Source organism: Malus sylvestris, chromosome 2, assembly GCF_916048215.2.
Source record: "Malus sylvestris chromosome 2, drMalSylv7.2, whole genome shotgun sequence".
NCBI lineage: Eukaryota > Viridiplantae > Streptophyta > Magnoliopsida > Rosales > Rosaceae > Malus > Malus sylvestris.
Genome location: NC_062261.1, coordinates 14909820 through 14981129, shown reverse-complemented (window position 1 = coordinate 14981129; position 71310 = coordinate 14909820). Strand labels below are relative to the sequence as shown.

The 71310-nt window shown below is 36.5% G+C and overlaps 6 protein-coding genes and 2 long non-coding RNA genes across 12 annotated transcripts; 3 read left to right on the top strand and 5 right to left on the bottom strand.

The window, feature by feature from the left end:
* Positions 1-5784: 5784 nt before the first annotated feature.
* Positions 5785-7659, bottom strand: LOC126604427 (UDP-glycosyltransferase 84B2-like). Its single transcript, XM_050271685.1, has one exon. The coding sequence runs from the start codon at positions 7399-7401 to the stop codon at positions 5968-5970; it is 1434 nt and encodes a 477-aa protein (XP_050127642.1). The 5' UTR covers positions 7402-7659; the 3' UTR covers positions 5785-5967.
* Positions 7660-13440: 5781 nt separating this feature from the next.
* On the top strand, positions 13441-16997 carry LOC126604492 (uncharacterized). The gene is made up of 2 exons (XM_050271771.1): positions 13441-13935; positions 16554-16997. The coding sequence occupies exons 1-2, from the start codon at positions 13587-13589 to the stop codon at positions 16817-16819; spliced, it is 615 nt and encodes a 204-aa protein (XP_050127728.1). The 5' UTR covers positions 13441-13586; the 3' UTR covers positions 16820-16997.
* Positions 13624-16552, bottom strand: LOC126604514 (uncharacterized). Its single transcript, XR_007616674.1, has 2 exons — positions 16443-16552; positions 13624-13758 (listed from the first exon to the last, which is right to left on the bottom strand). It is a non-coding gene; the product is annotated as an uncharacterized LOC126604514 (long non-coding RNA).
* Positions 16998-20776: 3779 nt separating the features above from the next.
* Positions 20777-24130, bottom strand: LOC126604451 (uncharacterized). The gene is made up of 3 exons (XM_050271707.1): positions 24109-24130; positions 21522-22000; positions 20777-21448 (listed from the first exon to the last, which is right to left on the bottom strand). Exons 2-3 carry the CDS (start codon positions 21966-21968, stop codon positions 20777-20779), a joined length of 1119 nt encoding a protein of 372 aa, XP_050127664.1. The 5' UTR covers positions 21969-22000; positions 24109-24130.
* Positions 24131-32410: 8280 nt separating this feature from the next.
* LOC126604525 (uncharacterized) lies at positions 32411-32964 on the bottom strand. Its single transcript, XR_007616677.1, has 2 exons — positions 32661-32964; positions 32411-32560 (listed from the first exon to the last, which is right to left on the bottom strand). It is a non-coding gene; the product is annotated as an uncharacterized LOC126604525 (long non-coding RNA).
* Positions 32965-33535: 571 nt separating this feature from the next.
* On the top strand, positions 33536-39638 carry LOC126604461 (protein MRG1-like). 5 transcript variants are annotated; one of them, XM_050271742.1, is made up of 11 exons: positions 33536-33840; positions 34539-34592; positions 34721-34734; positions 35440-35585; positions 36257-36292; positions 36414-36454; positions 36921-37019; positions 37225-37304; positions 37609-37778; positions 38730-38814; positions 39236-39638. In XM_050271742.1, exons 1-11 carry the CDS (start codon positions 33703-33705, stop codon positions 39324-39326), a joined length of 954 nt encoding a protein of 317 aa, XP_050127699.1. In that variant the 5' UTR covers positions 33536-33702; the 3' UTR covers positions 39327-39638. The 5 variants fall into 5 exon arrangements, with proteins under 5 accessions (XP_050127699.1, XP_050127684.1, XP_050127694.1 ...); XM_050271727.1 differs by having other exon boundaries at positions 36245-36292; XM_050271737.1 differs by having other exon boundaries at positions 33540-33840; positions 36918-37019.
* Positions 39639-41702: 2064 nt separating this feature from the next.
* LOC126604388 (probable cadmium/zinc-transporting ATPase HMA1, chloroplastic) lies at positions 41703-48235 on the top strand. Its single transcript, XM_050271627.1, has 13 exons — positions 41703-42447; positions 42545-42695; positions 42770-42954; positions 43121-43267; positions 43636-43831; positions 44111-44223; positions 44360-44601; positions 44882-44987; positions 45898-46062; positions 46521-46737; positions 47323-47510; positions 47587-47673; positions 47828-48235. The coding sequence occupies exons 1-13, from the start codon at positions 41917-41919 to the stop codon at positions 48005-48007; spliced, it is 2508 nt and encodes an 835-aa protein (XP_050127584.1). The 5' UTR covers positions 41703-41916; the 3' UTR covers positions 48008-48235.
* Positions 48236-49948: 1713 nt separating this feature from the next.
* On the bottom strand, positions 49949-51448 carry LOC126604484 (transcription factor MYB73). The gene is made up of 2 exons (XM_050271761.1): positions 50282-51448; positions 49949-50088 (listed from the first exon to the last, which is right to left on the bottom strand). Exon 1 carries the CDS (start codon positions 51316-51318, stop codon positions 50377-50379), a length of 942 nt encoding a protein of 313 aa, XP_050127718.1. The 5' UTR covers positions 51319-51448; the 3' UTR covers positions 49949-50088; positions 50282-50376.
* Positions 51449-71310: the final 19862 nt, after the last annotated feature.

Here is a 71310-nt window from a genome sequence, read left to right as displayed (position 1 = left end):
GCTTCTTACGCTAGTTTGTTATATTTTCCTTGGTCATTTGCATAACCACTACTTTATGGCATATCAAAATAATAGCAGCGTAGTTACTAATATTATTGTGAACACGGAAAATTCCTGAAACGAAAGAGACAAGAACGACGTGCACAAACAAATATTTGTATTTTGATGATTTTGGGTTACAATCTCTCTCAAATTTGATCATCTGATTCGATCTCCGTAAGGTGTTGATTTGTGGATGTTTCGTTGATCCAAGGGCCGTCGATGCTTGATCTTGGATGAACTGTTGGAAGTTTCTTCAAGGGGCCGTGGGCTTGATCTTTGAAGATGGATTTGAGCGGATCTTCAAGGAGCCGTTGGGGCTTGATCTTGAGGATGAATGTTCTTCAAGGGCCGTTTAAGGCTTGATCGTGAATAATGGTGATGAACGGATCTTCAAGAGCTTTTGGGCTTGATCTTGAAGAAACAGTGATGAACAGATCTTCAAGGGCTTTTGGGCTTAATCTTGAAGAACGGTTGGATGTGTGTGGATTTGTCGACGTTGTTGATCCAAAGGGCCGTTGGGGCTTGATCTTGGATGAACGGATGATGAACGATGGTGCTTTCTTCAAGGGCCGTCGGGGCTTGATCTTGAATTGGTGGAAGTTCTTCAAGGGCCTTTGGGGCTTGATCTTGAATTGGTGGATGGTTGATCCAAGGGCCGTCGGGGCTTGATCTTGGAAGAACGATGAACGAAAAACGAAGAACACTTTCTTCAAGGACCGTCAGGGCTTGATCTTGAATTGGTGGATGATTGTTGATCCAAAGGGTCGTTGAGGCTTGATTTTAGGATGAACGATGAACGAAGAACGAAGAACGAAAAGAGCTTTCTTGATTCTTCGGGAACCTGGATGCTTGAGAGCTTCGGAGTTTCAGAGTTTCAGAGCTTCAAGAATTTTGCCTAATGATTTTGGTTCTCCCAAATGAATGAATTAGCCTTCTATTTATAGAAATTTCCAAGGCCTAATTTTGAATATAATATTCCAGATGAAATAAGTCGTTTCTGCCAGGTGTTGACACGTGTCCTGTTTGATGACTTTTCCAACTTATTTCGATTTTTTGTTTAGACACACGCTACGTGTAAAATTTATGTAATACATGAGCGTTGACACTTTGATTTATCGATCAACATTTATTTACCGAAATTTCGATGTCTACAATTATATCTTCTCAAGAAGTAAAAAGTTATGGGTTTGATTCTTGTTAATGGAAAATTTGATCTGAAGTTATGAAGGCTAGCTCGTTAAGTGCCTTAACCTAAATTCTCCACTTCTTACATAAAACATTGTTGTATAGTAAGAACTAACGAATGAATAATATAAGAAGCGCCCTTCTTTTTCTTCAAGAGACACCAACTATATATGACAGTATTTCATTTCTGAACTCGCTCTAAACTTTACCTTTCACTGCCAATGAAAAATTGAAAGTAAAAAATGATTTAATAAGTTTGTAACTTTTGGTAGTATTGAATAATATGACTAGATGGACAAGATGGAAAGAAGCAAAATAATAGATTAAATATAGGTATTGGCTCGCATTCTAGAGATGATTTTTTTGTTGCTCTCACATTTATCGAGAAGAGAACGTGGTTGTTAATAGTTTTGCACTTTAGCTAACATGGGTTTATCTTCCTCCAACTTGGTCTGTCATGACTTTCTTCCATTGACAGTTCTCACTTCTTTGCATTCAGATTTTTTTGGCTTGTCTGTTTTCGTTTTTCAGATTAGCGTGCATCACGATTTTTCAGTATTTTGCTCACTCGAACTGATACTTTGGTTCAAAGAATTTATTTTCTTTGTTTTCTTTTTTGATGATGTATTGTTTTTTCTTTGTGGGTCTTGACTTCGTCCCCAGTTGTATTTATTTGTTTTTGATTTTTGTTAGTTAACATCAGCTTCTATTCACTCTAAGTGAGAAGGAAGTAGATTCTTTATGACCTTGTGCGGGTTTGGAGAGTAAAGCTACTTAAACCGATGACCAAGAATTATGTGTAGCTCGACTTGCCTAATCCATTATTATCCACTTATGAAAAAGAAAAGAGTAACTATGTAAAGTCTTTGTTTTCTCAAGAATGAAAAAAAAAATTGGAATATACTTTGTAAAGGTTTTTATTGGAATTGTGCCCTAAAAGCTAATTTTGTAAAATGGATATTATATAACAACGCCATATTAATTAATTGATAAAGGGGCAATTTTTATTCATTGATAAGTTAGGCTTTGTAGTACAGGGATAATATAATATGAATGAGTCCATGAGATTTAAGGTAAGGAGACTTGTATTTCATAGTCACTTAGTCTTTAAACAAAATTCCTAGCCATTTAAAAAGTCATTTGGACATTGACTATCTGGAAATGCCAGTTTATATCACATTAAGGTTAGTACGGTCTCGTGCTACACGTGTTGGTCGTGGTGGATATACAGGTGCTTGTCTGTTGAACAAGTTCGCTAAACATTGTGCCCAAGAAGTTGGATGCTTACTACATGTCAAACGTTACAAAGCTTCGGGTTGTAGTAAGCAAATAGTTCTCTGACCTAAGGCAATATAGGTATCTTACAGATATGAGCTTTGATTTCACCTCAAATGCCTCACTGCTTCCTAGGGCTGAGATGTGATACTCAGGTTCATATGTATGAGTATGAAGATATATGAATGTGCAATAAGAAATCAATCACCTTTTGATAAATTGTCAATAGAAACAAATATCCCTCGAAGCCACTTGAAGATCCATCCGAAAATGCTTCAACTTAAGATGCATCATGGTGATCATAGATGATTACATGTTATTTAATATTATTCCATATCACATAAATCTTGATCAGAATATAGATGACAGAAGAACCGAATTGCATTGTAACTACAATCAAGGTTCAAAAGAATATCATGATTAGTTCGCGTATACTTCTACAAATTCAGGTAGCCATGACATGCTGCCAGGTGTCATTTATGATTTGTGGAGTTAAATTAATTTATTAATTAATTTCACTGGCGGCTTTAGATAGAACCTAAGAGGTCACACACCTATAATAAGTTCTAGTAATGTTATATAGGTGATGCCAAGATATTATTAATTGTAAATTATATTAGATTAAGTTTTTGGGCCTATTGGACATGGTTATAATTAAATATCTTTTTGGTTTTATTAATTAAAAAGGGTCTAAGTCACAAACCCAAAGTGGGTAAGTAGGATTGACGTGTGGAGTAAAGCTCGAGGTGCCAAACCCTAAGGAGGTGCAGTATAAATACTCCTTGTGTTTACTCTCATATACTAAGATTATTCAATTTTATTCCTCAGAGAAAAGAGGAAGAAAAAACAACCCTAAGCCAAAACACCTTAGTGAGCTCATATTATATTGATCCAAGTAAGAGATGTTGCTAGCACATTTAAATTAATCACTTCATCATGCGTTGCAGATTTATTAGTGTGGATACTCTTAAAAGCTCAACACTTGGGGGGAGCTTCACGTGATAAATCATGAAAAAGAAGATCGAGAGCACGAGAGTGATCCAACAAAGCAGCACGTACGTGGCTAAGGATTCAAGTAAGTTAATATCTTAATCCTTGTCCTTTGTCGTGTTATCAATTATAGTCAACCAGAATATAATTGGGATAACATATTGTATGTTATTTATTTACTTTCCGTTGCATATTTTATTATTCGAATTAAATTATCCCCACTAATATGCCCCAAAACTCAGTAGGATTCACATAGGGATTCACATAGGGACCTAGGTGGTCTCGGGCTACTTGGAGTTCAGAAAACACACATGTGAAAAGTCCTTTGGAGACTCTTCGATTGTTTTGATGAAATTCTTTTGTACCCACAAAGTGTTTGATGTAATGTTTACTAGGCATTTCTTGGCAACACATATTGCGTCGACAGAACTCGGTAGATACTCTTAATATCATCCAATAGATTGTTTTGACATATGTTGATATACGTTGACATATGCCCAGTTTGTCTGGTGACGACAAACCCACTAATATTCCATGAAATTCCTCATTGAACAAGCTGAAAATAAGCGCGCTTTTTCCGCCCAAAAAACGCAAATCTTTAACTCTAGGACCCAACATTCATGGGAACCCAACTTCAAATCCCAGATCAGGAGTGCGTGTGAAGTTCATAAAGTTCATTGATTGAGCAACTAAATTAACATGCATAAAATAAGCCACCAATAATTGGTGCATCGATACGAAGTAGACAACGAACAAATAGACAAATAGACAAATAGACAATGGACAAATAACCTTATCATGACCTTCTTTTTAGCCTTTTGGTACTTCACAAATAACCGTTGTATGTGCCATTCGACTTGCTTCCAATGTAGATATGTGGTGTTTAGAATTATTGAGAGGAAAAGAAAAAATAATATTTCCATTCTTTCATTTACAATTAATATATTTCTATCGTAATTTTTTTATAATCTAAATTGTTAAATTTTTTATTCTTTTTGAAAATCATTGTCTACAAAAAATATTCAAATCAAAGATCGTTTAAATTTATCAAATAAATTGACGATCAGTTTATTTGATATATTTAAATGACTAAACGATATCTGATTTAAATGATTTTTTTTCATGAATAATCTTCAAATGAATATTAAAAAATTGAACTGGTTGATTAAGACATTTCTATTATACGTTATATAGAGTAGCAGATTTAGAATTCTAACATCGGATGTTCTCAATGTAAAAACTCCAAAAGAAAAAAGACAATAAGCTACCAACTTTTCATTCATAATCTTTGGACAAATACCATTACAAGCTATAAAGACTAAATTTGTTGACGACAAGGTTTCATAACAAATTAAACAATTTAACAATAACTATAACCTATTATAAATTAACAATAACTATAATCTGTTATGAATTAACAATAACTATAGTCTATTGTGAATTTGAATTTTTCATCCAATACACATCAACTTTAACATCCTATATGATTAATTTAGACTGGAATAGAAAACTTACTTAAATTCAGAAATTAGAGAATTAAGTGGTGGTGGAGACTAAAAAGAAGGCATGGAGCAGTTGGTGGTGGCCTAGAGTCGGTTGGGTGGGGTTACAGGAAAAAGGAAATTGGAATTGGGAATTACCAAATTAGGAAAAGTGAGTGCAAAATAGGATTGGGTGGAGATCTCTCAGGTAGAATAGACTCTCTTTCTTTTTTTTTCTTTTTTTTATTAGAAAAGGTCTCCCACACGTGGCTTAATAAGAGGCTTGCTTTTTTTTTTTTTTTTTGCTTATTTGCAGAATTTGCAGCTGTCGGCCCGCCGATGCATTCTTCGCCTCAAGCACACGCTCAAACTTGGTGGTTCTCAGAAGTCCTCACAACTACTTATTTGTGCTTCCGAGTCGTTTCGGGGCCACCAGATGCCTTAATATATCCGCTTATGTTTATCTAAATTATCTATTAATGAAACCTTCTTTATCAACTAAAAAAAGATGGAAAGATTATTTAGTCTTCTATCACAAAAACAAATGATGGGAAATAAAATAATTTCACAAAACCAAATTTTACTGCTTTTATTGAAGTATCACATACATGTGATTTTAACATATATTTAATATTAAAAAATAAAAAATAAAAAACAAAAACCTTTCTTTCCACGCCCACTCTCACATATTCTCTCTCTCTCTCTCTCTCTCTCTCTCTCTCTCTCTCTCTCTCCTCTTCCCATTTTAAAAGCCTAAAAAAAAAATGGTCACACAAACAAAATGTGTAGGCATATAATAACAGTATGTAACTAATGTAAGTGATAGGAAAATATTATTCAACAAGAAAAATACATTTAAATTGAACCCTCCTAAAATAAGGGAAAAAAAAACAGAGCATATCTAGATCTTGGTTTGGATTTGGATCTACAGTCTTCATATTCATGACCAATGAGGAATCAAATTATTACACTTCCTAAAAGAAACTAATTCCCATCAAGATTTCTCAGAAATTTCACTGATAAATTGATCAATATTCCGGTCAGAAGAACCACCACCTTCCACTGATTTTTTAGCAGCCGCCTTCAACTCCTCCGCTCTCCTCTTCATGCCCTCCGCCATTGGCCCCTCCACAACCTCCGCAATGCATCTCCTCATTTCTTCACTGCTAGCAACCCCATCCTCACTAACCCTAATCCTCACACCAACACCAAACACATCAGCCAAAAGCTTGGCATTGGTGGGCTGATCAGTCCACTCAGGATAAACCACCACCGGCACACCAGACACCACCGTCTCAAGCGTCGAGTTCCAACCGCCGTGAGTCATAAAGCAGGCAACTGCTTTGTGCATAAGCACTTTTTCCTGAGAGCACCAGTTTACCACCATGCCCCTCTCCCTCGTCTCCTCCAAAAACCCTAATGGCAGTTCTCCCACTTCCATCTTGGAACCCTCCGCTGGCGGCTTTAGCACCCAAAGGAACGGCCGTTTGCTGGTTTTCAATGCCAGGGCAATATTGTCAATCTGGGTCTGGGACAGAACGGTAACTCTGCCGAACGAGACGTAGACGACGGAGGATATTGGCCGCCCGTTGAGCCACTCTATGCAGGAATCTTCGGCCTCATACATGTCGATGTGCAGGGTTTCATCATCTTCCCCTGCTCGGCCCAGTATGAATGGCGAGACCAACGGACCGATTGGACGAATCGGAATGAGCGATTCCATGGAGTCTACGATGCCTTTTTCGAGCTCGTAAAACGAATTCCCCAGAACCCATTTGGCTGTCTCCGAGCTTCCGACGGAATCCGATATCAGTTTCTTAAAATGGAAAGGGGTTGACGGGAGAACAGTGGTGGGAAGATCGCCAACTTCTATATTCGGAATACCCGGACAACCCAGAATGTTTTCTGCGTTCAATTCCAAGTTTGGATCAAAAGGTTTGATTTTTTTGGCGTATCTGTAGAGAAGTGAAAACGTCGCGCAAGATTGGTTCCAGAGCAGGGCGCAGGGGATGCCGTGGTAGGCCGCCACGTCAGCAACCCAAGGTCCAAAGGGGTTGAAGATTATGCAGGAGATTGCGAGTTTGTTGTCGGAAGTGAGGTTTTTTATGAGGTTGGACAGGTTTTTGGAGCCGGAGACTTGGAGGGTGGTGAGGACGTCGGCGCCCTTCTCGCGGTTGAACTCGGCGGCGAGGCCGTCGGAGAAGAACTCGAGGTGGATTTTGGGGTGTAGGATTGTGAAGGTGGTGTCGAAGTTGAGAAGAGTGTCTCGAGCGGTTTCGGTGGTGGCGAGAGTGATATAGACACCCTTTGAGGCGAGGCACGTGGCGAATTTGAGCATGGGATTCATGTGGGCTTGCAGCACCACCACCAGTAGAACATGGACTTGTTGTTCTTCATCGGCGGTGGCAGCAGCAGCAGCAGCCGCCATGGATAATAACTTTTCTGTAAATTCTCTTACTTTTGGTGTGGAACGGTGGTAGTGAAAGAGCGGTAGACGACGAAAAAATGAAAAGAATGATGTCTGGATAGATGCAGCAGAAGTATTTGTTTATGCTAAAATTGACGTTACCCCTATTATATTGCCCAGTTGTGATTATAGTTTAAGGGGTGATGGGTTGGCAAGGTGTAATTGAGATTTTAGGGATTTTATTTATTTTATTGAATCTAGAATAATTAATCAGGATTTTAAGTGATCAAAGTGTATTTAATTAGAATTTAAAAATAGTTTATTAAAATGATTAGAAATTTTGGTTTATTCAATTAGAATTTTAAATAATTGAATATACTTAGGGGGCGTTTGTTTGCCTTCACTAGGTGAGACTGGACTGGACTGGACTGGACTGGACTAGCTGTTAGTCCAATACTGTGTTTGTTCCATGCTGGGACTAACATTAATGAGACTAAAGGGGACTAGCATGGACAAAACCCTTCACTAAGAGGTCTTAGCGAGACCCCCAATAACCATGGGACTAGCTAAGACTATCCTCTCTCGTCCTCGTCATGCTCAACAATCACTCCTGATAGACTCCTCGTCATCTATGGTCACCTAGATCATAATAAAATATTAATAATTTATATATTAAATAATATAATATTAGAATTTGTTATTATCCAGCTTCTTAGTCCAACACTGCACCAAACGTTTCACTAAGTTAGTCCAGCTTAGTCTAGTCTAAGCTAGTCCAGCTTAGTCTAGTCTAAGCTAGTCTAGCTTAGTCCTTGAAGCTAGTCCAGTCCGAGATAGTCCAGCGCAACAAACGCCCACTTAGGGCGTGTTTGTTTGGCCGACTTTAGTTTCACAGGACTGGACTACTTAGCTAGAATCAGTAGTCCTGTGTTTGGTGTAAATTGGGATTGTGTTTAATGGGATTAAGCCGGACTCGTGCTGACTAAATCCTTCACTAGGTGGGCTTAGTGAGAGCCACCAAAAACGATGGGATTCGTAGTCCTGTTTTTGTTCTTTGCTTCACCTCGCGTGGTTTCGCTTCACCCCAGGCTTGAGTGACAACTTGCCTTCCCTTTCTCTGACTCTCTCTCTCCTCCTCCCTCTTCTCCACCTTAGAAGATCTCTAAGTCTACAATATTGGGTTTGACGGAAACAAATCCAAGAAATCCAAGCCATCGTCGTCTCTCATTTCGCTAACTCATCGCCGGTTAGCTCACGAGGCATCGCTGCAGGCCAGTTCAGCCATTCCACAGACTTACAGCTCTGATTGAATCCACGGACTTGGAAAGCTCTCTCTAGTTGGAATCTTGCACCGAACAAAAACTTGAAAAACCAAGCTCGATTCTTCGTTTTGCAAAAAAAAATAAAAAAGGCAATTAATTCGAAAAAAAAAAGGGAAGGGAAGGAAAGCATGGGACGGAGAGAACGAGGGAGAAAAAGATGGAGGCTTCCAGAGAGAGGGTATCACATCCAGGCCCGGGCCCCAACCACATCCTGACCTCGACTCCGCCGTAGCACGATATTGTCCGCTTTGGGCCCCGACCACGCCCTCACGGTTTTGTTTCTGGGAACTCACATGAGAACTTCCCGGTGGATCACCCATATGGGTTGCTCTCGCGCAAACTCGCTTAACTTCGGAGTTCCAATGGAACTTGAAGCTAGTGAGCTCCTAAAAAGCATCGTGCTAGGTAGAGATGTGAATATACATATAAGGCTTACATGATCCACATCCATGGGCGATGTGAGATGTTACAGAGGAAGAGTTTTATTAGAATAAAAAAGATAGAATTAATTAATATAATATTATTAGACATGATTTTAAAAAATAATATTGTAGTTTGTTATTATCCTTCTTTTTAGTCCGACACTGCACCAAACGCTTTACTAAGCTAGTTCAGCTTAGTCTAGTCTAAGCCAGTCCAGCTTAGTCCCTGAAACTAGTCCAGTCTGAGATAGTCTGGTGCAACAAACGCACCCTTAGATTTCTAATTGAATTGAATTTGGGTGTATTCAATTATAAGATTCCAAATTTCTAATTGCATACACCCAGATTTTTAAGTATTTTAATAAACTATTTTTAAATCTTGATTGAATACACTTTGAATTTCAGATAATCATTCTAAATTTTGATTAAATACACCTGGATTCATTAAAAAGAATTAAAATTACTCAAAATCTCAATTGAATACACCTTCATAAATTTGTAGACAAATTTTGTAAACTAAATGACATGAAAGTTGATGATTTGATTATTACTTAAGCGTTGATGAATGTGCTCATTTCTATTAGTAACACGTTATTTAGTTTACAAATTTTGTTTATAAATTTAGTCTCCCAAACAATATCATTAGGCTTGGTTTAAGGATAATACGGAGATTAAATTTTGAAAATCAAAGAACATGGAAGAAGATGATTGATTTATTAGTTAATGGTTGACAAATGTGCTCATTCTTATTAATAACATGTTGATGCACAAAATCAGTGAGGACTTTGGTACAACAGAAAGTGTTAAGTTTGTGACCTTAGCTAGATTGCTCCGGTCACTAGTGTGGATAAGTATGTAAATGGATAGGGACATGGAAGCAAACACAAGATGTACGTGGTTCACCCAGATTTGTTACGTCCACGGAGTAGAGGAGTTCTCATTAATTGTGAAGGGTTTACACAAGTACATAGGTTTAAACTCTCCTTTAGTGAGTACTAGTGAATGATTTAGTACAAATGACATTAGGCAATATTGTGAGAGAATTATCTCTATTTATAGAAGATAGTTTCTAGTTTCATTCTGACATTGACACGTGTCGTGTTGTGATTGGCTTCTAATGTTGACACATGTCGTGCTATGATTGGCTTCTGATGTCGACACGTGTGGTGCTGTGATTAGTCTCCTGGTTGGAGGGAAACTTTTCTGGGTCCTTGACGGTATAACGTTGACTGGTGCTCAGTAGTTTTGGGATTGATCAAATATGGTACAAACATAACATATTATTTAGTTTACAAATTTTATCATCATACTTAATCTTTCTAGCATTACCATAATCCTTGTTCTAATTATTTGCCCTGCCGTTTTGGCACCTAGATGCTTACATTGTGGTCCCCTATTTTCTGTTTCAAGATCATACAACTTCTGTAGCAAAATAATGAAGGTTGATGTAATCAAGAAGATAAACGTAAGCTTTTGTCCTCGTGCCGTTGTAAAATGATACAGTTATCATTGCAGTGTATTCGTCTCATATTTATGTACATTGTTTTTTAACAAATAATTTTTGAAATTGACTTGCTTTATCAAGATAATCTTTATAATTGAAAATGAATCATTGGAGTTTATAAAAATAAATGTAGTTCTTCTGTCATAGTTTTATCAAGATCCTATAAGATTAAAAATTATTAAAAACTTGAAAATAAAAAAAAAAGAAAAGAAAAGATTGTGCCAGCAGTGCAGCAGGTGCATGAGCAGTTCAACATGCTTCATCAATTGTTTTTGGTAAAAAATACAGTCTAATTGTTTTATTTAAATATGTTCGTCCCTAACAACGACAATTAATAAGACAAACTTATTTATTTAATTTTTTTTTTTTGAAATCATAAGACAAAAGTTATTTGGCTAGTAATTTGTTGAAGTTACCATGCAACATACTCCTCTACCGTGGTGGGAATGCCACATGACTAATATTTTTGATACGCACAAAATTCTCTTCAAATTTCAAATTGCAGAGCTAGAGCGGCTTTGGGAAAATTGATAAAAGGTCGTACCCAGTGCACAAGGCTCCCGCTTTACGCAGGGTTTGGGAAAATTGATAAAGTGAAAAAAAAATGTCTAACTAGAACTATAAGAATATAATGGTCAGGGCAATGAGGAATGCATGTGGTCTAATATTCTAGTGGATAGAGTGTTGAGTTTCTATCCATGCGTCTCGATTCAAAACTCTAACATCTTCTAAATTATGTAATAGTTTTGAATCTCCCTCATTAATAATATTTTAAATAAAGAAAGGCAGTGAGGAATATTGATTGATTAGGCAATGAAGAGATGTAATGTCTGTCAACTGATTAATTGAGAAATCTTTCTTTGGAAGGGTGGAGCATTACTTATGTCGGCTTCTCTCTATTCTCTTTTTGTATTTTTTTTTCCAAGCAAACGATATTATCTATACTAAGAGGGAGGTGGTAGGCTTAACCTCACAATGGACTAGTAAGAATGTGGTTCAAATTTACCTTTGGTGAAATCAAACCTAAGATCTCTCATTTACAATTGAATAAATATCATTAGATCGTAGTACTAAGTGACAATTCTCTTTTATATTTGAATGCATCATTCATCGTGTGGTCCATCTATTTCGGCCACATTATTCGGTGGGCCGGACTGGGCTGCCATGGATTGAGCTTTCAATTTGAAATACTAAAATGGGTCCGCATGGGTGGGCTATATAAAGATAAAGCTTATTATACTGGTAGTGATAGGATGTCTTGCATGAGTTATTGTCGTTAACTACCTAATTTCGTCTATTCCCTTTCTACAATGCTTAAGGAAACAACAAAAATAAGTGCAAGTGGTAGGTTTACTATGGTGATTAAAGTCTTTTTATTTCAACTCACCTGCACGAATCCAAACTATCCCCTTCTTAAATTAGAAATGTCGCTTGTATTTTAACAACCTTTTTTTTTTCTCGCTACTTAAGTTAAACCAGAAGGTTTCAAATATAAAAATATTTTATATTTTATAAACCAGAAGGTTGAAAAACAATTTTGACCTTCATACCAAACAAGTTTTTGAGTCTTATGAAAAACAGTTCTTAAGAAATGATTTTAAAAAATATTTTTGAAAACGATAAATTTTTTTTAGTAGGATACCAAACGGATCCAATCCATAAGTAAATTGATTAGAACAATTATAATAAATTTCAAAGCCAAAATTTCTCTTTTTCAGTATACGTACGCATGGTCGTTGAAAAACAAAGTTCTCTTAAAATTTCCAATTGTAAAATAAGAATTAAATGGTGTCTAAATCAATGTACGTGTATCACTATATGTATTTGAATATGTACATATGTATCGTATCACGCAGCTACCATCTTGCTTATTTTGATAAAATTAAATTTAAAATGTAGCTAGTGTACCATGGTGCCAATTGATATACTACAACTAGTGAAATTGACTGGCCATGAAAATCCCAATAAATCAATTTTTTTCTCTACCTAATAATCCATTTAAGTCATGTTACACTCTGCAGCCGTGGAATTCAAACAACGTATTTTCCCTAAAAAAGAATTCAAACAACGCACGGTCTTTGACTCCCCGAGCTGCAAGCAATTCTGGTGGCTTTTGGGCGGGCGACTGGACCCAAATAAGATTCGTCTAAGTTTTTGGTGGACTCGGAAAACGACATGATTTTGAACTCGTTTGAAAGTATTTTTAAAATGATTAAACGTGTTTTTAAAACGATTGAAAGCGTTTTGGAGAAAATGTTTATGTGTTCCAAAAGCATTTAAAGTGCTCACAAAAAATGTTTCTGGGTTCTAAAAGCACTTAAGTGCTTCCTACAAGAAACTCCAATTATATGCTTATTGTAGAAAACACTTCATGTGCTTTTCCAAAATTCACTGGCATTTTTATAAATATTGGTTTCAAAAACATTTCATAAAAACCGCTTTTAGCTATTTTAAAAATAATTCCAAACGAGTCTGTTAATGCTTTATTCAAATTATAATACGTGTGTTTCCTTTTTATATGAGAATTGATAAACTAATAATATTATGTGGCAGTGCTCCAGTATACACATAATCAAAACCGTTAACTAACTCCATCATATACTATCATTTTTCTGCACCTAATTCTAACTTGGACTCACAATATTCAACTTTATAAATTCTTTTTTCTTCATCTGACTTAAGATTAGGAACCATCCTTGTTGCTTCTTAATTCCAAACACACGACTATGAGGGTTGGAAATGTCACGTTTGTTTGAAATTTATGTGATTATATTTGCATGCCAAGAATCTCAGTCAAAGAAGCCTCATCATCTCACAGTCTAATGTGCTTGCCAAGCAGCAAACGTTTTACTTATTATAAATAGGAAACATCACCAATACTCCAGTACGTATATCACAACATACCTACAATTGCAAAGCCTCTCTCTCTCTCTCTCTCTCTCTCTCTCTAGTTCCAGCATGACTACCAAGTTCTTCAGTTTCGTTTTGCTGCTGCTTTTGCTCAACTCTACATTCATTGCAGTAAGTGCTCGGCCCTTGAATATCATGAAGTACAGAAGCTCTGGTTTTGGAGCAACTGGAGGAGGTTTCTTTGATGGGTTATCACTTGGAGCCATCAAGCAATCGGGACCTAGCCCCGGTGAGGGGCACAAGCTTCCGAACAAACAAACTCTCGGAGGGATTAAGGACTCCGGCCCAAGCCCTGGGACTGGAAACAAATTCACAAATGTTGAGACTCTCGGAGGGATTAAGGATTCCGGTCCAACTCCTGGTACAGGAAACAAATTCACAAATGTTGAGACTCTTGGTGGAATTAAGGACGCGGGTCCAAGCCCAGGTACGGGAAACAAATTCACAAATGTTGAGACTCTCGGAGCGATTAAGGACTCTGGCCCAAGCCTTGGTACGGGAAATAAATCCACAAATGTTGAGACTGTTGGTGGAATTAAGGACTCGGGTCCAAGCCCTGGTACTGGAAACAAATTTACAGACAACATCCATCAATAAACATGAATGATCATAAAAATAGAAACTAGAAATATTCTTTACTTATTTTCTCATTTATATTTTTTTGGTTGATTTATATGTATCTTGAAGACAAAACCATTCATACTATTTTCATTTCATTTATTTGTCTCAAATTTTCATTACCATGTAAAGAATCTCTAAGTGTGCATTGTCAAAATTGTAATTTAATACAAATAAGAGTAATGATTTCGCACTTGTATTTTAGTTATTTGTATTTTATCCATTTTTTATGCTTTAAAATATTTTTTTAAAACTTAATTATATAAGCACAGCTTCTTTTTGCTTCTTCTCGCAACGAAAAAATGAACTGTAAAATATAACTGGGGTGGTTCAATTTTGAGCAAGAAAGACCATGAACATAACAAAACCAAACCAACACAGAATAGTTCGATTTAGGTTGCTCTCAAATTCTATATCTCATGACAAAATCTTTCAACACACACATTTTCTTCAACTTGAAAACGATAGACACTGACAAATGTGAGCATTTTTTTTACCAATTCTATATTGTTACGTTGCAAGCGCCTAAATAAAACTTCTATAAAGTCATAAAGTTGGAACCAAACCAATTTTATAACTTTAGGAGATTATTAATTAATAGAGGTGTAGTTAAAAATAAATATTATTTATTCACGTATTTATCCTTAATGAATGTTGTGCTTCCTGCAGAGGAGTTTTTGCATCAACTCTAAAAACTAAAACATTGTTCTCCTTAAGGGAAATGCTAAGAAGATTCTTAAAGGTGAGACTCTCCTAAATTGAGAGCAAAAGGTGATTGTATTAAGCTGACTGCAATTGTAACCACTTATCCAACATACAAGGGAGACTCAGTGGACGTAGCCCTTTTTTTAAAGGTGAACCACTTAAAATATTGTTGTTCAGTTCTTGTTATTCTAAACCCCAAGCCCATCAAAGACTGACACACAACCATTCTAGTCTTTGTTAACCTCACTAATTTTGATCGTTAACAGTCTTTTTATATAAAAAAATTATAGTTAGATTTAGTATAATCATAGTTTTCTATGTTGGTTGACATCATGTGATTAAACTTTTTTTTTCTCATTAATTACGAGGACGTAATTTTTTTTATTGTCTACGGCTATCAATCCAAACCACTTCCATCTTACGAGGATTTCCAAAAACGTCAGTAAATTTAAAAAAAAAAAAATGTCATTTGCTAATTCATTTGAAACTTTTATGTTACTTTAAACATTTACCGTTTTAACTAACTCTTCAGATTTTATTTTTTTACTGTTTTTTCTTATTATAACTGAGATTTCATTATTGTAAACAAACAAAGTACAAGAGTTTTGAGGGAGCAAGAGAAGCTTCATTAAAAACCTCATTAAAATTTTATATTTCACTTTAAGAATAATATTTAACTTCATCTTATTTTGTGGACTCAAATTTTATTTTCAATCTTTTTATGAAATAATCTTTAAATAAATATATTGCCGGATTTAATTTATTAATTCAAAAATGTTTATGTGTTCCAAAAGCATTTAAAGTGCTTATAGAAAATGTTTCTGGGTTCTAAAAGCACTGAAGTGTTTTTCTAAGATTCACTGGTATTTTTACAAATATTGGTTTCAAAAATATTTTCACAAAAACCACTTTTGGCTATTTTAAAAATAATTCCAAATGAATCTTTTATTGCTTTATTCAAATTATAATACGTGTGTTTCCTTTTTATATGAGAATTGATAAACTAATAATGTTATGTGGCAGTGCTCCGGGTATACACACGATCAAAACCGTTAACTAACTCCACCATATATTATCATTTTTCTACACCTAATTCTAACTTGGACTCACAATATTCAACTTTATATAAAAAAACTTCTCCATTTGACTTAGATTAAGAACCATCCTTGTTGCTTCTTAATTCCAACACATGACTATGAGGATTGGAAATGTCACGTTTGTTTGAAATTTATTTGATATTATTTGCATGCCAAGAATCTCAGTCAAAGAAGCCTCATCATCAGTCTAACGTGCTTGCCAAGCAGCAAACGTTTTACTTACTATAAATAGGAAATACCATCATATACTCCATACCAACAATTGCTGAGCCTCTCTCTCTCTCTCTCACTATCTCTCTCTCCAGTTCCAACATGACTACCAAGTTCTTCAGTTTCGTTTTGCTGCTGCTTTTGCTCAACTCTACATTCATTGCAGTAAGTGCTCGGCCCTTGAATATCATGAAGTACAGAAGCTCTGGTTTTGGAGCAACTGGAGGAGGTTTCTTTGATGGGTTATCACTTGGAGCCATCAAGCAATCGGGACCTAGCCCCGGTGAGGGGCACAAGCTTACGAACAAACAAACTCTCGGAGGGATTAAAACCTCGGGTCCAAGTCCTGGTTCAGGAAATGCATTTACAAATGTTGAGATTCTAGGAGGGATTAAGGACTCCGGCCCAAGCCCTGGGTCTGGAAACAAATTCACAAATGTTGAGACTCTCGGAGGGATTAAGGATTCCGGTCCAACTCCTGGTACAGGAAACAAATTCACAAATGTTGAGACTCTTGGTGGAATTAAGGAAGCTGGTCCAAGCCCTGGTACGGGAAACAAATTCACAAATGTTGAGACTCTGAGTGGAATTAAGGACTCAGGTCCAAGCCCTGGTACTGGAAACAAATTTACAGACAACACCCATCAATAAGCATGAGTGAACATAAAAATAGAAACTAGGAATATTCTCTACTTATTTTCTCATTTATATTTTTTGGTTGATTTATATGTATCTTGAAGATAAGACCATTCATATTATTTTCATTTCATTTATTTGTCTCAAATTTTCATTACCATGTAAAGAATCTCCGAGTGTGCATTGTCGAATATTATAATTTAATATAAATAAGAGTAATGATTTTCGCACTTGTATTTTAGTTATGAGAAATTTTATTTGAACTCATATAAATTATTTCTACACCCAACTTAATTTTATTTATGAAGTGTCCTTTTTTATATATTACATAATTACTATAAAGTACAAGATGTAATTAACAATAAAACTAAATTTTATCAATAAACCCACATCTAATAATCAAATTCTTACTATCACCCATCTAATCTTTCTTCTACGAAACTTAGAAAGTGAAGAAGAAATAAGATTTGTGACTGAATGTTGGGCACATAAAAATCACAAGTCCATGAAGGCATACGACTTCCCAGTCCATCCTATAGAAAACTCAGGCAATCACTCCAACGTCAAGGCAAAGGAAACAGAAGATGTAGATTATGTACTAGTTAAAATTGGTCAAGCACAAACCAGATTAATGATATTTATGTAAATATTCATAAAACTAAATTCAAATGGCAAAGAGCATAGGCACCTATAGAAAAATTATGGGTTATTGCTAAAAGGTGGTAAAAACTTAAAGGAAAAAAAAAACATAAACTTTTGAATAGCAATTTTGACAATCATCTTTAAGTGTTTTGCACTCAAAGGGAGGAGTGCAAGAGATTCAATCGAGTGTGAAAATTACCGGCCAATTTTTTTTTGAACATTGTAACAAAAATTTGAAGCCGAATGTTAATATAAAAGCTGTAATCACCCAAAATGACACAATGAAGAGAGTAAAATTGTTGATGGAATTGGCAACAATATGACCGCAAAGGGTGCTAGGGCAGACATCAATCCCATAACTAAACTTGTATATATAAACCCGTCAAACAAAATTGCAACTGATGTTTTTTCTAACAAATGCAAAATATAACAAGATTAAAGAAAAACTACAAGTAGCCTCTGACCTTTAAGTCTCGAAATCAAACTCAGTAAAAACCAAAATTAGGGAATGCATAAATCAAAATCAAAATCATATTGATTTGGTTATTCTGTAAGAGAAAAAGTTATCACAAATTCACAAGAAAGAAGACAAATTCAACAAGTTAGTAGTATGGGTGTAAAGATAAATTTACATATTGAATTGGGTTTATGAGGGTAGTTTAGGTAATAAAATTGGGTTTAAAAAGATATTAATAGTTTAATTAAAAATAATATGGGTGAAGAAAGTAAGTTGGGTGTAAAAAGAGGTTATACAGGTTCAAATAAAATTTCCCTTTAGTTATTTGTATTTTATCCATTTTTTATGCTTTATAATATATTTTTTAATTAAGAAAAAATGAACAGTAAAATATAACTGGGTTGGTTCAACTTTGAGCAACAAAGACTATTAACATAACAAAACCAAACCAACTCAGAATAGTTGGATTTAGATTGCTTTCAAAATCTGTATCTCACGACAAAATCTTTCAATACACACATTTGCTTCAACTTGAAACGAGAGAAACTGACAAATGCGAGCATTTTCATTACCAATTCGATATTGTTATGTTGCAACCATCTAAGTAAAACTTCTATAAAGTTATAAAGTTGGAACCAAACCAATTTAACTTTATGGGATTATAATTTAATACAGGTGTAGTTAAAAATATTATTTATTCACTTAATTTATTCTTAATGAATGTTGTATTCGTCAAAGAGGAGTCTTTGCATCAACTCTAAAAACTAAAACATTGTTCTCCTCAAGATATGCTAAGGAGACTTATGAGTCAATATTATATTACATATTTTATCCTAATCTTAGTTTTTTTTTTTCGTTTTTTTTCAACCCTATCTTAGTTTATTTTGGTTATTATTTTGGAAGAATTTTGATATTTTGAATTGTATTTTCAATATAGGACTTTCGACTTCCTCTAGGGAAAAACATGATCAAATGGATGAATTTTGGAGTTATTCTAATTGGTGGATGTTCATGAGTTGCTTAGCTTTATCATGTCAAAATATAAGATTTTTCAACCAAGCGGTTGTTTTCTGGCGATAGAATAAAGAAGCAGTGCATAGTGCTAGAAAAGTGACATTTTGGGCTTGATTCCGGAATTTTGGAGCCCAAGATGGTCTATTTTGGATTCGGCCCATTCTGGATATGTATTCAGATTATTCTAATATTTAAAATAAGTTATCATGGGCCAGATTTGGAGGAGATTTAGGTCTAAAACGTGGCTGGAAAGATTCATTGCAGATTCTCCTAGTTAAATTGGGATTTTATTTTATAGTATATTTTATTTTTATTTGGTTTCCTAGTTGGATTTTATGACTTTTATTAGGAATGACTGGATAACTTATGTAGTATAAATAAGGTCTTTGGCAGGCCCTAGCTTTCTCTCAAGGGCGGAGCCAGAAAATTTTCGGCTGGTGGGCTAGCTAAGAACTATAAAAAAAGTTGGTTTTAAAAAAAATGACCATATGTTAATCTTATAAGCAAAGCTCGTCCAATTATTCTATGTTCATCAACCTTTAATATGACAAATGTATATATAAATAAATAGAAAAAGGTTAACACATTGTAAAACTTTTTTAAAAAGATAAAAATCATGCACAAAATAATTCAAAATTTGAAACATGCACAAGTTGCTTTTGAAAAGAATTAAAAGCACTATTAAAGTAAGTAATTATTGTCACGATTAACCATAAATGGATAGTATATGAAGTGTAAAATAGATTTTGTTATTTAAGAAATAAATAGTATTGGTTAATGAAGTAAACAAATAAAAAAGATACATGGGCTAATAGTGAAATGAATATAAAAATAAATGAAATATAAGGAATAATTGGTTTGTACCCACAAAAACTACCTAGGCTATAGCCTAGGGTAGCCTTGTATTTGACTCCGCCCTTGCTTTCTCTCTTCGACTATGCAATTTGGGGAGATTGAAACTTGGCTAGGGTTCTTGAAGAATTTTAGACTTTTACTTTAAGGTGTTTTCAATCTTCTTCTTCATAATAATATTTACTTTGAGTTTATCTATGAATATGCGTAACTAATCTGTTTTGCTAGTGTGAAGCCTTGAGCCTTAGCATGAATATGTATTTTTTTTTTATTTAATTGCTTGTATTTTATGCATGCATGCCTTGAATTATTAATTAATGTGCTTAAACTATCTAATTATCTTAATGCCTGTTCACCATTACGATCTTTAGAAAAGTAATTTGATGCAATTTTGATCGGAAGGTTCCTTGAAATTGGCAATGGCTTCTTGTGGTTAATAATTATAATTTCACTTAGGATGAACACCACATCTTAAGCGTTGCATGGTTCTTCCAAGGGTTTTTACAAATCTAAATAAGTCTTTCATTTTCATGTTCGATTCGAACGTCCGGACATGTTGCATATTAGATATACGTTCTATATTTGAGAGTTTCTGAGTAGGACTTATTTTAGGAAAACCTAGCCTTCAAAGTTGCATGTGTAAATCATAAGTTATTGGTAAAAATACATATGATTGTTAGAGTGAGGGGAAACCCTAGTGCTTTTATAAATTGATTTTCAAAAACTCTTTTCTTTTATCTTTTTAATTTTGGACGAATTTCTTATTTAATTTTGGACGAATTTCTTAGTTTTTAATTAAAGTTCATTTTTGTTGATGCACAATGCCACACAAACAACAAACTAGTACATCCAGAGTTCATGGCACATGCCACACAAATAACAAACTAGTACATCCAGAGTACATGACACATGCCACACAAACACCAAACTAGTACATCCAGAGTACATGGCACATGCCACACAAACAACAAACTAGTACATCCAGAGTACATGTAGAAAAAAGGGCACTATGAGTCATCCTCATCTGAGGCCGAACCCTTGACAATATCACTCTGCGTTTCAACCTCATTGCCATCACCACCTTCCTCAGCATCTCCAGGACCATCCTCACTCTCCTGAGACTGCTCACTGATACTAGCCTCATTATCAGAGTCATCATCACTACTAGGATCAACTGCGAGGACGAAGGCTTCACCCTTTTGTCGGTACTCATCCATCTCATCACGGTACTTTCGGATAATGCTTCCATTGTCGTAACACTCAAGGACGGTCATCCATTTCCTTTTCTCAAAATTAGCCGCCCGGATGCAGTGAGGTCTAAAGGCATCGTGAAAGGCCTGGGAACCTAAGAACTCCTGCACAGCAGCATCCTTCTCAGTTAGGATACTCTTCTTCAGCCCAGAAACCTCAACCAATACACTATCCAACTCCCATTTAACCTTGGAAACCTCAAGGATGGTTGTCTCAAACTGTTCCTTAGTCGCTTCCAATTGTTTCTTGAGCCTCATGTTCTCACCATTCCGCCTCTTCAAACTCTCAAAGTTTTCATCCTTAAGGCGGATGGCATCAGCCAAAGCTTTGCTCGTTTTTTTGGTGTCATTCACAAGCTGCTTATTCTCTTTAAACTTTACCTTGTACCGCTCGACCTCTGATAATCTGTCATCGTACTCGGCCATGACCTACATGACAAGATGATCGTTACTACCAGGAAAAAGAGGGGAGAAAGCAAAGAAAAGACAGAGTAACACTTACATAAGAAGATAACCTCATCATCTGGTCACGATCTGATTTGTTCTCATCTAGCGGCTCGCCAAGCTCATCAACAGTGGATCGACGTTCTGCCAGGCAATTATTGACATACCTAAAACTACTTGGTTGCATGGCAACCTTCAAGTCCTTCCAATGAATGTTGCCAACCTCTTCCTTATACTTTCTCTTACGGCTACAGCTAGGGCCACCTTCTTGGTCAGTAGACTCCATGGTTGAAGGAAATATAGGATTTATGGTAGGAAGATGAGGCAACAGTCGTCTCTCCTCCTCTGCAACTATGGCAGTAGCACACCCGATGGCTTCAACTTCAACCTTCTTTGAGGCAGCAATCTTGAGGACCTCCTCTTGTGACTTAGGTTTAGGGGTTGGCCTCACCCGGTGCTTACGAGCTCCCTTGTGAAACAAAATGTCGTCTACGGGAACTAACATGGGTGTTTTCCCTTTCTTGGCGCTAGTCTCCCCTTTCTTGCCCACTGATAAGAGCATATTTATGCGACTGAGTTAGCTTGTTCTCATGCATTTATGTTGTTATTTCTTAGTTAATTATGTATTTTAAGCTATTTTCGTGTGTTTGTAGGTCTATAGGCCTTATGAAGCAATAAGATGCATTTTGGTGCATTTTGGAGCAGTTTTGGGCTTGGAATGAATAGCACATGCATGGAGCAAGGTGGATGGACGAAATTGAAGACTAAAGAGGCTAGGAATATGTTAAAGAGAAAGAAGAATTAATGTAAAAAGGACAAAGAGCTCATCCACAAAGGGGTGTCACTCCACCATTCACCTTTCCATCATTGTCGTGCACCACCATTGCATTCCCTTTGGATTCCTATGTCGTGCATCATCATCCATGTTCCCTCCATTGACTCATTTGTTGCATCATTCCACCTCCATTTCCTTTCTCTACCATGTGCACCATCATTCATGTTCCCTAGCTGCAACACCACTCCATTTTACCATCATGCTTTGCATCATCACTTCACTTTCACCTTTGAATCATTTCAAACACCACTCATTGCACTCAATTGCTACACCATTCCTTGTTCCCTCCATCATTTCAGATTCATGCATCATTACATTGAATCATTGCACTCAATTGCTACACCATTCATTGTTCCCTCCATCATTTCATATTTCATGCATCATTGCACTCAATTGCTACACCACTCCATGTTCCCCTCCATTGCCATGTATTTCCTCTATAAAAGGAAGTGCGTGTAACATAAATTGAGTTCATACTTGGTTAGATCATTCACTCCTATTTCAACACAACCTTCATTCAAACACATCCATTCATCTTCACATTCATTCCTCCATACAAACAAACCTTCAAACACTCACCAACACCTTATGCCGTAGCAAAGGAAGGGAATGAAAGTGCTTGGACGTGTTTGCTGTCCAACTTGGATCGTTTGAGCGTTTAGGTGTTTTCTTTCTTTTGTTTCTAATGTTTAAATTTATTTCCTTTCGTTTTGTTGTAAATATGAGTGGCTAAACCCCTCTTGGCTAGGGGTGATTTCAAAGCCATGATTATGTATGCAATATAATTTGATAAATTCCAGTTATGAACTCTTGAATTGTGAATGCAATTGACTTAACTATTTGATTGATAACTTATTTGTATTTGTTAATTAAGGGTCGACACTTAATTGGCATGCATAAATCTGTTGCTAGAATATAAGGAAGTTTCACATAATCGTTACAAACTTATATTCACATGTAGTGAGGGTCGCTTATAAACGATCGCGTTAAGTTCAATTCCTAGCATGAGTGACATGATGTCATAGTTGCAAGTGCTTTGTCAATGCTTATGATTTTCATTAAACGTAATGATCTTTGATTGTATCTCTATTATGATGTCATGTAGGGAACTTTAGAAGAATGTTTTGGGTTGTCGAATGATGTCATCCAATCCAATAAAACAAGGAAAATCTGAGAGTTAACTAGTGATGTCACGGTTAATTTGGAGCATTGTTGTTCATAATTCAATGAAGTAGTAACTGGAAATCGAGTTATTTGCATACATGTCATGTGTGGAGAAAAAGCCTTTAGCTATCCCATCCATCATCTTATTTCTCACATTCGTTTTACAATCCGTCTAGTTTTTCATACTTGTTTGTTTGTTTCAACTTCATCCAAATCAAAACCCCCCTTTTAGTTTCTTGTTTCAAAGTGTTTCAAATCTGTTTTAGTTTGTGTTTTTAAGTGTTTTGATTTAAGTAAAAGTCAATTTTCGTCCAAAGTCATTCCTAGTGTCTAGTTTAAGTTTATTTGGTTATTTTAAGCTGTTTTGAGTATTTTAAGTTGGCTTTGAGTCTTGTGAGTCTTGTTAAGTGTTTTTAAGTTTAGTTTTATGTTTTTGAGTCAGTTTAGAGGTTATTAGCAAGCCCTCCTAATCCCCGGTCCAGAACGATCCCTACTTATACTTGTACTACAGTTGTCAAAAGAGGGTTAAATTTGTGTGTTAAGATAATTTTCGCATCACCCACTTTCTCCACTGAACAAGAAAAATCAAAGTAAGGAATGCAACTTTGTAAAAGAAAGAGGAGGCGAAATGAAAGACAAAACTTACTTGCTCGTCTCTGGCACTCCGACACTAGGGATTGGAAACCGTACTTTCGAAATAAGGGTCGTAGCTTGCCCAAATGTCTATCCTCTTTGGGCACCTTTAACACATTCTCTACATCAGCTAGCTCCCGTCCAGACAGCTTGATGGTCTATCGCGTCACTGCACGAAGAAAAAATGTTAGAAGCAAGAGAAAATCACAACAAATAGCAAATAATGCAAACAATGGATACATTAGAACCTACAATCTGGAAGTGAGTAGGAACACGTCGCTCAGGCGTGACACCTTTAGCATACTCCCAATCATTATAAAGATAGCACCAATGGTTTTTCCAAGTGCAGTACGTTTTTTTCTTACCAAAGACAATACGCTATCTCTCACTCCGACATGCACTCGGCATACCCAGTGCATGCTTTCACCGGACGCATCTTATAGCAATAGCGCCACTGATGAAAGGAAGGCTCACCTAACCCACATTCCATCCAAATAATATAAATCACGATCAAGGTATCCTAAAAACCAGGGTAGAGTTGCCCAGGCACATATCCAATGAAAGACAACATCCGTTGCAACCACGGGTGCAAAGGCAGCTTCACCCCTAAAGTTAATAATATCTGGGTATAGAACATAACATGATCCTTGGGCGGTTCAGAGGACAATTCTTCATGATGCACCAAACGCATTCCTACACTACGGGGGATACTACATGACTGCCTTAGGGCCTCAAGCTACTTTTCGCTATCTAACAAGTTTTGCACTAAATGTTCTGCTGTGAACTCAGAGTGAAATATGGGTATGACGTCACAAACAACCCCCTCACCCACTGACATGAAGAAGGAAGAACCAATATTGGCTAAGGCTTGTCAATTGTGAAGATCACCCAATCTCGAATTTTTTGTATAAGACTCCAACAAAGGCCCTGAAGACTCCAACATTGCAAGCTCAAACCTAGAGTTAGAGTTAAGGGAGCCCCCATCACTAGGACTTCCAAACTTTGACATCTACAACAAACAGAAACAAACTCTATCACCACATGAAAGATCGAAACATAAGGAAGTTCCTAGGGCATGGAGAAAAGCTCAATCAATTCATTATGTTGTCAACCAAATACATGAACACTCAAACAATTCAACAAGAATGAAAGCATGTGATCTAGTGGAGAAGACTACCAACCTGAAGATGGTGCAAAGCAATGTTGGAATCCCTCTTAACTATAAGAGCACTCTGTTTCCAAAAGTCACTACAAAATGAGCAAATGAAGACAATGAAAATAGTGGAAACTTATCATTCTTATAGGGTTCAACATGGCTAAAGAAATTCAAAATTCAAAATTCAAACCATGAGAAAACCCTACATGGAAAGTCTTCAAACTTCCATATAAGCTAGGAAGTTTTCAAATTTCAAACTTGCAACACCCCTTCTTCCCCTTAAAAAAAATAAAAAAATAAAAAAATATAAAAGAGGGGGGAAGAGGTGAACACATTAGCTTCATCAATGAGGGCATCCACAATTCTCAAAAGCTTCACACACTCTTGATCAAGACAGTATGAAGCAAAACCAATTTATGGTGCCAACAAGAGCTTCATCAATGGAGGGCAACCATAATTCTCAAAAGCTTCACACACTCTTGATCAAGACAGTGTGAAGCAAAACTAATTTATGGTGCCAACAAGAGCTTCATCAAAGGAGTTTAACCACAATTCTCAAAAGCTTCACACACTCTTAATCAAGACAGTGTGAAGCAAAACTAATTTATGGTGCCAACAAAAGCTTCATCAATGGAGGGTAACCATAATTCTCAAAAGCTTCACACACTCTTCATCAAGACAGTGTGAAGCAAAACCAATTTATGGTGCCAACAAGAGCTTCATCAAAGGAGTTCAACCACAATTCTCAAAAGCTTCACACACTCTTGATCAAGACAGTGTGAAACAAAACCAATTTATGATACCAACAAGAGCTTTATCAAATGAGTTCAACCACAATTCTCAAAAGCTTCACTCACTCTTGATCAAGACAATGTGAAGCAAAACCAATTTATGGTGCCAACAAAAGCTTCATCAATGAAAGGCAACTACAACTCGTAGAAAACTTCACACACTCTTGATCAAGACTGTTCGAAGCAAATTCGATTTATATGGTTCATCCAAACATTCGACTACTACAAGGTGTGGCTTGCATCACAATCTCTTGCTCACAGTGTGGAAGCAAAATTTGTATATGTTGTCTCTCCCACATTTTCAAATTCCTAATTTTCCCAAAAAAAAAAAAAGGAAATTGGGAAATTCAACAAAGCTTCATCAATGGAGGACAACTACAAATTCTCAAAAGCTTCACACTTTCTTGATCAAGATAGTGTGAAGCAAAAATCAATTCATGCTACCCAACAAAAGCTTCACCTACAAAGCTTTAACTTCAAAGATTCACCTACAAAAGCTTCACCTATAAAGCTTCAACTCCAAAGCTTCAACACAAAAGTTTCACCTACAAAAGCTTGACCCACAAAAGCTTGACCCACAAAACTTTGACCTACAAAGCTTCAACTCCAAAGTTTCACCTACAAAAGCTTCAACACAAAAGTTTCACCTACAAAACCTTCACCCACAAAAGCTTCACCCATAAAAGCTTGATCCACAAAAGCTTCACCTACAAAAACTTCACTCATAAAAGCTTGACCTACAAAAGTTTCACCCACAAAAGCTTGACCTACAAAAGCTTCACCCACAAAAGCTTCACCTACAAAGTTTCAACACAAAAACTTCACCTACAAAAGCTTCACACACTCTTGATCAAGATAGTGTGAAGCAGAATCAATTCATGGTACCCAACAAAGCTTCAACCTCAAAGCTTCACCCACAAAACTTCAACACCAAAGCTTAAAATATATATATATATATATATATATATATATATATATTTTGGAAGTTCAAAAAAAATAAAAAAATAAAAAAATAAAAAAAAAATTGCCTAGGCCTCATCTTCTTTAGGCGTAACAACTTTCATAACAAATATATATGAATGAGGAGTTTTGAGCTACCACTTAGAAAGGAAATGCCTCATTCGTCAACTCTTTCGACTGGAGACTTGGGGGACCCCTACCATATGCTATTGCACCTTGATACTCAGAAGTCTCACAACCACTCAGTGACTTAGATTTTTCAAGTCTCCAACCGAGAAGTTTTCCTCACTCGGGAAATTAAGGAAGCACTACCTCAACATACATGCTTCACTCACAAAACTTCAACATACAAGCTTCAACAAAAGAAAAATTCAAAGAACTTAGTGAAGAAGGCTTTGGTGTATTTAACACAATACATTGAAATGAAGCAAAACTTATTTATTGATATCTCCGATAAGTTACAAATATGTACATATACATGAATCAAAATAAACAAACAAGAGGGAGTCTTCACAAAGGTTGCTCAGGAGAAATCTCAGCAGTCGGCAGAGCCCCAGAAAGAGTAGGCACTGGAAGGTGATCATTCGGAGCCTCAATACTGGGCAGAACCCCAGAAGGAAGAGGCACCGAAGGTTTATCATTTGGAGCTTCATTACGCGGTACAGCCTCAGAAGACGAAGGCAATAAATGCCTTTGGAACAAAACCACAAACCTCTGATGATAAAGTAAAATCTGACTATCAGATTCCTGCAGCTAGTCGAGCTTCTTCTTCATGTTTGTAGCATAGTCATGTGTGAGCCTGTGCAACTGTTTATTCTCATGCTTAAGCCCTCTGATCTCTTATTTGAGACTTATCACTTCAGTCGCCAATGATTCAACTTGGCAGGTTCGAGCATATAGGCATTGAGCCATATTAGACACATAACTTGCACAATGAACATTGAGAGCCAAAGAATCCTTAACAGCCAACTCATCAGACCGTTTGGAAAGTAGTCTGTTATCTTTGGAAGTGAGAAGGTTCCTAGCTACCACCGCAGCGGTCATATCATTCTTCATCACAGAGTCCCCAACGGTAAGAGGACCAGTAGAGGATAAGAAGGATGGACGTCATATGTTGTCTTGAGGAGACATAGCTGCCTCTTTACCAAAGTTCAAGTCAAAACTACGGTCAGATGGGCCAGACATTTTAGGAAATGATAAAGGAGAAATAAGGTCCAATAAATCTCTGAAGTACAAAAATAAGGGGAAAATTCCTACAAGCAATAACTCTCTGAATGTACTTCTTGCACACAATTGGTGCCCTTATAAAAGAAAGGGTAACATGGCTGTTGGTTCAAAAATCAAAGAGGCACCACTCTTTGGATTTTGAAGAGGCACCACTCTCCACATGCAACATCAGCTCCTCCGGTACCACAGATAACTTGGCCAAAAATCTCTGACAATGTTTAGATATATAAATTTTGAAGGTCCAGCTACCTTACTATTACCCATAAGGGTAAAGGAACAGCACCATTGCTTGATAACTAGAAAGTCCCTATATGTGTCAACCTCAGTGCTCCGTGGCAAGGCAGACTGGCAAAAATGTCTAACCTTTACTCACATTTGAGAAAACACTCCCAACAAGATTGCTTGCTAAAAAATCGAGGAGGCACCGTTCTCCGAATCTCAAGAGCCAGACTCCCAACAGGATTACTTGCACAAAAATCGAAGAGGCACCGCCCTCTTAATCTCGAGAGCCAGACTCCCAACAAGATTACTTTCTCAAAAATTGAAGAGGCACCGCTCTCCGAATCTCAAGAGCCAAACTCCCAACATGATTATTTTCTCAAAAATCGAAGAGGCATCGCTCTTCGAATCTCAAAAGCCAGACTTCCAACAAGATTGCTTTCTAAAAAATCGAAGAGACACCGTTCTCCAAATCTCGAGAGCCAAATCCCCGACATGACTGCTTGTTCGAAAACCGAAAAGGCACCGCTCTTCGAACTTCGAGAGCCAGATTTCCTTGGATAAAGCTTGTCTGCAATCTTCACACGCAACATCAGCTTTCCAGATACCACAGACCATTTTTTCAAAGTGCTTTGACAAAGTTAAAACACGTGAATCTTACAGCTTCTACTACATTGCTATGACTGAGAAAGGTAAAGGAACAGCGTTACTACTTGCTGTTGGGACAATTCCTATATATGTCGACCTTCATCCTCCATAGCCAGGCATACTTGCAAATAAAAAAAATGCTCAACTTTTATTCACATCCGAGAAGGCACTCCTAGCAAAGTCTCTCCAAATACCCAGCTTCTTTCCTCCCCCCCCCCCCCCCCGATAATACTTATGCAAACAAGCCACACCAGAGCAAGAGTATCTCATATCATCAGGGTTAAAAGCAAGAGTATCACATATCATGTTTTTTTCCTGTCTTTCCTTTGCACTTGCTCTTACCTGCAGGATAAAGAGAAAAAACGCAATCAGTCGGAACCTGAAATCAAACTTCCGATTTAGAACTGATTGCCCAGAATCTTTGCATGGTTGTTTGCCTAACATTGCTCTCGAGTACTCATCCTCAACTGTTGTCAAGGTAACGAAGTCATTCGATAAATACCTCATAACGGTTGATACGATATTGACACTTTACACTGAAGCTGCCACACATGGATGAGTCGCTGAGAAGTAGTGCTCTGAAGGACCATTTAAATGTAAAGGTTGCATTCCATTCCTGCATCAGGGACAAATGTTGTAAGAGATTGATGTAGAATGATCAATGATAAGCTGGAACAGATCACTACAGCACGATGCCATTCTTACAGAACCACACAACCCAGACAGAGAAGTCTAAATCAAATCCAAACCCAGCATCGCTGCCCTATTCGGAGAACTCGAGAAGCTTCAACAACCTTTCGCTTACACCATTGCCAAAGAGCAAAGCTTCGCCATACCACACCCACTACTTTGTCGACAGCAAAAATATCCCATATCATTAGGGTCGAACGTACTCTAGATTTGATGGACTTATTTTGACTCTCAAATTCTTGAGTCGGCCTTATACTCTGGAGGAAACCATAAAACCCTCCAGCCCAATTCAAGAATAAACCTGTGGAAAGTTACTTCTTCAAAAGCAAAAGTATCTCATATCATCTCTTATCCATTTGCTTCTCCTTATCTTTGTTGCTGTTTACGACACAAAGAGAAGGAGAACAATCACCCGGAAGCTGAAGTCGAACCTCCGATCCAGGTTGCTTGCTTGGAAGTCTGGTTGCTTACCTTGTCTGTTACCTCATTCGGCAAATCTCCTAGCTCGGTGACTTGGGGGACTCCTACTATAGGGTTTTGTATCGCACTTGACCAAGCCCAAAACTACAAGTAAGCTTCAAGTGAAATTGATACATTACCTTGTGCATCTTCATTGGTTAAAGATACCACCCTTGGATGGAGGAAAAATACTTCCAGAGAAGATGCCACATCTACATATAAGACATATAAGGCAAGTGAAATGATACCACACTTCGGTACTTAGAAGTTTCGTGATTACTCAATGGCTTGGATCTTGCAAGTCCCCAACCGAGGAGTTTCCCTCACTCGGAAACTTAGGGGAGCACTGTTTGTACCATACTTGACTAATCCCGAAACTACTGAACACCAGTCAACGTTATACCGTCAAGGACCCAGAAGAGTTTCCCTCCAACCAGAAGGCCAATCACAGCGCAACACGTGTCGACATCAGAAGCCAATCATAGCGCGACACATGTCAACATCAGAAGCCAGTCACAACACGACACGTGTCAATATCAGAATGAAACTAGAAACTCTCTTCTATAAATAGAGATCATTCTCTCACAATATTGCCTAATGTCATTTGTACTAAATCATTCACTAGTACTCACAAAATGAGAGCTTGAACCTATGTACTTGTGTAAACCCTTCACAATTAATGAGAACTCCTCTACTCCGTGGACGTAGCCAATCTGGGTGAACCACGTACATCTTGTGTTTGCTTCCCTATCTCTATCCATTTACATACTTATCCACACTAGTGATCGGAGTAATCTAGCGAATGTCACAAACTTAACAATTTCTGTTGTACCAAAGTCCTCACTGATTTTGTGCATCAACAATTTTTAATATTACAAAAGTTCATAATCACCTCTCTCAAATTCCCTTTTTAAGTAATTAATTAGGAATTGGTTTTACATAAATTATTTGAATAATCCTTGTGGAAAACGACATTGCATGAGCATATATACCACAACTACCTTGTACTCTTACAAGTATTTGGTGTGATTTTAACCTTATTTGCGTATGTACTAAAAATTCTATCAAGAAATTGACGCCACTGCTGGGGATTAGGGAGACTCAATGGACAAATTGAGAGAAAAAAGAGATTGTATTAAGCTGACAACTATTTGTAACCTCTTATTCAATATATAAGGGAGACTCAATGGACATCCCATTTTTCAAAGGTGAACCACTTAAATATTGTGGTTCAATTCTTGTTACTCTAAACCCCAAGCCCATCAAATACCAACACACAACCATTCTGGTCTTTTGTTAACCTTACTAATTTTGAGCGTTGACAGTTCTATTAAAAAAACTATTGTTAACCTTATTAATTACGACAAAGTAATTTTTTTTTATTGCTTACGGCTATCAATCCAAACCACTTCCATCTTAAGAGAATTTCTAAAAAGTCATCTAACTCCTTAAATGTTATATTTCACTTTAAGAATAATATTTAACTTTATCTTATTTGATGAGCTCAAATTTTATTTTCAAACTCTTTACTAAATATTCTTTAAATAAATATATTGCCGGACAATTTATTAATGGGTAAATTACATAATACCCACTTAGGTTTGAGATCTATTACAACCCCATACAGCATCTTCAAAACATTTCACTTTCATACATCATCTACTATTTTATTTCAATATAATACCTCCATTACATTTTCCATCTATTGATCCGTTAGAAGCTGACATGGTTGCCACATTCGTACCACATGGCTGCCACCTGTGTGCCACCAGGCAAAATTAAAAATAAAAAAAAAAATAAAAAAAAACCTATATCTTCTGAACAAATAATAATAATAATAATTAATAAATCAAAAAATAAAAATCATAAAATCCTGTTCTTCTTCCCCACCCGAGCCCATCCCTTTCTCCCATCCCCATCACCCACCCTTACCCGAGCCCACCCACTTCTCCCATCTCTCATCCCCCATCACTTGCAACCATTTCCCTCTCCATTGCGCCTCCATCTTCGACGAGAACCTCCCCGCCGAGCTCTTCCCCTAGTACGTCGGCAAAGTAGCTCCAACACGGAGCTCTTCAATCTTTTGTCGAGTAGTTTCTATAGGGCCCTCCTCCTCTTCTCCTGATCCTCCTTCCAACCTTCACTCCCTCATTTGTTCCCCTTCCTCTTCCTCCTTAAACACATCAAAATTCCTTTTTCTTCTCTCAATTTACGATCTGGGTTTTGTTTTTGGAGTTTGGAGGGTTTGATTTTTTGTGGATTTGGCTGTGTGTTAAGGAGGATGAAGAAGAATGGGTTGTCCTGCCCCATCAGTTCTGGACGGAAATTTCAAAATATTATAGGGAAGAACGAGATCAATCAATGCTAACCTTAGAGAAACCAAAGGGGCAGAAAAAAAATCAAGAAAGTCCTCACCGTGCCAGCTTGGAAGTGTCTCTATCAAGTACTCTGATATGCTACTAGTCGCACCCACCAAATTTCCACCTTGCAGCTGTCGAAGTTGAATTCTTGGCGGTAGCTGGAGGTGGGTTTGGATTTGAAATTGAAGGGGAGGCGGCAGAAACAGGTTCCTTGGTCGAAGGTTGATGCTTTTTGAGATAGGTAGTGGTGGTTTTAGAACTAGCAGTTGCTGGGGTGGTGGGGATAGGGGCAGGGGTGGGTGATGGGGGTTGGGAGGGTGGGGATTTTGGGGAAAACGAAGGGGACTGGGGTTTTTTTTTTTTTTAAATAAATTTTTATAACTTTTCTTTAAATAGTTATTTTAATATTTTAAAATTTTTATTAAGTATTTAGCCACGTGACACAAATGTGGTAGTCATGTCAGCACAAATGGAGATCCTATATTGGCCACGTCATCACTTAACGGTTTACTTAACAGATTTTCTAACGGATGTATGAAATTAAAATAAAATGATAAGTAAATGTATGAAAGTGAAATGTTTTAAATATGTTGTATGAGATTGTAATAGTAATAGACATCAAGCTTAAGGAAATATTATGTAATTTACCCTTTATTAATTTGAAGAACCTTGTATATTGCAATTTTCTGTGAAAAAAAGAAAGAAAGGAAAACTAATGAAAAAGCTTGAAAACTTTGAGTTTTAACGATAAGGACAAAATAAAAAGTAAAATAAATAGTACCAGGTTTAACTTTTTAGTGTAAAAATATGATTTTTCGTTAAAATAAACATTATCGCGGGTTTTTCTTTAAAAGTCTTACAAAAAAAAAAAACACACATCACCGTAGTTTTCATGCGCCTCTCTGGGCCAAAGGAGAGGCCCAAGTATAATATAGTGACAAATCGGATCACATCTTGCACTTTAATTTGAACACCCGCTGCAACCGGTCACTCTCAAAGCTCAACAGTGTGACCGCTCCTCTCTCTCCCTCCCTCCTCTCAACTTCTCAACTGAGAGAAGGAGCTGAACCCCTCCGGCCACCGCTGCTCTGCCAAAAATGGGAAATTCATCGAGAGACGACTCCGTCACCGACGGCGACACCTCCAACGGCGACGCTCCTCCCTCCAATTCCAGCCTCTACTCCGAGGGCGAGAAGATCCTCGCCTACCATGGCCCTCGCATCTACGAAGCCAAGGCAAACACAAGGACCTTCCATTTCTCTTCCCCCGACCTCCATTTCTCTATCTTTTTGTCCTAGCTTTCCAAATTATGGTGCTTTTCTTTTAGTTCTTGAATTTTGTTAAGCTTTGTTGGAATGGGTTGGAATTTGCATTTTAGGGTTTTAGGGTTTGTAATCTTTAGTCTTTGTTCACAATTGACTTCTTTTAGGTGTTTATTTTTTACCAAACAAGAAACAAAGGAAGAAGGAAAGTTTTATATAGCTATTGATTTTTCAGGGCAGTTGTTGATTTGATTGGTTGGTTCAATTTTAATTTGGAATTCCTACCTGCAATCATGAAATAACTCACCAAGAAATGGTTTAAACCTTGTTCTAGGATTTTCCAGCGATTTTTTTGTCGATTACGTCAACTTCAGGCTCTCAGTCTACTTAATGAAAAATGCAAAATAAATTGTAATTCCAATCCAGCTGATGCATTTACACATATGATTTAATTCTTTGTGGAAGGACAAAATTCACATATGCTTTTATATATTATTTTTTTTGAAATGTGCTTTTAGATATTTTTGTACCCTCTATTCGGCAAAATTAACATAATTCACATATGCTATGTGCCAATACTTAAACTGCTCCAAATTCTACTCTATTCCTTGATTGAGTGACTTCTCGTTGTGTTGCTCCAATCTAAACAACTTTGAGCTTTCACATTTTAGGTTCAAAAGGCAGAGCTGAGGAAAAATGAATGGAGATACTTTGTTCACTACCTTGTAAGTTGAATAACTTCTCTCTGGATAATCATTCTTGAACAAGAACGCATATTATGGTGACAAGATGTGGGTAACCAAACTAGTTTCTGGACATTATGCTAACTGGTGCACAACTTGGTGTTTTGCAGGGTTGGAATAAAAAGTGAGTATGTTTCTGTAACTTCTATTCTACTTCTGTCAACCACATTAAGTTTTCCAAAGTTTAGACTTCGGAATAATGGGGCAAGGATGCAAAACTCCAGAAATCTACAATTTGGATAACAGCTATGTGGAATTTGGGGCAGTTGAAATCTTTGGATGTAGTTTCTTTCAAGACTCTAAAACGCTTGTATTTAATATTTTGAAACATTCCTCTATATTGCTTCCCATGCATCCCCTTTTAGGAAGGCAACATATTGATGCATAACAAATTTAAGTTTTGACTCCCATAGTATGGCTAAGTTTAACTGGTAAAGTTTTTTTTCGTTGTACGTAAAGTCTAGTATCTTGTTTCTGATGTGAAATTTCATATGAAACATATTTTCTAGTATCTTCTGAAAAATGATGTTTTGTTTAACTTTCTGAGCTATGTAATCATTCCTGCGTCATGGGGTGCAGCGTACTCCATGCTTGCACCTTCATCACAATTCGTAACAAGAAACAAGGCTTGTATTCTCTAGTTATAAAGATCAAATACTTCTCAATAATTCACAAAGTGATCCTCAAATGATTCACATATGATATGTGTTGTCTAAAAGACTACCATAAAGTTTTACAGTCTATACTAGAAATGTTCTTTCGTTAATAATTGCCCTTTTCAAAAAGGGATACAGAAATCATTACTGTGGCTTGGACATCTTGCCAACAGTTGGGACGAATGGGTAGGTGGAGATCGCTTGTTGAAACATACTGAAGATAATATATTGAAGCAGCAAGCTCTTGACAAGAAACAGGGCGTGGACAAGAATACAAAATCAGGACGCTCAGCTCAAACAAAGCCAAAAAGTTCTACTGGTTAGCTGCGCTCCTTTTTACTTTTGTTTTAGTGCCTAAAGGCTTTATTAACAGAATATCAACTGCCTTTCATTCTTTATACCTCCTTGGTTGGCATATGTGCGTATTAGCACCTTTATTCATATTTCTATAAACTTATTTTCACTGGAAACGTACTTTTGGCAAAAGGGAATTAGCGAATGGATTATTTGGTTGAGGGAAACACACGCACACATAATCTCTCTCTCTCTCTCTCTCTCTCTCCCTCTCTCATCTCGAAGCGTTTTCTCTTTCTTAACTATTGTAATCTTTCACTCTCATTTGCATTTAGTATGTATACAATTGTACTATGTTTCATGGTTGTTTGTCCTTACTAGAATGGTCCTAGCCCTATGACAGATGTGCTTGGCAATGGTCCAAGGCTCCAAGCACCAGAGAACACTTAAACTGAATGTAATTGTTGGAAACTGATGATATTCAATCATTTCTTTTTAAGGGTATTCACTAAAAAGTTTAATACTGAAAGATTTCTCTTCACTTGACCAGTTTAGAGAATTTAGTAGAACACATATTATCCAAAAATAGACCAAAACAATTGAAAGTTTACTATCTTGATATGTTTGGCAATGTGATATTCGTTATGAGTGCCTTATTTTTGTTGTGTTTTTCATTGATACCAGTTTCTGTTGTAGATGTAAAAGCAGAGAAAGAGGACCACAAGAACAACGGTAGATTTTACTTTTTGATTTCTTTTTCTTCTACTTTGATTTTTTTCTTGAAAAACATATGACAAAGCATAAAAAAGAAATCAAGGATTTCTTAGTAAACCAATATTGAATTTTATTGCAGTGGCTAAAGGGAAGAAGCGGAAGAATGATTCAGGCACTGAGGTGCGGCATGTATTAAATACACCATGCAATTTTTTTTCCTTTCCATTTTCCAGATAACTGTCAGATGATTGTTCTCACTTGCCATACTCCTTGGTTTCATTTTTTGTGTGTGATAAGGCTATATGTATAAAAAAGTTTTGCAGTGGTTCTTTTGTTGTGCTTTAAGGTACACGTAGCGTAGTGGTGGTCCGTTGAGCTTTTCCATTTGAAAGAAGATGAAAATAGGAAATGCAGGGATATAAGTTTTCCCTGCCAAATGTTGATATTGCTTTTGCTAATATGGATGATTATTTTGTTTGTTATATTCAGTTATTCTTTGTCAATGCTATACTGCATACTTGTACTCACATATGATTCATGCTACCTTCCGGAACTGTTTAATATTCGCATCAGGTCTTAGTTAAGTCTTCTTATTAACATTTAAAAAGATGCTGGGCTGATTGTGGGTTCCTTTAATTGTTAGAAGGACACTGCTGCACTGGAAAAGCTTGTCAAGATTCAAATTCCGTCAACACTAAGGAAGCAACTTGTTGATGACTGGGAATTTGTTTCTCAGCAGGATAAGGTGCGTATGAACTGTTAGAAAACAACTTCTTGTGACTGTCATTTGACAAATATGTAGCATGATGGTTTTGAAGTTAAATGTCTATCAAAAATATTTTTGGTTCTTCACATTGCATCTCTTGATGGAAATTTTATCCCGGCTTTCAATGACCGTTTTCAGTGTTTCATAGTTATATTGATTTCTGAAATTTATTTTTTTGCTGCAGCTTGTAAAACTTCCACGTTCTCCAACTGTAGACGACATTTTGCAGAAATACCTCGACTACAGGACAAAGAAGGATGGAAAGTAAGTTTAGCCAAGTCTTGTATTTTCTATTCTTCTACTAGTTTTTTTTTGTTATCTTTCCTGTTCTTGTTATATGCCAGTTTGTTCCTGTTGCTTAGTTCTTGCTGAAACTTTTATATACAAATATGTCGCCCCATGGATCAATTAGTGTCTATAACATATAATTTGTGATGAGTTGAATCTACATGATTATGTCTCATATAAATATTATGGTACTCTAATCTAATCTTGTGGCTTCTGTGTATAATGTAAGATGTCGTTTGGAGTTGCAGTATGCATATTGATCATTACATGATCTATACAGGGTGACTGATCCAGTTGGTGAAATCCTGAAAGGAATACGATGTTACTTTGACAAGGCATTGCCAGTGATGCTCTTATACAAAAAGGAACGCAAACAGTATCTTGAAGCAGTTGTAGGTGATGTCTCTCCGGCAACAATATATGGCGCTGAACATTTACTACGACTCTTTGGTATGATCACCCATAAGTGTCGATTCTTTGAAGTTTGTATGTTATTATTCTTTATCTTGTCTGGTCTGTATGTTGTTTTTGGCGTTCTACGTGTTGTGGCAACTGATGCCACTAGTTGACTCTGGTGAATGTGTGGCTTTGATGTCTCTTGCATTGAATTTAAACATTGCAAGCTTGGAGAAAGCATAGGTATCCATATACATATTATAGGTCCCTTGGGTCTTGTTTAGGGGGTAAAGGAGAAGCTGGGATTTGGAAAGGGTTGGGGTTTGAGGGGGTGAAAAGAAGGTTCCTTTTTTTTTTCTTCAAATTTTACTATTTTAGGAGGTGGGTTTGCGGGGGAGTCCGAAACTATTACAATATTTTAGGGGAGGGGGGAGTTTCGAACCCAGGACTCCGGGTAGAAACGCAACACCCTATCTACAGGATATTGGACCACATGCAATGGAGAAAAAAAAGGTTCGTGCTCTGTGCAAGTACAGTCCTTGCAATTTTTGTAATCACTTTCTTCAAAAATCCACTACTTCTCTCCAGAAAGGACATTAACTTCAAAACTTTGTTCTACTGTTAATGTGAATTTTCTTTTTCAACAGAATCGTTTTCCTGCAATGCTTAAGGACACTTCTCCTAATATTATTCTATCTGTGTTTCTGTCTCCCACGTCTCGTTCAGGCTTTGTGCAGTAAATTAATGAATATCTCATTCATAACTTAGACCTTGACCCTGGCAACAACTTTCTGGAGAAAATCTCATAGACCAAATCCAAGCTGTTGATTTTGAAATTCTAATGTTTTCCTTTTGCATTACGAATTTGTGGTTTGTATAAAAGGTCTCTTCTGATCTGACAACCATAACAATAGATGGTTTGTGAAATTTGAAAGTAAAAATGTTTTGTCATGAAAGTGGTCAGTTAAGTTTTGTGCAATAGTGACAGATTTCTGGTGTTTGCAGTGAAGTTGCCGGAGCTGTTGGCATATGTCAACATCGAGGAGGAAACACAAAGCCACTTGCAGCAGAAATTACTTGATTTTCTCAGGTATCCTCTCAAACTTTATACATTGCATAAATGACCCTTTTGGACATATTTCTGTTTTCTCAATTTTAGCTGACGTAAGAATAGATGAAAACTTAAGCATCATCACCGTTGTCACATTTTGCTACTTCCTCACTATTCTTTTGAAGTTTCGAATTTAAAAAATGAGTTGTGCCTGGTTATTTGCAAGTAATTTCAGATTCGGTTGTGTAATCAATTAAAACTAGAGGAAAAGATGAGTCGACGTCATTTAATTAGAAAACCTGAAGAAGTTGATGGGAACTCTAGTTTACCTTCCAAGTAGTAAAGATGTATTTCATGTGCACTGTCACTTTTATTTTGACGATGTTCTTCAAATTCGGTGCAGCTCACTTCAATTATTGGCTTGTACACACTTGCAAGTAATTTTTTCATTGTCATGCAGGTTTATGCAGAAAAATCAGAGTACGTTCTTCCTTTCCGCTTATGATGGCTCAAAAAGCGTTGAAGGGAAAGGTAAGGGAAAACATGACTGAATTGCCACATGAACTGCTCTAACTTCTGTTGCCCACATATTTGCCACCGTTGGACGGATGGCAGAGACTGTAGAGATTAATGACCATGGCATGTTATCGATACATCCACCTAGGCAATCCAGAAACGTGAAACATCCAATTGTTGTTGTAACATCAGCATTAATTCATTCTTTTCCTTTTCTTTTCGGTTTCTACTTGGTTTTCTTTAGTGTATTCTGTCGGGAATTTTATTTCACCGACAGAGTTACAGACAATTGCTTCTTGAATACTGTAATCGTTCTGTAACCTTGGAAGTAATAGTTGTGTTTATGACGTGCATTTGTAAAACATTGATCAGAGTTTTTGTGGGTTTCCAATCTTCGAGGTAGGTATAAAGTAGATATTACGACAAAAATAAATGTTAGAGATATGAAATCCTTTTCTTCATCTATCGTATTGGGTGAGACCAGAGAGAAGGCATGCTTTTGGCCTTTGGGTGATATGTGGAGACATGACCAAGACATAGGTTCTTCTCACATGACCAAGAATACGTCATTGAATTAGATATCTGCAAAGTTGTGCAGTGTAGACCTAAGACCAAGACTATCAGATAATTAAGATGTGCCATATATACTAGTTTTTCTTGGTTTTGATTTATTGCCAAAGAAATTTTCATTGGACAAAATTTACTACTTCAAATCACCAGAATGAGATTAAGAAATAAAAAGACGAGAAACTATCATCATTGTTGTTGTTACGACCGTTACCCACCGTTACCGACGACCTCTAGACCTCATTTTGGAACTCACCATATACATTGATCTTTTCAATGTGCATATAAAAATGTAAAAGCTTCGAAACTATTACAATAATTTAAAGGATAGGGAATTTTGAACCCTTAATAGACGAGTGAAATTGAACCACATGCTTAAGCATCATGTACATTGTTCTTTTCAATGTGCAAATAAAAATGTAAAGAATTCGAAATATTACAATATTTTAGAGAATGGGGAGTTTTGAACCCTTGATGGATGAGTGAAATTGAACAACATGCTCAAACGTCATATGTCAATATTATACGTGTTGCAATATTTTTATTTAAATTATGTAATCTCATTTTAAGGCATTGGAGTGAGTGTGATCATTCTTTATTTTTTATTTTTTTTGGTAAACTGGATTTCATAAAATCAGGGTAAAGATGCCAGAAAGTTACACAGAAAGCCTACAGAGAGGCAAATAGCCGAAATGCAGCATAACAAACTAGTAGTGTAAGGGGTCCAAGAGCCTAAGACACCGCATCTAATGCTAAAAACGTCACCACTCACACCACTGGGGGGTTTAAGGAGCATGGGAGTCCATCATTACATAAAAGAGGGTGACCTTTTTTTATTTTTTTATTTTTGAGGGAAAAAGAGGATGACATTTGGGCTAATGTAATTAGGCCTTAAGCTCAGCTCCAATATTTTTATATACGTGAGTCAAATATGAAATTTTTAACTTACAAGAAAAGATGAATGTTGTTAGATAATAGTACTAGTGCATGTTCGATATTTAATTCGAATTAGAGGTAACTTGGATGAAAACTTGGAATTGGTCTTAGATTGGTAAACGGGCTTACCACAAAGGTATTGGTAAGAGTTTTTTTAACTAAGGTAGTAATTGACATGTGATCACAACCAAATGGATGATTAGTGCAATTTATCTTAAGAGTATTAAACCCTAGACAAAAATCCCTAGACAAAAATGTTCACATATCGTTGTATCAATTTTTGTAATGAAAATTTCTACATGTCCTCATTAAACACATTTTTTTCACAAATTTAAAGACCTTATTAAACACATCTTCACAAATTTAGAGACCAACTTGAAATGAGGTAAATTTACGTGACCAAAGTGAAAAATAAAAAAACCAAAACATGATGACGCAAAATTTGTAATTAACCAAAAAGGTATGTTCATAAAATGATTGTATATTTTAAACCATTGAAGTTATTCAAATAGGGTATGCTCCGATTTTTATAACATCACATATCAATTTATATCTTCCGTAAAGTAGACCATTTGATCTGTTTACGTGATAGTGGAGAAATTTTTAATTATGAAGGGAACACGGATGGTACATTATGTGTTTCTATGTAAGTGATGAAAAATTTTAATTTTTAAGTTATTAATCTTTTAACATACATATTTCACCATTTATATAAAAACACGTTATGTACCACCTCGTATAACAGTCATACTGAAAAATCTCTCGTGATAGCGCACAAGACGCCATTAATGTGTTATTTCTACTATGATTAGTCTTGAGAGTTGAGTCATTTATTGTCGCACCAACCATTAATAGTTGACCAAATTTAATAGAAGGTGTAAATCAATTAAATCAACGGCCCCAAAATCCCACTTGTCACTGGCAGGGTTTCGAAATGAGGACATTCTGTGGAGACAATGTCACCACCCAATCCGCAGACCGACCACTCCGTACTCCAAACTCTGGCGACAAATAAAACACCGACGGAAACACAACTTCCTCTTCCACTTCCACTTCTCAAGGTCTCACCGACGACCATGTTTTGAACACACACACACACTCTCTCTCTCTACCAAAACCCAAATGGAATCCCTCCTCCCTTATCCATTCCCAAATAGAGTGACCACCAACCACCACCACTCCCTCCTACTGAGTCATCTCCCCACTACAACTCGACTCAACTCGCCCTCCCTTAAAACCATCTTCCACCACCCCCTCCTCCGCCCTCCCATCTTCCGCTTCAAATCCCTCCCTCCTCTTCCTCCTCCTCGTCTCCGCAATTCCAACACTCCCCGGTGCACCTCAGGTGCATGCGATCACGATCACGATCACGATCATGATCACCACCACCACCATAATCACGACCACCACCACCACCACCACCACCATCACCACGACTCTGCGGAGCTCACCGGATCGCAGAAACAGTTCGTCCGCTTCGCCAAGGCCGTGCGATGGACCGATCTCGCCGACTTCCTCAGGGAACACTTGCAATTGTGCTTCTGCTCCGCCGCTCTGCTTCTCGCCGCCGCCGCTTGCCCTTATTTGATGCCCAAGCCGGCCGTGAAGCCTATGCAGAACGCCTTCATACTCGTCGCTTTTCCTCTAGTGGGGGTAAGAACTAAAGAACTAGCATCCTCCTTTTTTTTATTGGCTAAAACCCTATAATTTGATCTGCAATTGGTTGAATTTGAATTGGATTTAACTGTAGGTCTCGGCGGCACTCGACGCCCTTACTGATTTAAGTGGCGGGAAGGTGAACATTCATGTATTGATGGCTTTAGCAGCATTTGCGTCTGTGTTTATGGGGAATGCATTAGAAGGAGGGTTACTTTTGGCCATGTTCAACCTTGCTCATATCGGTAAGCATTTCAATTTCGGTACTATTTGGTGGCAACTAGCAATGTGTATTGATCATTGTGTGTTGTCAATGCAGCTGAGGAGTATTTCACAAGTCGGTCTATGATTGACGTCAAAGAGTTGAAGGAAAATTATCCGGATTTTGCTCTTGTGCTGGATATCAATGACGGACAACTTCCTAATACATCCGAGTTGGAGTACAAGCAGGTTCCTGTGCACGACCTACAAGTGGGGTCGTACATTTTCGTCGGAGCTGGTGAGGTACGGGAACCAAATTTACGACCTTGATGTTTGTATCACTAGTGGAATGATTTGGTAGGGTCTTCAATAGGTCTTGTCCTCACTACAATGATATATCATTATATCTCTCACTTAATGATCCATTAGAATATGGAAGCATTGTAATGGGGGCTGGTGTTGTGATTAGTCTGTGCCTGTAGATTGTGAAGTTTTCCAAGGTACTGCCACCATTACTATCGAGCACTTGACTGGAGAGATTAAACCGCTGGAGACAAAAGTTGGAGACAGGGTTCCTGGTGGTGCTAGGAACTTGGATGGCAGGATAATATTGAAGGTATATTCTCGAATATTTTGTTTTCGAGTTTTTCAGAATTGGATACATAACTGAAAGAAAAAGAACTTGTTTTTCATATTTAATTTTTCTCCCTATGTAAATGATAGAAGCCATACTGAAAGTTACATGTAACACCCTTGATGTTTCTCACGAATGAGTCTTTTCTGCCCCAGTTTTTAGATATTTTTATAACCCTTAAACTTCGCATGTAATTCACTAGATTCCAAATTTACCTTGGAAATATAATTCATGCCAGTCGTTGGTGGGATGATCTTAAAAGTTGTCACGGATGGGTTTCTAGAGTTCTCATGCTAGTAAGATTGTTGTAATGTGCGGTGATTAGGTGCTAAATCCAATTGTTTATGCAGGCAACTAAAACTTGGAAAGAATCAACCCTTAGTAGAATTGTGCAATTGACTGAAGAAGCACAATTGAACAAACCAAAGCTTCAGAGGTGGTTGGATCAATTTGGAGAGCAATACAGCAAGGTGGTGGTAGTTTTGTCAGCTGCCATTGCTCTTCTTGGCCCATTCCTATTCAAGTGGCCATTTATTGGAACATCAGGTAATCTTCCCTTTTTTTTTTTTTTTTTTTTTTTAGCTTTACTGGATCCCACGGATAAGTCTGGGAAATGTAAAATGATTATGTACATTTTTTCACAATTATATATATGCTGATTCAGACAAAATGAATGCTAGACGGGTTTGCGATACCAAATCCTGAAAGAACTACCTTATTTTCCTGCTTCTAAAAGAACTAGCTGAATACCGCTTTGCACTAGATGTATTCATAATAGAGGGCATGTTCATCGTCCATCTAGTTGATATTTGCTTAATCCTTTAGCTTGCAGAGGATCAGTTTATAGAGCATTGGGCCTCATGGTGGCAGCTTCACCATGTGCTTTGGCTGTAGCTCCATTGGCATATGCTACTGCAATTAGTTCCTGTGCAAGGAAGGTAGGCATTTTAACCAATGCTATAATCAAGAACTAGTTTGCTTTTCATGCATTTACGAGTTACAATTTTAAATTCTGTGCAGTAACATGGCATGTGCTATTTGGGTTTGACATGCCACCTTTTACATTTGTTACAGGGGATATTGCTGAAAGGTGGCCATGTGCTAGATGCTCTAGCTTCTTGTCACACTATTGCATTTGATAAAACTGGAACCTTGACAACCGGGGGGTTGGCGTTCAAAGCAATTGAACCAATTTACGGGCATCGGATGAGAAATAGTATATCAGATTTTTCTTCCTGTTGTTTCCCCAGCTGTGAAAAGCAGGCTCTTGCTGTTGCCGCTGCAATGGAGAAGGGTACCACTCACCCTATTGGAAGGTACTGTTTTTGGACAGCCGCCCTATTTAATTTTTCTCAACTTACTATCCCTCGCAATTGTAATCTGTAAAACATCCTTTCTGATTCAACTTGTACACACATTGTTTCCCACTCAAAAAGGGTAATGAACAACTTTACTCCTTGCTGACAACATTTATTTTAATCTTAATGCCCTCTATCTAGTAATGAGATATGTTTGAATCTAATATACTATTTCACAGATGAAACATGTTGAAGATGATAATATCAATACTTATCGGTCATTCTATTTTTCTTTCAGAGCTGTGGTCGACCATAGCGAAGGTAAAGACCTTCCTTCTGTTTCTATTGAGAGTTTTGAGTATTTTCCAGGCAGAGGTCTAATTGCTACTCTCAATGGCATCGAGGTATTCTTTTTTCTAACTAGTATAGACCTTTTCTTTTATAAATTTCCAGCTTTAAAAATGAAGTGCTTCGCTCATTTTCTTATCCAATATGACCCCATTTTGTTTTGTAATCTATATTTGCTGCCACTTTTCCATGTCTTAGCTATTTTTTAATCCATACCGGTATCTATCGGTTACGTGTAGATTTTAATCCCCCTTAGTTGATCTTTTTTATCAATGGTCTTTAGTGTTGTGCAAACTTATAAGATGGTGCCACGCAAATATATGAACAATTAAGTAAACACAAAGAATTTATCGAGGTTCAGCGAACTTTGCCTACTCCTTGTGTGATCTCTATTGAGAAATCACCTGCACTTTGGAGAATAACAACTCGATTAAGAACATTGAAAACCCTTATTCTAACCCCAAAACCTTACTTTAGATCTCTCTATCACTCTTGGCTCTCTACCCTAGTATTCTCTCGGCTGTTCGTGTGAATAAACAGCCCCCAACAAGCCTATTTATAGTACATAGACCAATGGTTACATGCCTTACAAGTATAGGATTCCTAATTCCTTTTAGAATAGGGAAAACTTCCTAATCCTAAACTGATTGGGATTACAAAGAAAACCTATTTCCCAATCTTATGGGAAATAACCTGTGCACATTCCTTTTCTCCTTTCCCAACACCAATTGAACACCTAAACCTGTTTGGCCTTGGTATTTTGACGAGCCAAATCACAACATTACATACCTTGATTCCAGAGGTGCTCTATGTGCATGATTATTTTCTTTTCTGATGGCATATCAATACAAATGTAATGAATGGATCATAGGGCATCAATTGTCTTTCATGGTTTTACCCTACATTTTTAAGTGTTTTGGCCAGTGAGAGGTAGAATGATTTACATTGATTTCTATCTCGTTATAGTTAGGAACTGAAGGGGGTCAACTGTTGAAAGCATCTCTTGGTTCAGTAGATTTCATCACCTCACTTTGTAGATCAAAAGATGCATCAGAAAAGATCAAGGAAGCTGTTAGTGCATCTTCGTATGGAACAGAATTTGTTCGTGCTGCTCTTTCTGTCAATGAAAAGGTGAGGTTTCATTTTAAGAGTATGCAAATAAGGGGAACTTTTGGTTTGAAATGGGTGTGACGACTGAAATTTGTGGGAATTGCAATTATGAGGGTATATTCATTTTGTTTGGGTGTTAAAAGAAGTGTGAAATAATGGTATAGCAATTGGGTTTGGTTGAAATTATGAGGGTATGAGATATAACTGAACTGCAGAGCGAACACAAATAGGTTAGTTGCCTAAATGTGCTTAACTTAATTCTTTTTTAAATGTGCATAACTAAGCTTATCGCAAAAAGGTTTACTGGAATACTGGTGTTCAAAACTATCCAACCTACGTACATGTTTAGGAGAGTATGTTAGCAAGCTAAATAGGATGGATGCTTCCCGAAACTTTCGTTTGTTTATCAATATAAACACCCATATTCCTATGGTGTGTCTTTTGTTTAGCCTTTTCTAAATCTGGATGAACCTATGCAGGTAACTTTGATTCACCTTGAGGATAGGCCTCGACCTGGGGTTTCGGATGTCATAGAAGAGTTAAAAGATCAAGCAAAGCTCCGTGTAATGATGTTGACTGGTGACCATGATTCAAGTGCTTGGAGAGTTGCAAATTCTGTTGGTATCAATGAAGTTTATTGCAGCCTGAAGCCTGAGGATAAGCTCAGTCATGTTAAGGATGTCTCAAGGGATACGGGTGAGTTTTTTTATCTTTACGCCTAGTAACATGCCATTTGATGAGTGGTCCCTGTATCTCTAAATATAATTGATATGTAGGTTTTCTGTTTCCCCAATGACAAAGTAGCACTTCATTCAGTTCTTTTAGTCTTTTCACTCATCTTATGTATATCTGAGGTTCGGCAGATGCACAGTTGATGACTAGGTAACATTAAGTACTGTGTACGCCATCGTTTAGGTCTTCTGTCGAGGAATTTGTTTTCCTTTCTACTTTGTTAAATTCATTCCTAAACGTGTTATATTTTAACAACTTGTCTATGCATGTCCTGCATGTTTGTTAACTATTATTAATACGAGTACAAAGAATGGAAATTGCATTTGCATTATGTATTTTCACTGAGAATGTCTTTTCTTCTTGTTTCCCCCATGTCCATATCCTTTTCATTCTAATTTCAATAATGTACTAAGTACTACGCATTATATCAAGTGTTGAATTAATCATGTCTATGGTGGTGGGCAATTTATCGAAGGTATGCCAGTCTTTCCCTCACCTATTTTCCGAAGCTACTGTGTTTAGCTCAGCACATTCTGGGATTTACTACAGGTGGAGGTCTGATAATGGTTGGTGAAGGTATAAACGATGCTCCAGCGCTAGCAGCAGCCACTGTAGGGATTGTCCTTGCCCAACGTGCTAGTGCAACTGCCATAGCTGTTGCAGATGTTTTGCTGCTGCGAGACAATATATCTGCTGTACCATTCTGTATCGCCAAGTCTCGCCAAACAACTGCTTTGGTACTTGCTGAACATCTATTCCATCACTTTTCTGTTATTTTCTGTTACTGACGTTATTTTCTTCATGCAAATGCAGGTGAAGCAGAGTGTAGCCCTTGCTTTATCCTGTATAATTTTGGCTTCTCTTCCATCCGTATTAGGATTTCTTCCCCTCTGGTTAACGGTATGAATTGATTCGTCTTTTTATTTCTGAAACCTTATTGCTACTTTCTTTTCCATGTCTTTTGGAGTACACCATTAGAAGCAGTGCCACAAACTCTTGGCTGCTCTCTAACTTTAGCTTCTGGTTTCATGATTGCTCTTGTTTGGTAATGTAGGTTCTATTACACGAAGGCGGTACCCTTCTTGTTTGCCTCAATTCCATCCGCGCTCTAAACCACCCAACGTGGTCCTGGAGGCAGGATTTATTGCATTTGGTGAACGAACTGAAATCTAAACTCATATCACCGAGGACACTTCAATCCAGCGGAAACACCATCCAAGCTGCAGCTGAGTAACTTAAAACACCTTTTCCCCTTATAATTCCATGGTTAAACCGTCAAAGTCTTCTGCAAGTAAGTATCAGTTCGTCAAGAGTCCGTTATTTAACCTGTAAAAAGTCGTGATTTTCAGTCCGATGTTTGTTGAGCATCACAATTTCTTCTGTAAAACTTACAACAATGGAGTTCGTATGTTTAATTCAAACCCTAGAAAGCAATAAAATAGCCCTTTAATTTACAGAAAAATAGACTTGGGGAGGATTTTACCAAGCTTATATTCCTTGCGTAAAGGACTTGGGCGGCGGCGGGAAGGAGTCAATAGTTGTTTTCCGTATCTTGCTCACCAAGCAACCTTTTTTCAGTAATTACCTAATGGGAATTTTAACGAAAAACATCAAGTACTGTCACTTTAACGAAAAATCACATTTGTACGCTAAAAAGTTAATTATGGTACTATTTATTTTACTTTTTATTTTGTCCTTATCGTTAAAACTCGAAGTTTTCAAGTTATTTTCATTAATTTTCCTTTACCTAAATCCGTACTTGGAAGATAGTGCATGGAGCTGTCATGTGTTTTATGCCTCCCTCCCTTGCTGACATGGGTCAACCACATAACGATAACGATATTTGCATGCCTATCTCCTTTCTTTTCTTTTCTTTTTTTTTCCAACTGCAAAGTGCTTCTTTACCTACAAATTCCACGCCCACATTCGACTTTCCCAACCGTCCATTTTTTCAACTTTCCACCTTAATTTTACCATGTATGATGTCCCCAATTTATTAAAGACACTATCTTGTTGATAACGCTTCTACATACTTTTACATTCATTCGTTAGCTAAAAAAATGTGTACAATTTATGTAAAATGTCATCAGTAATTAATTTTTATCGTCGTAACTTATAAGATGGATTAAACCTCCGAACACACCAATCTCAACTCAGCTTGTGAACTCCTCAAACATGTAAAATCTCTAACCATGAAAGATGACGATGGAGAAAGCAATGGCTCTAGCTACTAAACTTGTATTTGCTGGAAAGCAATAGCATGTTTTATGTAATGAAGAGCTTCGGCTACTAACGATTGAACTTGTTCATAGTTATCGGTTAACTGCTATAGAATACTGGGAGTCATGATAAACTCCCAGTATTCAACGTAATGAAACCAAATATTTTATATGAGTTTCGATTGATGGCTACTGGCACCATTTTTAGCATTTGTTCACACATTCAACTCACTCAAAATATCTACTCTATCAAGTGCAAAGTCACCTTTTTGCGTAATTGATTGTTGGGTGGAAGGCAAAGATATTGAGATATTTTTCTTACCCAACAAGTAAACGGAGTTCCACCTCCCACTTTTCCTTTTATTTTTTTTTTGACAAATCCCGTCTTATATTGTTAGGTATTAGGCCATTTGCTGTCGCATCAACCCCACCTCCCTCCCTATATTTTAAGTTTGAACAAATTAACCAGAAATACCAGAAAGCCTTTCACTGTCTGGGTATTTAAATATTTGCCTTTTTTTTCTTGTAATTATACGCCAACAACCGCTTCAATCGATATTAACAGTTGATATCTGTTACTTTTGAAAAAAATATAAAAAATTACAGTGACGTTCTTTTTAACGAAAAATATAATATCAAATCAGTCAGATTTAATCAGAAATAAATAAATAAAATTCTCAAAACTCAGAAATAAAACAAAAATATCTCAAAATAAATTCAAAAGTTGAAAATATTGGGTAATTTTGACAGATTTTATGCAGTAATCTGTAGATATCGTCATTTTGTAAATCTTTGCCGACATATCATATACGTCACTCCCTTTTCATATCACAAAAGCCCTCAAATGTAGAGCGACATAACCCATTTTCAGTTTTACCATTGCACAGGCACAGCAGAGATCAATAATATGAGCAACAAAAACAAACTGGAAATTAAATTATTAAGAGGACGAAAAATAAGTGAAATTTCAAGGATTCTTTTTTCTCCTCTCATTTTTTTCTTCCATTTTTCTTCCCTTAAAGGTTGCATGGTTATCGATGAACAAGGCCCAAAGTTCCCTTCCCTCTTTGAACTGGATTCCACTCTGACCTTTCTTCTACCTCTCTCTCTTTCTCTCTCTCTCTCAGTCTCTCTCTGTACATTGCCCAATATTATTATCTTCCCTTACTTAAAAAAAGCAAAAATTAATAAAAGTAAAAGACAACGCCACCACCCCACTTGTTCCTTCCGTCCCCCTCCACAGACCCCTCCATAGATTTTATGATCAGGGCTTTCCACTGCCTAACTACCTTCTTCTGTCCAAAGAGCTCAAAACCTTTTGCATTGAGCTCCATCCCACCTTCCAAATTGCGAAAATGTCCGGAATAATCCGCACTTTTCTCCCTCACTCAATCCTGCTATACCCAATTCGATTCATCCCAACATTCCTAAACCCGTCATTGCCAGCAGCCGCAGCCTGCTGAAAACAAACCCCGCCCTGCTCCAACCTCGCCATGTAGCTCCTCACCTCCTTCCTTATCATCCCCTGCATCACTCCCAGCAACTCCGAGGGCATATTCAACACCGGAGCAGCCGGAATCGGAACCGGAACCGGAGCCGGAGCAGGGATCGACTCGGTCGCCGCAGCAACACGGTTCGACACCTCCCCGGCGTCGACTCCGGGCAGGGACAGAGACAGTGAAGTCGGAGGGTCGTTCTCCTTCTCACCGTTACTGCTGTTGTTGGAAGACGACGTCGTTTCCACGGGAGGCAAAACCCCGCCAGATCTTGCCACGGGTCTGTACACGTGGCAGTCGGGAAGAGACATGACTTGCACGCTGGAGTCGCTCACATCCGACCCGGATGGGCTACCCGGGCTCATGTAAAGCCCGGTGGAAACAGGCACGCCCGACCCGGCACTAACCGACCGCTTCAGAGGCGGCTGCTCGTGGTCAAGGAGATAATGACCATCGTATCCTCCATTCAAAACGACGCCGCCGACGTCGGAGCATTTTCGCTTGAGGGTGGAGTTCCAGTGGTTCTTGATGGCGTTGTCGGTCCGGCCGTTGAGGAGGCGGGCGATGGTGGCCCACTTGTTCCCGAACCGGGCATGGGCCCGGATAATCGTGTCGTCCTCCTCGGGAGTGAAAGCGCGGTGCTCCACCTGCGGCGACAGCTGGTTGCACCATCGCAGCCGGCACGACTTCCCGGACCGACCAGGAATCGACTTGCTGATCAGCGACCAGTTCCTGGGGCCGTGCTTCTGCACCAGCTTCTGGAGCGAGTCGTCCTCCTCGGGGCTCCATGGACCCTTGATTCGATCCATATCCTTCCTGATCACCGCCATCGCAATTAACTCACACGACCTCTCTCTTTAATTTTATTTTTTTTCGATTTTAATATCTCTGTAAATTTTTGAATTTTGAAAGTCGAGAGCTGCTGGTTTGGGGAGAGAGGAAAAAACAGGGTAGATAGACGTAGGGTGGGGGGTTTTATATGAGGAAGGGGAGGGGGTGAATGGTGACCGGTTGGGCCGGTGGAGGTTTGATGGTTAAACTTAAATAGTAGGTGAAGTGGGTGTCAGCGGCACCGCTTGTTGGAAGCAGTCGGTTAAGAATTGGGGAGGTTTGGGATACAGCTGGAGAAGGGACACGCGTCATTTGGAAAGTGAACTGAATTGTGTAACCGTCACTCTTTTGCCTTTTTATTTTATTTTTTGTTCAACAATGTTTGGTTTTTTAAAGATGAATAAGAAGAAGTCGGTTTGTAATTTTATCGATTTGGTTGATCTGTCTTTATACAGATAAATCACTAAATAATTTTAATTTTAATTAAATATTATAGATATAATTTTTATATAATGATTTATAAAATAAGCACTTGTGATTGATCAGTCTTTATAAAATAATGTTTATATAAATCAACAATTCACTTTTTAGTAAGAATTTTGACTCATTTTTTTAGTAGTCAAATATTATTTTTATTTTATTTATTTGCTTTTTTTATGCCCACTTCAGCGGCAGGAGCGTCTGCTTTACTCTGTCACAGTTGGAAGTGTTCGTTTCTCTTGTTTTTAAATTGTTTTAATTTTTACCAAAGATAAATTTGAATTATATTATTACTAATTTATTGTGAGGTTAAACCTAGCCTCTCATCCTTAATGTAAATAACATCGTTTGTTTAAACAAAACAAAAAAAATCTTCGAAACCTGTAGATAATAATCAGTGGATTTAGGCATCAAGTTGGGAAAACCGATTTTAACACTTCATTCTATTTATGCTATATAGTCCGGACTCTAACATCATAAAGCGTTTTAACCGTTAAATTTAATTTATATATTAATATTTTTATTTACAATTAGTCGTATTAGTGGAAAATTTTATGAGCTTGGTGATTAGGAAAATAAAGAATTACTTGGAAATAGAAAAAAATGAATAAAGTAATACTGTTGAGGGGATAACGATGAATGATAAGTTGATAACGGTTGGGTGTGAGTTTGACTGAGGAAGCCAGGCTGTCCAGCATTTTCGTGTGGGATTTTTTTCAATTCCTTTTCAAACATTTAAATATTTAAAAAATAGAAATGTGAGGGTGAGGTGGCGGAAAGCGACAAGGAAGGCCGAATCCGGGAGCCAATCATTACAGACCATCCAATCGAGTCCAGCCTGTAAACCTGCCACCACCACCCACCTCCACCGTCCGATCCATCCCATCTCTCTCTCCCTCTCCTTCCTTCTAAACGGCCAATCTGATCTGTTGATCTTCCCCTCAACCACCGACACACTCTCAACCATAAATATATGGAAAGCTTTTTAATGAACGGTCTCTTAGATTTGCATAACTCTTTATTTTAGTTTCTGATATTTAAAATCAATAGAATTGGTTTATAGTTTGTTCATCATTAATCATTTTGATCTTTTCGTGAAAAATCTTCATTAAATAAGAATAAAATTGTCAAAATGCTTTTTATTTTTTATCAAATCATTTTGGTCTATTGTTTATTAAATTACGGGTATATTTGTCATTTTGATCTTTATTTAACATAATTTTGCACAGAATGACCAAAAGAATTGGTGGTCAACAATATTAAGGATCACTTCTATTAATTACAAATTTTAAGGATTAAAGTGATGTGTTATCCAAAATTCAAGAACCATTTTGACTAAAAAGCTTATATAAAATACGGATATTTGCCATAAGTGTACGGATGCTCTTTCTCTTCACCTTCCTGTTCCCGTTAAGCATGGTTAATTAATTACCTTAATTAACCGGGGTTTATTATCGCTAATTTTTAAGTTTAATAGCTGCTGAATCGAATCATCAATCACACGCGGGTGGATTTGACAGAGCACAGATTACAGAGGGAAAGACGATTACTTTATTCCAGTTTTGATGGATTCATCATTCATTGTGGATTGATTGATTAAATTAAGGAAGGATTTGTGAGTAATTAATAAAGTTAGGCCGACACGAAGGAGGGAGGATTCAAAGAGAGATTGTCCTGTCGGAGAAATTTTTCATTGTGACAGGAATACGGATTGTACATTACATGTTTTTATATAAATTGTGAGAAATTTTATTTTTTAAGTTATTAACGTTTTAACACACATATCACACCATTTATATAATAACACATGAAGTACCACCTTGTGTGCCGATCACACTGAAAAATATTTCGTCCTGTCGTTCTTTGATGCGATCACGTGTGGATGTGTTATAGTTCGGATTTGATGTTGGGGATATTAACTTATTGTTTAACTCATATTATAACATGACGAGGTGGTGTTTTAACGGAAAAATATTCATGATGCTTAAGGTTATATAGTAATTTTGAAGTTTTTAATTGTTAAATGTTGGATGTTGCATATTTAACTATAGTATAACGCTCAGAACGTTTAGAGTATACAGCTCGTTTTGACGTGTTTTTGAAATGACTAAAAGTGTTTTTATTGAAAATGTTTTTGAAACTAACCTTTAATAAAAATTCAAGTGGGTCATGGAAAAGCACTTAACGTGCTTATTGCAAGAAGCATATCTGATATTTCTTCCAAAAAATACTTAAAGTGTTTTTGAAACCCAAAATTAATTTTACCGAGAGTGCTTTAAGCCATTCAAAAAACATTTATAAACGTTAGGTTTGAGATTCTACGTTAGCCGCTAAAATATAATCTTATTATAAAGAATGGAGATAAATATAGAGGAGACGAATCTTTCTTCATATCAATTTGATTTATTTTTAGCTTACCAAATCTTACTTTAATTGCTACACTTTATATTGTCTCACTTTACCACATGCGTTGTTCCTTCGTGTCTTACTTTACCTCTACATTCTTAATGTCCCACTTTAACATATGCATTCTTCCTCAATCTTTACCTTGTTCCATCTAATAAGTTAAAAGAATTGTTAATTGTGGTGACATTGAGGAGCCAAAACTAGTTCCAAAAATCTTAGAGACGATACATGGACTATTTTTTGAAGAAGACAATAATGCCCACATTAAATGGGCAAGGCCCAAAAATATTTCCATGCCTAGTTCAACATTCCTGGAGACTTGAGCAACAAACGATGACACCACCAAGCTCCTTTCTCACAACGAGGAAGAATAGTCAAAGGCATTAAAACTATGATTAATTGCCAAACCCTGAAAGCTCAGGTCGACTCTCTCTAAAAAGTCTTCCCTTTTCTCTCTCTAAAATCTCTCTGTGAAAACCTCTCAGCAGCTTTGCCGCTGACCCTAGCCTTTGGCTTGGGTGTCGGAGGCATCCTCCCTTCCTTCATTTCTTCTTTTCCTCATTTTTCTCTTTCTCCTCCTGAGTTTTCTAGGGTTTTCCTTCATTTGCACTTTTCCTATTTTCCTTCCTTCCTCTTCTCATTTGCTCCTCCCCCATCCTGCTTCCCTCCTCCCCTTCTTTCATCTTTTCCTGTTTTCTCCCTTCCTTTTTAATTCTCGTTTCTCCCCTGAGTTTAATCTCAATTTTCTTTGAGCCGAGTCTCAACTATAAAAGGCTTCGTGCCTTTTATCCTGCATTTTTTCGCCTGCTTTTACTGCTTTTCTATCTTTTATTTCCCTTCCACCCTCCTCCCTAGCTGTGATACTTCATCCCCATCCCATCATATACTTGGATCGGAAGGCTCTGATTAGAAGTTGGATATCAGGTTCACTTCCCCTCCCTCAACTGGCATGCCGGATCTCCATCGAGGCTTAAATGTTGGGTATTTTACATACCCCTTAGCCTTACCCTATTCCCATATGTTACTTTGTTTGTATATATTTATAGGGGTTCATGAAGGGGACTTGGATTTGGTGTTTACTTTCTCAGTTCAGGGTTTAGCTTCCTCCGAGAATGGGATGGCAACAACAATGTGATCTTTGCTACTAGAGATTATAGTTTTTTTATTATCTATTTTATGTTGCCTTCGAGCCTAAGTTTGGGTGGGCCTCCCGTTGTATCAAAAAATTGCCAAACCCTATCTTTACTACTCTTCACAATCAATCAAATGATACTTCCATCATCATCTCAAGATTTTTTTTTCTTCCATTTAACCATCTTAAGATGTTATCTCCTAACTAATATATTGAGAATATTCTTTCACTTAATCATCTCAAGATGTTATCTCCTAAGTAATGGAAGTGGGTTAAACTGAAACTAGGGTTTGATTTCTTTGATTAAGAGAAAAATATGAGAAAAGAAAATTGAAAATTAATATCATAAAAGAAGGTTGAATTTCAAAATTTGCAGAACAATTTCAATGGTTTTGGATCCTTTTGCAAAATTCTTAGGATTCTGTCATGAGAATCTCAACCTCCCGATTTCTCGTTCTTTATTTTTAGTAATCTGGAGAAATCAAATCCTAGTTTGAGTTTAAACTAGGTCTCTCCACTCATGGGTCATTTTAGCATAGTTGAAAAATACTAAACTGCTCATGCCACATTAGCACAATTAATGACTCTTTTAACCTATTTGATGAACTATGGGAAAGTGAGACATTGAGGAAGAGTGCATGTATAAAGTGTGACATTACAGATAATAATATGAGTCAATATAAAATGGAGAAACTAAAGTGAAATTTAGCGAAGAGTACCTGTGTCAAGCTAAAAATAAGGGAGTAAGATTTTTCCTCTCCTATTTCCTTTCCCTTCCCTCCCTTCCTATCACATTTTGTTTTTTGTCTTTTTGTTTCTATAGAAAAATCAATATAAGATATTGACGTGGCTTAATCATGTAACTGTTCAAATAGGAAGAGTGAAGGGACGAGAGATTAGAAGGAGAGAAAAACGTCCTCAAAAAATAGGCCTATCTATTTGTGTTACTCGTACACTTGTACATAGTACTAGTACCTAATGTACTATTTTATTTGGGTTAATTAGTTTACTACCCTCAAGTTTCTAAGTTTTCAACATTTGGTACATGAAGTTTTTTTTCATCCTAGAATGGTACCTAAAGTTAAAATTTTGAGACAGTTTCATACATATGTTAAGGTTGTTGTTAAGTCAACCGTTAACTGGTGACATGATGCCCACATGGACAATGATTGTGCGCCACGTGTCAATCTGGGCCCATGTGAATATTAAAAATTGAAAAAAATAATCCTAAACCTTACATTTAACCCTCAACCATCGCCCAGCCTCATTCTTTCTCCTTCATCCCCATCGACTCCCCCTTTCTATCTCCCTTCTTCCTCCACAAACACCATCATCGAAGTCAAACATGTATCGGTATATCTGAAGAATGCGTTTACATGTACACAATCACCAGAAAATCGATCATCGACGAAGGAATGTACAGGCTCGACGTCAAGCGGTTTAGAGCAGGAAGATGAACAGGGAGGTTTTGGATGTGAGAAACAAGAGCTGGCTGAGTTTGATGAACGAGTTGAGCGCTTGAGATCTGATGGCGACGGTGGATTCGAAGCCGAAGATAGATTCGATCTCCAGCCAGTTCTCGGAAATGGTGGTGTACATATCGAGGAAAATTCATTGCTCTCCGATTTCAAGTCGTGGACCAGAAAGACTCGTTAAAATCCACCCCCACCAGCAGCGGGATCCAATATCTAACTCTCAGTGCGATGAATTTACCTCTTGCTCTTCATTGATTGTAGTAATGTCCTCGCTGACATTATCACCGACTGGCCTCTGTCGATGAAATCATCGCTTTCGAAATCGTTGGTCGGCGAGAACGGAGGAGCAAGGAGGGGTCTGGGCGATGGGGTGCGGAGATTTAGGGTTAAGATGGTGGAAGAGGTGATGGTTGTGGAGAGAAAGGGGGAGATAGAAAGAGAAGTTGAAGAAGAAAGGGGAGGGTTAAATTTAGGGTTTAGGTTTATTTTTTTCAATTTTAATTTTTTTTCTAATTTAATTTTTTTAACTTTTATTTTTTATTGTTTTTAATTTTTAATATCCACTTGGGCCTAGATTGACATGTGGTGCCCAGTCATTGTCCACGTGGGCACCACATCACCAGTTAACTGCTGACTCAACAACAACCTTAATGGATATATAAAACTGTCTCAAAATTTTAACTTTAGGTACCACTTTGGGATGAAAAAAAAAACTTCTTATACCAAATGTTGAAAAACTAGAAATTTGAGGGTAGTAAACTAAGATTAACCCATTTTACTTTGTATGGATGTCGGGGACGGATGAATATTCTCTTCAGATTATCTTTGTGAGGATCCTAAGGATTCTCACATCTTAATCATTCATCGTATATCGTGCGATCATTTTTCGTTAGATACTATTTGTGTTTAATTTTAAATAATAAAATTTAAATGACTTTTGACCTCCCGATGTATGATGAATGGCTAAGATATAAGGATCTCTAGAATCCTCACAATTTAAATCCGGATGAGATCCAAATCCATGGGAGACAATATGGGTGTCTATCTATTAATATTATTTAAATAGTTGAATATATATTATAGTTCGACCTGACGTTACAGTTGGTGGGAAGCAGCTGGTATTGCAGTTACTGCTTAACATTTTGTAGCACTACGTAATTAATAGCATCCACCTCAAGAGTGAAGTAAACTAAAGAATGCTAATTTGGCAGTGTTTTGGAGTAAGTAAAGCTACTTTGGATACTTAGTGCTTTATCAAAAAACATGACTTCTTTCAAACTCGACTCGTTGAGCTCGACTCATTCAAAAAATAAGCAAAGTTTGCACTTTGGTACGTTGAAAGCAATTCAATCCAAAAACAAAAGTTCAAACCATTGTGTTCGTTTACATTTCTTTACATTTTCACGTATCGGAGAATTAAGGGACTTTGGATGTCTTTATAAGAAGTTGAGTTACTATCTATATTGTCAGTTAGTTTTGTGATGAAACTTCAACTTACTTCATAATTCTAACATCAGGTTACCCAAAGTGTTAGACCCAACAGATCACGTGCTTCCATGTCACCTAATATGGCCCACATGCCTCTACGTGGTGGAACGTTTTGAGATTGTGAATCTCACATCAAAGCAATTAAGGGGAGTTGCTCAACTTTTTTTCACTCACTTCGTTTGTTTTGACTCGTTAAAGAAATAAGTTGTGTCAAAAGTATGAGTTTTAAACAACCCAAGACTTTGAGATGCAAGTTCAAAAAGTAAAAAGACCACATTTACATCTCAACTTACATTTCCCGAAACTGTAAATATGAGGTCTACTCTAATCCATTGGAGAACTTTTCTAGCTTAGAAAAGAAAATTGAAATTCCCATCCCAAGACATTATACATATTTCATTGAAGATGCTTTTAGCGATATTTTATTCAGCTTAGCTTGGCTAGTTTAATGGATGTGTGACAAATGACTGGGGTGAGCTACATGTGTGAAGGGAAAATATATATCTAACTCAAACTACTGATTAATGCGTGATGTTAATTATAATTGAAAATCTTGTCATTGATTAATGTATGTAATCTATGAGTTGACAATTGAAAATTCGATAATCACCTAACCTAAGTACACATGCATGAATGTTAGCAGAACTTAATTAGGGAAGTCACCAACCGAATTTAAATCCCCATAATTCTAATTTGGACATATCCAATCGCAGCCAAAAACATGTTCGGGTATGGTATGTACTGGAGCAATCAATAGTTGGATGTCCGGTCAAAATTCAATAAACAAGAATTCAAAGTTGAAAAATTATGAATCCGTCACTGCATAACACACGACGCAATTGGATTTTATCCTTAACTTTTAATCATTTTGCATTCGATTATTTGACTTTTTAGTTCTTTTTTATTTTGATTCTGATCTTCTTCGTTTTCAAGTGAAAAAAAAGATGGTGAAAAACAAGGAGATAAAGTAAAGAATCCGTAGTTTTATCTTCAAACCATGAGGACATGTGCTGACATGTGCATATCTATAACTTTATCACGTGCTGGTGCCTAGGGTAGAGGGAACACAAGTGTGGCTTTGCATCCTCAGAAGCAACAAGGAAATCTTACGACGTTGCCGAATTAAGAAGTGTTATGGATAATCATTAGGTTTAATATATAGGGATTGCTGGATAAATCTCATGGTACACATGGACGGTACCAATCGTACAAATTATATCCTCACTTTACCAAAGGGTATAAAACCTAATGACATTTACAACTCATCACGTTTAGATTAATATAAATACTTATATGTAATTTATAATTCACATGGTCGGTTCATAATTCCAATAATATATAAGTAGATCTGATTTGAGGATCTGCAAGTTGGTTGCTTAATTATAAAATTAAAACGAAAGATAATGTTTTCTTGGTCTAGCTAGTTTTACAAGGATGAGTCATGGGGCCTTGAATTTTTTTTTTTTTATAACTTTTTTGTGAATATTTTGGGCAGCGTAAAAAATTTGAAAGACAACATTTGCCTGTGGTTTCTGAGACTATTACCGTTGATCTTGTCCAGAAAACTAAATTTCGGTAGCTAATTTGGTTACGTATTCAATTAACTACTCGAGAGCTCAGTTTTTAATAGTTTGACAGACAAAAATATCGACTAATGTAACAATCGGATGACATAAAAGTTCGCTACTAATAGAAAGGCTAATGTACCTATTTCTTACCATATTTCAACCGCCCATAAAAAATAAGTATTAATATTTTATACACACGTCTTTTATAATTGTAAAAAGTTCTGATGTGATCATTATAAATTATAAAAATCAAATTCAACGGTTAAGATGGTGTTCCCATTAGAAAAATAGAGATCCTTCTTGTTAAATGATTCATACATACATACATACATACATACATACACACACATATATAGGCCTTTAAGAAAAAGGATTTTTTATTTTTATTTTTCAAAATATAATAATTTTGAGATTCACTCGATATTGAACTTCATGGATTTGAACGCACTATTTTGCAAATCTCGATTCATAGATCATCAACTTCTCGTCCGACTTGCATATGTTAAGCATGTCGCCAGCCTTAATCCTGAGGGGCCTTCTTCGCCTTCCACCTAAGTTGCACATTTATTGCCTATTTAATTGTCATGATGCAATTTCATGGTTTCTTAGAATGAAATATTCGTAAATTTCTTCGAAGTCAAATAGATGCCTCAGCCACTCAGTACTATATTCCTCTTCACTTGGAAGTGAGAGGTCTTAGGTTCGATTTTGTGAATGGCGAATTCGATACCAAATTAGGTTGCCCATTGTATGGCTTAGTCGAATCCCCCTTCCTTAGTGTAAAAATATCGATGTACTCAATTAAAAAAAAATAGATGCAACCAATATTTTTTATTTAACTAATATTTTACAAGATGATTTATGAAATACAATTTAAAAATAGACCGTTCGAATTATTGGAATGAATGTGGTATGGGCCCTAAAAAATTTTAATTAAGGGCTCTGTATATCAATAGCGACATTTTCCTTCTTTGAGATTCGGAACTGCCAAATTTGTAATCTTTCCTATCGGTTTGGAAAATTTGGGAATAAAAAGAACAAAGGAATCGCCAAAAACAAAATCCATGCAGAGAGCTCTCTCTCCTGAATTATTATCCTCATTTCTCGGGTCACGTGGAAAACGAGCTTTCTTTAGGGGAAAGTCGGCAACGTGGGAAAAAAGGACAAATATGACAGTTGTTACGGAAAATATGGACGACACACGTGTTCTTCTGTTTCCAGGCCACGCGTGTACACGAAATTGATTGCTCAAGCTCAAGCTCCGACAAGTCTCCGCCCTATGCTCGGAATAATATCTTATCCGGATTTTCTTTATCAGATTTGGATAATCAATTAATTGTATCGTTTATTTCATATTATATGATTAGAAATTATTTTACTTAAGATTGAACATAAATAATACCTAAAGAAAATTAGTCTCATGATGAACGATGAACGAAAACGATTAAAAATTCTCTAGATCCTAACAAAGAAGATTCGGAAAGAATCCTCGTCCCTATGCATTATTATATACTTAGACCTGACCCCAATTCCCAACAAACTAAAACAAAAAAAATGAAATCGAAAAAAAGGAACTGAAAATAAACTGAACCCAATCAAAGAAACCGAACCAAGAAATCTTTTGATTTGGTTTCGATTTGGATGGTTTAGAAACCGAATCAAATCGAACTGAGCCGATTTAATATGTATTAATTTTATTTATTTATTTTTAAATCTAATTTGAAGTTAATCATTAACTTCCAATTATATTAAAAGCCAAACAATAAGCTCAATTTCTTCCCACACGCTATAAGATAAGCAGCTTTTCTCCTCAGCACCTGCAATTTCGCTTTCCTCGGGCCTGGGTTGTAACAGCCATCAAGTCATCAAATATATCTCACTTCCTTGGGGACTTGGATTCTCTGCCCTTCTATTTCGGTGCCCTCTTCGTGCCCTCCTGTTTTGTATGGTCACGGTTAATCCATGCTAATATTTTATATTGTTTTTTATAAAAATAATAAGACAAAAAAAAAAAATAGTAATATAAAATATTGACGTGGCTTAACCGTGACTACACAAACAGAAGAACACGGAGAGGGCAGAGAATCCAAGTCCCCCCCCCCCCCCCCCTAGAACCATCCCTTATGTATCGTGATTGTTTTTTTCTCAACAGCCAATCCATTGTTTTGCAAAATGTCTGCGACTGTGACAATTGTGCCATTCCCAAAGCAAAGAGCTCCACCTCATTTTATTGCATATAACTTTGCAATTCTCTGACCAAAAACCTCAACAAAAAAAAAAAAAAACAAAACAAAACAAAACAAAAACTGCAAATCTATAAAGTGCCATGAATATATGATTTATAGAAACAAACATTGAGAATATCGAACTATAATTTCGAAACATTAAGAAAAAAAACTAATTAGTAAACTCAAATTTCTTTCTAACTTTTACAAATAAAAAAACCGAATTAAACCAAACCTAAATTGAACCGACAAAAGAGAAACAACTAAGGCAATCCGAATCGAATATAAATCTCAGTTCAGTTTTCAATTTCGACAAAATAATCGAACCGATTGGAACCAAACTCAACCTACCAATTCCGTCCTTATATTCGTCCACATCTTCAAGTTGTTGAACCTGACCCCACATCACCACCCGATCTCCTCCCTTCAATTTTTTGGTTTTTGACACAATTCACTTGTAACGTTGAATTTTGATTAATGTCTTTGAAATTTTGTTGTTTTAATAAAAAAAAAATAACAAAACAAATGTTTGTTAAGTTAAAAATCAGCTTAATATATAGCCTACTCTATTTTCAAATCCTGAATACGCCCCGATTATAAGAGATAGAAAATGTAGTTTTTTGCTCCAAAACAGACTTATAAATATATATTTCCACCCAACTCCTCCAAAACTCATAGGCTTATTGCTTTCTTTTCCCTCTTCGAAATGTAAAAAAATTGAAAAATTTACATAAATACGACATCTTCTAGCCAAAAATATACCATATATCCATTTAAAATTACTTATTGAAGAGCTTTTCGGCGGAGAGGGAATTGTGATATATGTTGTCAATAGGGTGGTGTTATACACCCATTGTACCTCTCACATGTTTCTCTTAATTTTTGACCATCGAATCGAATGAATTGAAGAAAATCAATTGATAAAATTTAACAAGAATGTGTGGAAAGTAAAAAAAAATGTGTGAATAACAATACGTTGATAATATTACACGCATTTTTGTTAGACCCTGCCAATCCTTCACTAGATGCACAAGAATACAGATTATTATTGTCTAAAACTCTTTACAAATCACAATGAAATTCACGATGAAATTTGTCACATAGAGGAGCTCTTAAAATTCCTTTCCTAGTACAGCGTCTAACTTCCCAACAACTATAACCATAACGAGTGAACTACAATTAATGGATAACAGACTTTTTAACCGTGATTAAGACAACTATAGTTAACATTTGAACCAATATGATGGATGATGCCCTTAGCATCTATGCGGATGTGAAGCCACCTCCGGCCAATGGCCATAGGCCATATCTACCTCTAAAGTCTCCAACCAAAGGGTTAAAGGATATCGGGGCTAAAATATTTAAGCTAAAGGATTCGGATTAAGTTTGGTCTTAGGACGGACAACATGTAACCCTAAAGTAGGTTAATTTTGTCCTTATAAAATAGTAAAATATGAATTAATATTGTACGACGGCCTAATATGAATTGGAAACATTCTAATGACACACGTTCAATTATTCATTCATTGCCCAAGTGGAAGGGAGACGAACAAGGTGGCACACAGGCTAGCATGTGTGAGCTTAAGTTATGGTAACATTGTGACTTGGTTTGAGGAACTCCCTAATGTAATTCTTGATATTCTCTTTAAGGATAGCAATTCCTAATTAATTATATTGGTGCGGAACACTCTTTTTTCCTTTGACCGGATTGAAAACCCTGACAAGATTTTTATCGAGACCCTCTATTTGCATCATATCCTCATTGATGTAAGTATTTCATTTATTATTAATGAATATCGTACATTTTTTAAAATACAACAAATGATACGTTTAACCTTACATGACTAAAGATGGCAGGAAAGGCAAATCATACGTTAAAGAAAGATCAAAATTCCAAAAACTTATAAGAAATTAAGTCGCTTAAAATATTATCAATTAATTTTACAATAAAACGCGGAATTTCTTAGTCATCCTATCATTTTGTCCGTATCTTTTTTAGTAATGAACTGATAGGAGGAGAGAGACAGGGAAAGGATAGATTACGTGACGCCCAAGAATCTGCCGTTGACGAATATCAGATATGTGTTGTTGTTTGTATAGGAAGCGTCCGTTAAGGATAAGAAGAGACGGAAGGGAGGCCACGTCAGGAGGGGGGTTGGAATGCCAGCTATAACGCGTTTCGGGTGGGCGAGCTTATCGAGAAAGACAGCATCTCTTTTCGGTTTGGAGTGTTTCAGTTTTTCAGGTCGCATGGGGATTTGGGCAAAGTGGGAGACCGACGGATGACGACGACTACTACTTCATCGTACTTTGCACAACCACCCACCGCACTTATGTTCACTTGACCCCAACGATGTCGTTTTGGCAAATGTTTTGCAACTTTCTTCTTTGGACCTCACCTTTTAGTTTTTATTTTCATCCTAAAATGTCACACAATGGTTCAATTGTTTTATTTTCTAGGCCAAATTTTAATGATCATTTTTGCAAATATTTCCTTAATTATCTAAATTTGAACTCGTTTAATCATTTAAGTCTTATCTAGACAAAATCAAATCATGTATTAACACTAAAACTGTTACGATGTTAATTGAGTGTTAAATAACTTTTAGTTGGATGTTTTTATATATGGTTGATCTTTAAAGGGAATTCGGAAAGTAGACAATTAAAACCGTCAATGAATAGTGACATATGAAAAGGAGAACTAAAAAACATAAAAAGATACAGTTCGAGTGTGAAGATTGCTAGCATTTTTATTTTTATTGTAAATATGTTAGGTGTGAGATAGGATGAGTTTGTAATTATATATCTGTTATAGATACTTCCATCTCCAAACAAATTGAGTAGCACCAAAAACAAGGACATAATTTTCAAACTGTTTAATTGCTCTTCTGGGATGAGGGACCCTGATAATTGACTGCTCAACCAATTACCGGCTCCTTTATCTGTATAAAATTTGTTGCTTGGCCTATTTGACAGAGAAATGTTCACGCATACATACATACATACATATATATATATATATATATATATATGTTTATATTTATCGAGGGTTTGGATTCGGGACACATGTTTTTTATACACATTTTGACTAATGTTTTTTTGAACTCACTTTATAATACATTTCAACGATTTGAACAGTCTTTCATATATATATATATATATGTTTATATTTATCGAGGGTTTGGATTCGGGACACATGTTTTTTATACACATTTTGACTAATGTTTTTTTGAACTCACTTTATAATACATTTCAACGATTTGAACAGTCTTTCTTTTATACCTTCTCTCAAAGATCATGTGGACAAAAAATCACCTAAAATTATACGACCGTAGGATTAAATTTAGTGCTTCTTATAGAACCTTATTCGTCTACTTTTTCACTACAAATGAATGTCTTAATAGTTTTGAATTTGTCTTAATGTTTGCAACGATGATCTATGAATTATGTATTAAAATATAGATAGTTTGGATTGTTGAAATATACTATGAAGTCGTATAAAATAAATGTCAAAATATATGTCAAAAGTGTGTGTTCTTGCATGCTAAGGTTATGTAGATAGAGAGAGGGGTTTCCATCTTTATGCTTTCTATTCACAGCCAACTTGTCACTGAAAGAGCCCAACTCAAAAAACGCTCTCTACAAAAAACCCTAAACTTCATCCCTTGCCCTGCCGCCGACCTCTGGCTTTTGCTTGGGGTCGGTGGCAGCTTAACTTTTCAAGCTTGTTTTCTTCCTCCTCCTCCTCCTCTCGATCCTTCCCTTCTTACCCAGCTCCTGTGATGGCCCCATTTTTCGTCCTTAACCTGGGGATCGACACACCTTTTTCGGAAGGCGTGGATGGAGCACCATCTATGGGCCTTTTGTCCTTCCCCACACCTGCGGTGGCCCTGTTTCCCTCCAAGGAACGGTGGAGCAACCCACCATCTACGGGTGGTGTGGATGGAGTTTTATCTCAGGGTTATTTGCCCATGGCTCATGGTATTTTGATTTGGAGCTTTTGGGCGATTTGGGACGCTGAGCTCAAGATCTTCCAAAACTTTGAATCAAATTCCTAATTTGGTGGATCTCACCTCACCATTTGCTTGCTGCTTTTTTCGTGCTTCTTTCCGGTCAAAGACAACTATATGTTGTCACCCCTACAAAGGTCTGGTATCTATTCAAAACGGTGTTTACACCACTTGACCTTTTTTGTTGCTTGGTTCTAGGCATTTAGATGCCCTTTGTGTGTTTGGTATCGGCTGAAGGCTCGTAATGTGGCGTTCGGTATTTGTGTGGTTTCATTTGATCTGAAGATTTGGCACTTTTTCCCCAACATAGTGACTACGATGTGTTCGAGCCGTGCACCTTGCGATCGTGTCTTCACCAATTCGGCCGCCTTTGCTGCGGGCGAAGATCTGTTTAGGATTTTTAGGTTATTTTGTGTGGTCACTTTTGGGCCTCTACAATTGGGTCTTAGCTTTTGGACTTCTATGTAATTTTATGCTTTTGGTATAGATAAGAACTTTTACTCATGCACTGTGTGCATATATGGCGTCTTGTCTGTACCGTCCCTTTTTTAGGCTGTTTTATTTCTCGCTTTTACCTCCGAAGTCTTTGTAATTTGTCCCTCTGAATTTTGTTATAAAAATTCCCTTCGACCAAAAATAAAAAATCTTTATGCTTTCCTTTTGTTTTCATGTACATATATACAATTGACAATTGCTTATAATAATTTTGGTTCTTTAATTATAGCGGTAGGCCATGTAGGAGAAAAAACCGCAATTTTGTTCTTGTGAAACTTGATTTTGTTTTTGCTTTCCAGAATAGTTAGAAACTTATTACAACTCTTGAGCCACACATTCCTTCCACCGTCAAAGGAGACTGGAAGTGAGCTAATGTCTACCATTAGAGTCAATTCCAAAGTGCTTTTGTAGTAATTACTTATGCTTACAAGCGCTTTTAATTAGCATAAGTATAAAAAAAAATTATATAAAATATCTAAGTGCGTTTTAGAAAAGCATATGTGTACGTAAGTACTTCTCCAAAGAGCAATCTAAATTACTTGTGCAACTCATACGCGTTATTGAGAATTTGCTTGCAAAAATTGCTGAAACAATTTTGGTTATCCAAAGCAGTTTTAGTTAATTTAAAAGTATTTTCAAACACATCGACAAATAAAATGCAAACATGAGAATTTACGTAATGTGCTTCGAGTCACAGGTGTAATCCAATATGGGATTATCATGTTGCTTTTCATATGGATGATATATCTAATTAACGACTGCTAATTATATATATAAAAAAAAAACTAGTTAATTGACATGTACATATGACAAAGAAGGTCAAACGCATTCAAGCATGAAAGGGAAATATATGTAAGATATTCATTTTTTATCATGCAAACAGATGGCTGAACATTTCCCGTTGAAAATTACTTCCACTTAAATCTATATATCCATATATAAAGTAGTCCAACCTTTTTCAATTATTTCTAGTGTTTGCCAAACCATTTTGTTTCTTTATATTAATTAAGTTTGGCCTAACCATATTTTGAGTACATAAAAAATCATGTTCATCTTTTTGAAAACTATTCGATAGCTAGCACCACTTGTTACAATATATATATATATATATATATATATATATATTTATTTATTTATTTGCAAGTTTCATTAGTTAGTCAACATAATTAGGCAAAGCAGTTGTACGTTTGATTTTCTTCAATGTAATTGAAAATAGTGGTATATACATTTAGCAGTTAAGACGTTCATGGACGGAGGTAACATATGCCCCCCATTGAGACCATCTTCAATGGTGGCTTATAACCTAAATTTTCTCTTTTTTTTTCCCCCCCAAATCCACTCCAACCCAAAACCTAAATCAAACCTAAAACCTAAAACTTAAAATGAAGGTAAATATAGGTCATAAATTTAGCCCACAAAAGCTGTTGGGACCCACGGATGAGAGTGAAAAGTGGGCATTGTCCTGTAGCCAACGGCTACTTTTCTTCATCGGGTGGTGGTGGTAATTGGACAGTTGGTTAATCCAACGGTCCACATTCAATTTTTTTTTATATTTATATATTTATTGAATCCAACGGCTTAAATCGAATATAATCAAATCTAACGGTAAAAAAAAAGATCTAACGGTCCAAGTTTAAATCCAATGGCTAGAATAATCTTAAAATTTATCCGAATTTAAATATTTTTTTCCAACGGCTAGAATAATTTTTTTTTAAGTTTATGTGGTTTATGATGGTTATCATGTATTGATTTAGTGATTTTTCAAAATTTATCGGAATTTAAATATTTTTAGGTTAAAATGTTCATAAAATTAATTTAAAATAGTCTACATAATTTTTTTTTTAAAAAAAAGTTAATTTAAAAAAAATAGCCTTAATTCATTTTTTGATAATCTGGGGCTAAAATTTTAGGCCAAAAGGGTTGGAGTAGAAAAGCTGTTTCTGGGCTAAATATTTTTAGGTTTTAGGTCAGGATTGGAGATGGTCTGAGTGCAATTTCCCCCACTTAACTCATTTTGCCATGAAAAATGCTCCAACTATAAATTACCTACATACATACATACATACATACATACATACATATATATTCAGAAATGAAGTCTTAGTCAAAACACTCAACTCAAAATACCTTCTCATGTTCTATAATTTTCCTACCCACCCACCATTTTGAGTCATGATTTTTCCATATAAGCTAATGTTTATAATTTTACCGTTTTAAACACTAGATATCTAAAATTATGTTGTTGAATAATAAGTTAATAGAGTATCAAAATTTTAATTTAATTTCATCAAGCCCCGACTAAAATTGTTTCTGGCTCCGTCTGAAGATGTTTGATCAATATTCGATATATTTTGAGCATGGTCGAATGACATGACTACATTGAACCTATGCTCCACTCTTGCAAGCTAATTGTACGGTTGATTGAGCCTAGCTACTTATGAATTATGATCATCTCCCCATACTTTAAGGATAAAATTTACAGTTGTATGGCATTTTGTATGACATTGAGAAATAATGATAATATTTTATAATTTAATTATTTAATACGAAAGAAGATTTGCGAGTGGGTTTGTCATTAATTTTCTATGCTTTTTTCATACTAAATTACTATATAGTTGAAGGTTAAATAATTATATATAAATGATTAATTACTGAAAGCACACACCAAGTTGAAGCTTATGATTAATGAAAGATATGCGGATTACTTTTCTTTTAATATAATCATCTTCTTCTTTTTTCACCTTTATTATTTCCAAATGAAAACTTAGTGGCCTTTCCCTTCCTACTACAAGTCTACAACCAAAGCAATTTAGAGACACTGATGGAATCTAAAGCAACATTAGCCCCCCTTTAATTTATGCCATATTGTATTTATTCTTTAATATTGTTCTTCTTGATGAAGTCTTGTACCATCAGTAAGATTATTCAATTAAATATAAGGTATTTAATGGAAACGTTATTCACGCATCCCTTCGTAGGGATGAAATTTTCTTTTGTTTATGCAAGCGATATTCTAACCTGAATTAATCGTAACTATAAAGGAAATATAGATTTAGAGAAGGAAACATGCTGTTTTAGTCAATTTGGCTCATTGATGACTGCAAAAATCTTTAGTAAACTGAAATAGTTGGAGATGAGGGAATTGAACCTAAAAAGTGCATGAGTAATGCTCTTAACTTTTCCATTTTAGCTATGGTGGATATAATGGTGGCTTGATATAGTTAACTTCTTAGTAAAACGAATCTAAGTTAGAGACAGTCCACCACACATGCTTATGGCCGCCTGTCGCTGGCATACTTAGTAGTTCAAATCTAAGCATTGCTACTAACTTATATAATTCTTCTAAACAACGGACTCGTAGGGTCTGCTAAAGCTATATATGCTTATTTCTTGACCCAACAATATATCTTAACTAATTTAAGGGAGGTGAATATAGAAAAAAAGATACCTTAAAAAGATTATTATGTTAAACAATGTGCTACGCCAGAATTAGAGGGCCCTAATCACCCAATGATTTTTGGTATTTGTCAAGGGCATGGAGCCCTCTCTGTCCCCCCTTTTTGGGGCCTCTGGTTAGGTTGGAGGTCAGTGTATTTAGAGAGGCTCCTGCAGGATCAATGGCCGGTTACCCACATTTAATCAAGCATCTGGAAAATACAAAAACTCATCCATCATCGAATGCAATTATTACAGTTGAGAACACAAATGTTCCAGATACACAAGTTGATTAGTGTGGCCTATCTTTTGGAAGCAGACCCTCCTCTTTTTCCACTCATGTTTTCAGTTAGAGTCAATTTGTCAAAACAATATGTTTTCCGGCTCCAACTTTTCACATTGCAATTTCAATGTTACTATTTGGATTTTGGACCACTCCGATAATGTTATATTATGTTACCAAATTATTAATCTGAATCACGTTTATACACATAAAGTTAGTTCTGGCCTCTTGAGCTTTCGTTCGAGCTTTAATTCGTAGTGCATGTCTATGTATTCACGCATTCTTAAAATCGAATAGCATGCACGTCCGGATTAATCACATACAGTTTAAGTTAAAATCGTACTCGTATCACTTAATCTGGAAAAAAAACTGAAGAAGTGGAAATTAAGAAGTTAGTTCAACGTCGAGCTTCTTTCTTATTCGTTTCTGCTTTTGACTGGTGATGAACTTAGTTGGAAACCAATTAGTGTTAAACACTATTAACAAGTCAAAAGACGAGAGAGCCGCCTAACAGCACCAAAACTTATTGGTAATGATTTTTTAAGGTCTGTTATTGGACGGTGGGTTTGGTCTGGTAGGGACTTGTGTGGAAATTTAAAAAAAAAAAGAAAGAGAATTCTTCACTAACTTGTGATTGTTTGTTGTGTGTTTGGAATGTAGGGTCTGATTCCTGAATGTCTATGATGTTCTTCCTTGTTCGTTTGTGGCTGCTTGCTGGAATTTTTATAATTTTTAATTTTTATTAGGGTTTAATGAAAACATCAACTTTTTATAAAGTAGAGAAGTAGAAATTTTGATCACCAACCAACCGCATTGGCCGAAAGCTCTTCCGTCATCTGATGTAGATCACTAGACCTCACTCATCTCTCTGGTGAAAATGATTGAATTCAACCTGCAAATAATGACTAGAAAACCAATAGATTTGGACCGCCACTTCTTTTTGTCTTTTGATACAAGTGATACTGGTTAGGAGAGGAGAACTCATACCGAGGAT

What these genes read in the sequence shown, in the direction of transcription:
- LOC126604492 (XM_050271771.1), top strand. Translation starts at nt 13,587, where the DNA reads ATGACTACCAAGTTCTTCAGTTTCGTTTTGCTGCTGCTTTTGCTCAAC. An exon ending in CACAAATGTTGAGACTCTTG is followed by an intron (nt 13,936 to 16,553) that starts GTGGAATTAAGG and finishes TTGAGATTCTAG; the next exon opens with GAGGGATTAAGGACTCCGGC.
- LOC126604461 (XM_050271718.1), top strand. Translation starts at nt 33,703, where the DNA reads ATGGGAAATTCATCGAGAGACGACTCCGTCACCGACGGCGACACCTCC. An exon ending in AAAGCCAAAAAGTTCTACTG is followed by an intron (nt 35,586 to 36,244) that starts GTTAGCTGCGCT and finishes CATTGATACCAG; the next exon opens with TTTCTGTTGTAGATGTAAAA. An exon ending in AGAGGACCACAAGAACAACG is followed by an intron (nt 36,293 to 36,413) that starts GTAGATTTTACT and finishes ATTTTATTGCAG; the next exon opens with TGGCTAAAGGGAAGAAGCGG.
- LOC126604484 (XM_050271761.1), bottom strand. Translation starts at nt 51,318, where the DNA reads ATGGCGGTGATCAGGAAGGATATGGATCGAATCAAGGGTCCATGGAGC.
- LOC126604451 (XM_050271707.1), bottom strand. Translation starts at nt 21,968, where the DNA reads ATGTTAGTTCCCGTAGACGACATTTTGTTTCACAAGGGAGCTCGTAAG. An exon ending in TGATGAGGTTATCTTCTTAT is followed by an intron (nt 21,449 to 21,521) that starts GTAAGTGTTACT and finishes CTTGTCATGTAG; the next exon opens with GTCATGGCCGAGTACGATGA.
- LOC126604427 (XM_050271685.1), bottom strand. Translation starts at nt 7,401, where the DNA reads ATGGCGGCTGCTGCTGCTGCTGCCACCGCCGATGAAGAACAACAAGTC.
- LOC126604388 (XM_050271627.1), top strand. Translation starts at nt 41,917, where the DNA reads ATGGAATCCCTCCTCCCTTATCCATTCCCAAATAGAGTGACCACCAAC. An exon ending in ATGGCAGGATAATATTGAAG is followed by an intron (nt 43,268 to 43,635) that starts GTATATTCTCGA and finishes TTGTTTATGCAG; the next exon opens with GCAACTAAAACTTGGAAAGA. An exon ending in ACCACTCACCCTATTGGAAG is followed by an intron (nt 44,602 to 44,881) that starts GTACTGTTTTTG and finishes TTTTTCTTTCAG; the next exon opens with AGCTGTGGTCGACCATAGCG.